Here is a 72,089-nt window from a genome sequence, read left to right as displayed (position 1 = left end):
GTGATAAAAAAAAAATCTTGCTTGTATAGTTCTTTTGTGTATTCTTGCCACAGAGATTGTGTAATCTCTTCTGCTTCTGTTAAATCTTACCATTTTTTCTTTTTTTCATCTCCATTTCTACATGAAATTTTCCCTTGATATTTCTAATTTTCTTGACAATATCTCCTGTCTTTCTCATTCAATTGTTTTCTTTTATTTCTTTTCATTGTTCATTTCAGAAAACCTTACCTCTCCTTGCTCTTCTCTGGAATTCTGTATTCAGTTAAACATATCTTTACCTTTCTCTACCTTTCATTTTCTTTCTTTCCTCAGCTATTTGTAAAAATAGATCTGACAGTCATTTTGCTTTCTTTCCCTTTTTTTGGTAATTTTTTTTTTGTTGCTACCTCTATAATATTGGGAACCTCTGTCCATGGTTCTTTAGGCACTCTGCCAGCTACAGTCCTTTAAATCTATTCATTACCTCCATTTCATATTCATATAGGATGTTATATAGGACAAACCTTCATGGTCAGGGGGAAACTAGGTGGTGTAGTGGATAGAGCACCTGTCCTGGAGTCAGGAAGACCAAATCTGGTCTCACACACTTAATAATTGCCTAGCTGTGTGACTTTAGGCAAGTAACTTTTAACACCATTGGCTTAAATAATTTTTTTAAAAAAATCTTACATACCCTATTGATTTCCCTTAATTTAAGACTGAATTTTGCAATAAGAAGTTCATGGTCTGAGCTATCACCAACTCCAGGTCTTTTTCAACAGACTATATAGAGCTTCTTCACCTTTCACTGGAAAGTATATAATCAATCTGATTTTGATATTGATGTCTAATGAGGTCCATGTGTAGAATTGCTTTTGGAGTTGTTGAAAAAATGTCTATTATGACTCGTGAGTTATGATGTATTTATATTAAGTAAATGGTGGTATTGGGACAGATAGGTGATGCAGTGGATAGGCCTGAAGTCAGGAAAACTCCTGAATTCAAATTAGGCCAAAAACACTTACTAGCTCTGTGACCCTGAGCAAGTTACTTGACCCTTTTTGCCTGGAGTTTCCACATCTGTAAAATGAGCTAGACAGGGAAATGTCATCAACATCTTTGCCATGAAAACCCTACCTGGGATCATGAATAGTCAGAAATGACTGAAATGACTGAAGAACAAAAACAATGGTAAGAAAATTAAGCCAAAATTTACTTAACACATCTTGTATGTACATAGTTGTTTGCATATTGTCTCCTCCATTACAATGTGAGTTCCTTGAGATTAGGGATTGTGGGGGTTTTTTGCCTTTCTTTTTATCCTTAGTGGATAGCACATAACTTTGTTATGTTAACCCAATGCTCAGTATATAGTAGGTGCTTAATAAATGCTTGTTTTCCAATTGAGTGTACTCAAGTGGACTGCAAACTCAACATGTCAAGCAGTGCAGCACAACAACCACAACAAACATGCTATGCCATCCTATGCTGCATCATGTCTAGAGGGAGAAAAGTAATACTGCTGGTGCATTTGTCCTACTCCAGAGGATTCATATTAATTCTGAGTACCATGTCTCTCATTTACAAACTGAAACATGTCAAGAATAGGGTAATCACTTTGATCAGGAGACAGAAAGGGAAAGCAAGTCATACATGGACCTGAAAATGTTTAACCTAGTGAAGAACAGACTTAGGGAGTTTGTGACTATCTTCCGTATTTGAAGGGTTGTCATTTGGAAGAAACCACATCTGTTCTGGGCTTCAGAGGATAGAACTAGGAACAAAGTATAGAAACAGGTAGATTTGTCTTGATATAAGGAAAAACATTCTGTCTAAAAATTGGGTTTTCTTGGGAATTAGTTCTCTTAACTAGAGGGATTCAAGAAGAGGTTGCATGATCATTTGCTGGATATAAAAAGAGATTCAGGTTCAAGTTCAGGGTAGACTAGCTAGCCTCTGAGGTCCCTTCCAGGCAGAGGTACATATCCTGAAGCCAGCTTATAAGTGGTTGTAAAAACTTTTCAGAGTACAATTTTTAATCTTTTTTTGTATGAATTTGGAAGTCAGCAAACTTTATAAATCACAACTTGATTTGTTGTTCTGCCTCTGTCTCTCTCTTTTTTGTCTGTCTCTCTGACTTTTTTCCCTCTAATTCTCTCTTTCTGTCTATCTTATTCTGTCTCTGTCTCTGTGTGTCTCTCTGTCTGTCTGGCTCTGTCTTTCTCTTTTTGCCTCTGTCTCTCTGTCTTTCTGTGTGTGGGGTGTGTGTGTGTGTGTGTGTGTGTGTGTGTGTGTGTGTGTGTGTGTGTCTGTTTCTCTCCCTCTGACTTTGTGTCTCTATTTCTGTCTCTGTCTTTCTTTTTGTCCCTGTTTCTCTGTCTTTCTCTGTCTCTGTCTTTCAGTATCTCTGTCTCTTTTTATCTCTGTTTCTCTCTGTCTCTGCCTTTCTCCCCACTTGCTAAATATTTACCAACAGACCCTTGATTCCTGATCTGAAATTCTGTCACTTGACTCTATAACGTTTTCTGCTTCATATAAAACATAAAATAAACAAACAAACAAAAACAGAACACTACAAAAGACAGTTTCTCTTATAACAGGCTGTCTCTGCTCTGGCTATATCCCCTTCTCCTGTCTGATAGTTCTTTATTTTTTTCCTATTAGGTCTGAAACCTACCAAATCAAAAATGTTCATTTTCCACTGAAACCTTGGTTTAAGTAGATGGTACTTTCTTGCCTATCACACTAGAAGTCAAAAGCCAATCGGACCACTTTCAGTGAGACCACAGACCCATTCTCTAGAAAATCCTTAAAAAAAAAAATCCTGACACTCAGGAGGTTCGCATTTTCTTCAAGAAATTGCCTACCCTGGAATGTCCTGGTGTGTGGAGTAGAATATTGTGTGAAAGGGCAGTTTGTGACCTAAGCAGAGGAGATTGTGGTGTTGCCATGGAAATATTTCCCACATTGATAAGGAAGATTGATCCCAAAGTCACAGCTTGGGAGCACCAGCAAGCAATGGCCTCTCCATAAGACCATAATTGAATCTCCTCTTCAATTCCTCCTACACACAAAACAATCTTTCCACCAATCTCCAAGGTCTTATATATCTTTCCTACTCCTGGATTCTAATTATATTCTAGTCATTTTTTAAAAAAAAATCTTTTCCCCCTTTTTAACAAGCATTTCTTTTCTCTTCTTTTTACCTCTTCTCCCTTTCCTGGGGAAAATCAAGAAACCAACAAACCCTAAAAACAAATATTTATAGTCAAGCAAAGCAAGCTTCCATAGCAGCTTTGTCCAAAAATGTATGTCACTCTGGTACCTATTGCCTATCCTCTCAAGATTTGATTGTATCTTGCTATAAATCCCTTTCCTCGTGCGCTTGAATTTCCCCAAATAACCCACAGAACCTTCCCTCTTGAGTTAAAATGTGAGAAATGATGAGCTCATTTCTTTCCAATTATTAGTTCTTCTGCAAAGCCCCTATTATACCCCAGAAAGGGGGAAATACCCATCACTAAGAGCTGAGGAACTCAAAAAAGGGCTCCTGGGAGAGGTATGCTTTGAACTAGTCTTTCAAAAATGGGTAGGGGTTCTTAGATACCAAGAGCCTTGGTCCCAATTTATTTTTGCAGTCACTCCTATGGCTTAATAAGTTGTTATCTGGATATAACTTTTTTTTTTGCCACCATAGCAGTTATGACCAACATAGGGACTCAGGCTATAAGTGATGGCTAGACCTTCATGAAAAGAACACCCTAGGGTACTCTGGCAAGATTTCTACTGATAGATTACCTCAGTGAAGTACCATCTGTCCCTGGATAGGCACATCCTCCCAAATCAACATCTAAATACTGTCTCCTTATAGGTGAAAAATCCTGATGAGAGGGCCATGGGGGATGGGGGGCCAACTTCTAGTAAGCCAATGAACACTACCTGAGAGAAATGATCTGGAAAGTTTTCTCTTCAGATGAAGATGACTAAGTGTAGAGTTCTAAGAATGCCTTTAAGGAGGCATAAAAAAGCATTCTTAAGAAGGGTGGAGTCAAAACAGCTCTCCCAGAATTCAAGGAAGCCTGGAAGGATTTGCATGAACTGATGCTGAGCAAGATGAGCAGAAACAGAAAAATATTGTACACCTTAACAGCAACATGGGGGTGATGATCAACCTTGACGGACTTGTTCATTCTATCAGTGCACAATCAGGCACAATTTGGGGATATCTGTGATGGAGAATACCATCTGTATCCAGAGAAAGAATTGTGAACTTTGAACAAAGACCAAAGACTATTAATTTCAATTTAGAAAAAAAAAACTATTATCTTATTATGTAACTTTGCTATCTCTTATACTTTATTTTTCTTCCTTAAGGATATGATTTCTCTCTCATCACATTCAACTTAGATCAATGTATACTATGGAAACAATGTAAAGACTAACAGACTACTTTCTGTGGGGGTGGGGGAGGGAAGCAAAATTGGGGGAAAATTGTAAAAATTCAACATAAATAAAATCTTTCTAAAAAAAAAGAAAAAACAGCTCTCCCAGTTATTGGTAATATTAAATAGAGACTTGGGGGGAAGTGGGTAGGATTCTTATAGGTGAAAGAGGAAGCAATTATTCTTAAGATGTAAGCAATAACAATCTTTTATATCAGGGTGGCTAAGTGGCACAGTAGATAGAGCACTGGCCCTGGAGTCAGGAGTACCTGAGTTCAAATCCGACCTGAAATACTTAATAATTACCTAGTTGTGGGGCCTTGGGCAAGCCACTTAACGCCATTATCTTGCAAAAAAAAACCAAACAAAACAAAATTTTTTGTGTCTTTGACCAACTCATTTTCTCCTTGGTTTCCCCTTCTTTGAACACTATATCATACCCCTAACTCTTCCTTTCCAGCTTCCTCCATTAAATTGTAAAATCCTTGAAGACAAGTTGTAAACAGATTAGTGGCACAGTGGATAGAGTGCTGGACCTGAAATCAGGGAGACTCATCTTAATGAATACAAGTCTAGCCTCAAACATTTACTAGCTGTCTACCTGGGTAAGTCACTTAACCCTGTTTGCCTCAGCTCCTCATCTGTAAAATGAGATGGAAAATGAAATGGCAAAACCCTCCAATATCTTTGCCAAGAAAACCCCAAATGGGATCACAAACAATTGGACATATCTGAAAAAAATTCGTATTCATACAAACATAAATATTTGTTGACTGACTAACCCCAAAACTATACCTTGACTCCTACACAACTATCTCCCCCAGGGTTTCAGCCTCAAGCTGCCTGGTCTGGATTCCCAACTCAGACAAAATAAATTCTAAGGAGAATCTTTCCCTGACAACAATCCCTCATTCAATAATTTTTCATGCTGCTTACTGTTCCCATCAAGAATGAAATTTTGAAAAGCAAATAATTATTTGATTTGATTTTCTGTGGTGCTTGGTATTTTTTTAACTGTCAAAGGTTGTTATTAATTGTTAATTGTTAATTAATGTGTAAAATTGTTACTAATTTTTTTATATACATTCACTCAGTGAAGGAGATTATCCAAAATAAGACTAGCTATTCTATCTTTCATCTCCTCCCCCACCCCCTGCTCTTAGAAAACAAGAGGAGGATTCCTAAATTGCTCCAGTGGCTCTAAAGAGAGAATTATCTCCTTTCATTCATATTGGGCTGCTTGCCATGAAAGTCTCAAAGTTGCTTTATGGATTTTGCTTTTTCTGTTTCTCTTCCCTGCTTCTATGGGCATGCACCAAAATAAATCATCCCAACATCTATCATTTCTTTCCTCCTGGGCTCCTGCCTAGCCATGCCTTGACATTTCACTCAACAAACAGAATGACAAATTAATCATCAATATTCATGCGACCCAGAATCTCTGGAATTACCTCTTTCTAGGGGAGGAAGAAAGCCTATTGAGTACTTACTAATAATGCTGAAAGATGAAAAATTAGTTGCCTACTAGTGCTGAAGGAGTCTTTCTAACCTCAGGTAGATTCTATTCTCCCTTTAGCAGTGGAGACTCTGGCAATGATGTCCTCTGCCTCTCTACGCCTCTGGCCCTCAATTTTGACTTCTGTCAAATAGCCCACCCATTGAGTACCATTTGATACCATTAGAAGAGTGCTATGGGCATGTGCTACCAAAGGTTCCATAGCTGTTAAAACTCAGGTTAGTCATATTACAATAGAAATGCTGGATGGATTGAACATATAAATTTTAAAATATATTTATGAAGTTAAGATAAAAATAGAGACATAGCCAAATCCTTTTATATACATCTAGTCCAATAGGTTTTGATATCCAATGGGTATAATCCACTGCTACTGGGGAAGGAAAAAAAAAAGGAAATCAGCTATTGCAATTGAGGAGAGGAAAAAAGTGAGAAGAATTGTTATAGGTAAGGTCAATAAATCAGCTATCATATAATTCTGTTCAATAAAAACACAAACATAAATTAGTCTATTATGTGCTAGACTCTATGAAGGATAAATTCTATTTAAATAAACCAACATTTATTAAGCATCCTTTGTATGCATTGTTACATTCTATTCCATGTCGGACTCACAAAAGCAAAACTATAAAGCCATCTCTAGGTGCTTAAGTTGGTGGAATATGCAATATATAAATTGATTATTGGAGTTGGTTGCAAATGATTGTAGGAAGAAGGAAAAAATATCAACAACCAGACAGTTCAGGAAATGTTTAAAGTAGGATATGGCACTTAAACTTTGAAGGAAACCAAGGATTCCTGGAAGTAGAGGAGGAAAGAGTGCATTCTAAACATGAGAAAATAACTTGTACAAAAGCATGATGGTAGTTAAAAGAATGCCAATGAGAACCAAACTGCCAGTTGGACTAGAATGCAGAATATATAAAGGAGAATAATATGCAATTTTTGGAAAGGCATATTGGAGCCAAATTGTAAAGGGTTTTAGATGCCAAACTGGTATTTGTTTTATTCTAGAAGAAATGGAATACTACTATTTTTTTAGTTTTTGAGTAGATAAATGGCATGTTCATGCTTTAGGAAAAGAAGTAAGACATGATCCCTGCCTTCAGGGTGTTTGCAGCCTAGAAGGGAAGATATATACAGCAGTACACAAAACAATGAAAAGTACGTGAAAGAGGTAGAAAGAAATGACTAAGAGATAGAGAAATTGCTTTTCCCCAGGGTGGGAGATATCCAGGAAGCTTCATGGTGGAGGTAAAATTTGAAGAAGACCTTGAAGAAGGGACAGGATTTCAACAAGAAGAAATAGAAGCGGATATTCCTAACACAGAGAGAAGCAGAAAGGAAGGAAAATAAAAGAAGCATTCTACTTCCGGTAGGTGACACCATCACCAAAAGTATATATTAGTCAAAGTGCTGTGCTAGACATTCAGAATATAAATATGTATGATCCTTGCTCTCAGAGGCTTAATATCAAAATATAGACTGCTGTTACCAAAAATAATAAAGAATAATAAATTTTTATTCATAGTCCAGTGATCTAATCAATGTGGTACTCTTTCCATTGACACAAATATTAACCCATTCAAGTTATTTCAAGTTTTGTAATTCTTTCTTGTGTCCTTCCATAAATTCTCCTTGGAAGATCTTCCCAAGATGCTGAAGAACTTCCTCAGGTTCTTTTAATATTTCATAGGTGCCAGTACACCATTCAGTTTGTCCATTTGTTACCTCTCAATCTTAATATATGATTAGCTCCTTTTCTGATCTTTGATGTGGCTTTCTGATGTCCATATAATTATAATTCAGAAGCTTATACATGCCCCCATATATTTTTCCATCAACTACATGGTACAACGGAAAGTGAAATGTCAGCAGATTAAGAGGTGCTTGCTGTAAAGACATTCTTCAGTCATGCCTAATTCAACAGGATCCCATTTGAGATTTTCTTGGCAAAGATACTGGAGTGGTTTGCCAATTTCTTTTACAGTTCATTTTACAGATGAGGAAACTGAGGCAAACAGGGTTAAATAATTTGCCCAGGGTCACACAATTAGTAAATGTCTGGAGGCAGATTTGAATCATGAAGATGAGTACTTCTGGTTCCAAGCCAGTGCTCTATCTATTGTAGGTACCACCCAGAACCAGAAGACTAAGTTCATATCTCATCTCTGATGCTACCTTATGACTTTGAGCAAGTCACTTGACTTTTCTAGGCCTTAAATTCCTTATGTATATTTAGGGCACAGGTAAGCTGTGTTTTTTGCCCATGTATGTTATGTATAGCCACATGTGTCTATCTAAATGTGGCTCATAGAGAGGAAAGAATAGATATCTCTAGAATCTCCTTCCCTACCCTTTTCCAAGGAACCTTTTGATTCCTTACAGGAGGGGAAGCAGAAATTGGTACCAAAAATTACCACTTTGTTCTCCTCAAAAGAGAGAGTACTGAATTGTAACACTATGTTACCTTAAATAATGTTAGTAATAGGAGAAAGAACTTGGATTGCATTGTAATATCAGTATTGTTTTAAAAATAGCTTTAAGCAAATGAGTTATTTTATCTATTATAAATATACTAATTAGCTATAAAGGATATATGAAGAAAGCTGCTATCTGCATCCAGAGAAAGAACTAATAAATAGAAGCATATATCTTAGCCTTTGTCTGATATGAGCTTTTCAAGTTATTTTGTTTTTATTTGCCAATATCACTTTCTTCTTTCTCTGACTTTCAAAATACTGCTGCTATCAAGCAAGGAAATTAATATTTTTTATTTATTTAAGGCAATGGGGTTAAGTGACTTACCCAAGGTCACACAGCTAGGCCTACCTCATTATTTATCTGCAATGCCTGACTGTGCTATGGAATAGTTCAATGGAATTTAGAACACAACTAAAAGAGATATTGAACTAGGCGTTAGATAACCCAAGTTTGAACCCCAGATCCACAACTCACTACCTGTGGTTTTCTCATCTGAAAAATGGAAGGGGTGAGCTAGATGACCCCATTTTTCATCTATAATTGTCACTCATTCAGTTTTGCCCTTTTAGGTTTTACAAAGCTTCTTCTGCCCCTTCAGAAACCATAGGAGGCAGGGAATATGCAAGCATTTTATAGTCAATAGATTTCAAGACCTTTTCTTTTTTTTTTTAACCTCACTCATAATCATCCTGAAATTAGAAGTTTTCTCAACCATTCCCCATAAGTTAAAGGGAAAAAACAGTCATTCTGCTGGCAGCCAAGTGTTAAAACATTGTGAATTAACTCAAAGTTTCAATAAGCATTCAATAATCAATCTCTCACTTCAGGTCTGTCATGCTTTTGATCTGTCATCCCCTGGAAGGCATGAATCCCAAATTGGGTGAAATAAAATTACCAAGGAAATACAAGAAATGAGTTTCAGTGCTGCTATTATTATTTTTTTTAGGTTTTTTTGCAAGGCAAATGGGGTTAAGTGGCTTGCCCAAGGCCACACAGCTAGGTAATTATTAAGTCTCTGAGGTCGCATTTGAACCCAGGTACTCCTGACTCCAGGGCCAGTGCTTTATCCACTGTACCACCTAGCCACCCCATATGCTGCTATTATTATGAATAATATCAAACAACATATGGAGTATTCATTGCCTCAATCTCTGCCATTATGATCATAGGATCATTTAATTTCAAGCAAAAGGGACCTTAGAAATCATGTAGCTCAACATTACTCCCACCCCCACCAGCATTTTTTATAGATCAATTATTTGCAGAGGCAAATTGACTTTTGTAGGAATACACCAATAATTAATAAATGGGCTAGAATTTTAACAGGGATCCTCTATCTTCAAATTCAGTTCACATTCCAATAAGAATTTTTTGAAAAATATTGATGATTTTAAGAGCACAGGGAAAAGAGAGTGAAGAGGTATCAAACATTCTGCCCAAGATACAATTAGGAAATATTTAGCAAAAATAAATAAAAATACAATAAAATATAGATAACGTTACATTTTATTTAAGGTTTTTGCAAGGCAGTGGAGTTAAGTGTCTTGCCCAAGGCCACACAGCTAGGTAATTATTAAGCGTCTGAGGCCAGATTTGAACTCAGGTACTCCTGACTCCAGGGCTGGTGGTCTATCCACTGTACCACCTAGCCACCTGATAATATTACATTTTAAAAACTAAGTCAATAAGTGACTTTCAGGGATCCTTACATTTGGAATTAGTGGTTTCAGTTTCTGTTTGTGAATTTGACACCTCTGAATTTAGCCTCAGTTCTTAAGAAGGGTCCAGAGGACAATTCAAATGAAAAGAAGAATGAGAAATTTGCTGAATAAGGACATACTAAGAACATTTAACCTGCAAAAATAAAAGTTGAGAAAGATCATGTTCAAAGTCTGTAAAATCAAGATCAAAGTAAATGGGGAGTGGGGAGTGTTACTTCATTTCCCAAACACTCAGATGAAGTCCTAGACACCTTTTGAAACTTTAACAAGGCAAGTAGAGGACACATTTCAAGGACAAATCAAATGTTATGATCCTGTGATCTATGATCCTTTGCTCTAATAGCTATCTTCCACAGGGGATATTAAACTTGCAGAACTCGTTATTCCCAGGAGATAGTATCACAAGAAAGACTGTAATGACGTATGAATGACAGGCTAAGATACAATCCTTAAAATTAGCTTCAGGAAGGGCAAGCTTATTTTCCCACAACACATTCTTCTCTTGGAAACTCAATGCTCAAGGCCACCTTGGGCTGGACAAGCTCTGTGAGTGGTCAGTGGGGCAATTGCTCTGTAACAGGGAGGGAGCCTTATTATTCACAAATTCTCAGACCTGAAGCAGATGTTAAAGTCTTAACCAAGTCTTCCATTGGGCATGCATGCTTTCCATCTGGTATCCTCTGGAAGGCATGAACCCAAAATTGGATAAAATGTCAGGTAATAGAATTACCCAGGAAGTACATGGACTGCAGTGGGGGAAAATTGATGAATAGACAACCTGCATCTTGAGAGTAACTGCTGGGAAAGGGGGAGAATTAGATCTGGCTTTGCAGGACTAAAAGCTGAGGACAAAACTGGAACACAGTGTTATGAGCCCATGACTGGTCACTTGCTCCTTAAAGAATGTAAATTTTGATCACTGGTCAGATATCTTAAAAATTATTAACCAGCCCCAAATCACTCTAGTTCTCATTGATTGGCCAATAATAGGGCCCAGGTCAACCCCCACATGATCATTGATTGGGCCCAGACTGACTCAGAGTAAAAACCATGGATTGTAAAGCTTTTCCCAATGCTGCCCCAAACATAAAGTGCCTTGGCAAATGGAAAATAGTGATGGGAGAAGGGGAGAATTCACTAGATTTGTTCTGCATTACAAACCTGATGCCTAGGAAATGACATATGACAAGCTTTGAATTTGCCTAAGAATTAGGCTGAGAAACTCCTCAATATTTCTCTAAAATGTTTGCCTTGTACACAATGTTAGACCAAACCAAGTGATATAACAATCAGTGTAAACACCTGGGTCTGGACAATTGAGGCTCAGTTAAGTGTTCTCATCTTTCTTTCTCTCAGAATCCTCTTTCCTGTCCCCTTTACTTTGTCCCTCATTTCCCTTCTTATTCTATCTCCCTTTTGCTCCTGAAAATACTCTTAAGTCTACCATCTTCCTTCCTCCCCACCTGCCACCACCAATTCTCTCTCTTCCTTTCTGTCTCTTGTTACTTTACATGAGCTCAGAAATGCAGGCAGCTACAAACAAAAACAAGGATACCTGATTATGGGAAATGAAGCTAAAGGTCCCTTAGACGCTGGTTAGAAATTAAATAAGGCAGAAATAGATTAAACTTCATAGGAAAGCAGAAAAGTGAACTCAGTTGGAGATTTAAAGACAGTAGCCATGATTTCAAATGGATGGTCAGTAACAGAAGAGCCTGGAAAGGACAAAAAGAAACGAAAGTGGGGCGGCTAAGTGGCGTAGTGGATAAAGCACCGGCCCTGGAGTCAGGAGTACCTGGGTTCAAATCTAGTCTCAGACACTCAATAATTACCTAGCTGTGTGGCCTTGGGCAAGCCACTTAACCCCGTTTGCCTTGCAAAAACCTAAAAAAAAATGAAAGCATTAGTGGACTCAGACAATAGGAAATTTAGAAATCCCAGTACTTAAGCACCTGCTAGACATAGTGAATCCTCAAAGCTTCCTTGTGGAATGGAGATCAGCCTGAATGCCCAAATGCCATGCCAGCAGAACATAAGTTCCAGCAGTGTCTGCCATGCTGGAAAAATTCTAGTTTTCATTCCAATAAAATAGACTGTGTCTTTTTTTGTGTAATAGGGGAAATGGTCAATGAAAATATGAACTGAGAGTATGTGCAATGTATTCTACCTATCAACCCACTGAGTGATTGGTAAGCCTCCTTCTGAAATCAATTGATGGAGGGACCCCTTCCCTCCTGAGTTCAATGCAAGGATTTGGGGACCATTTTCTATAAGTTTCCTATATAACAATGAAGAGCCTTTTAATTGGTAGCAGTGCCTGAACTGTGTGCATACAAAAACTGATGAAATTGTTCTCTTTGCTAATGGTGAATGAACCAAGAATTGATGTAAGCCTTCAGATAGGGCAAAGTTAGGAATGATGAAAAAGCAGCAGTAACTGTCCATCATCAACAGTCTTTCTCTGTCCACTTGCTAGCTATGTGGCTAAAAATCCCTGTCAATAGTTTTTCCCCCTCTTACATTTATTCTTTTCTGTTCTTAGGCAAATGAGCAATGGAGATTGAACTGATCATGTTGCAACCTTGTGGATATTAAAAGTTTAGAAGAGCCATCAAATGTCCAGAACCTGGAATTGATAACAGAGTCTGCTAATAAGTCACAGCATTGGAGTCTGGTGAGGAAACAGTTCTGAGTAGTGACCTACTTGACCCAGTCCAAAGCAGAGATATCATGCCCTACAAGCAAAGAAAAATTTATCCATCAGTTATGTCACACCCATTAATGAACTTATTGGGGGAATGTTTATAACTTTTAAATTTTGAGCCCACTCTTCCCAAGAAGTAAGAGAATAGAAGATAGATCACTCCCAGTTTGGAAAGTTGAGATACTTTAGTTTTTGCTATGTCTTCTCAGTAAATTAAGCAATATTGAGGAGATATTAAATAGTAATTTAGATAATACACCGATCAGAAAGAGATTTATGAGTAAGAGTAACAGAAATTTACTCCTTAACCATTTACTTTACAAAAAGGTAAAAAAAAATTATAGCATATCAGGTACTTATATATCAAAGCAAATGCAGTATTAATGGAGTTAAGTGGCTCAGCAGATAGAGAGGCATTCCAGGAGTCAAGAAGACTTGAGTTCAAATAAATTCTCAAAGATTCACTAATTATGTGACCCTGAGAAAGTGACAAATCTCTGTTTAATTCAGTTTTCTCATCTGTGAAATGGAACAATAGCACCTAGAAACCAGGGTTATTGTGAAGGTCAAATGTGACAAAACACTACACTGAGCAGACTGTCTGTCACATAATAGGCACAACAAAAATGTTAGCTATTATTAAATGTTACCTATTACCAATTATATTCCATAAACCAGGGTCGTACTCTTCCACCAACAGACTCAATATTTGTGGAGGATAGTGAACATACACTCATAGTAAGCCACCAAGGAGGCACATGAGTGAGAAAAACCTATGTTCTCAAGGTTGCTCACAACTCTAAAACTACAAATTTCAGTATCCACTTTCTGCCTCAGGAGCTGGCCGTAAAAGTTCATGGATGAATGTAACTTCTTTGGTGAACATATGCTACCACTGCTAACTGTGATCCATTCTGTGTGAACTAACACTTCACTACACACAAAATCTCTACGAAACTTGCTGATCCACTGAATGACTTCTCTGATTTCTTGTTTTCAATCTGTTCCTCTGCTCAGGCAGGCTTACTCCTCAGCAACAATAGTAATCATTACTTCCAATCTTAAACTTAAATAATTCAATCCTATAATGTGTCCATTCCCCTCCCTCTCTTCTTTCTGGGTTCAATCTCTGGATATTTTCTATGGTGATCCCACCTTAGTTTATCATTAGTAATCAAATTTTCATCTTCTGCCTATATTCTAATAAATTTTATTTATCTTCAAATCATGTAATAGTCTACTGTCTATATCTCTCCAGTATGCAACAGCTTCTCTCATTTATAACTGAGCAACTGCTTGAGTTAACTGCTTGCTTCAGAACTGAGTCAAACAGATTCTATTTTAGTAACTATTTTTCTTACAACTCTGAGTAATCTTAATTCAGTAACAAATTTGGGAGACAGTACATTATATCTATAATTTGGCAGTCATCAACATGAACATTTCCCTATATAAGGATAGCAAAAGATAATTGAATATAATTTAACTGTGTTACTACACTTAACTTTCATTATCTTTTTCTCCCCTATCTTTCTTTATCTGAAGAAGTACAGTAATCAAGTATAAACTGCTAGTAAGATTTAGCAGTCTAGAGATTATAGGTAACCTTTGAAAGAGCAATTAAACTTGAGTGGTGGTTTTAGAAGCAGGATTACAAAAGGTTAAAGTACAATTTTTTAAAATTATAAATCTAGTATAAAATGAGATTAGCAACACTGCTCATCCTGCCTCTGTCTCCTCCTAAATTCCTTTCTTCTCTCTTTTGTGTATTTTTTTATTTCACTTGTGTTCTTTTTCTTCCTTTTGCAGTGTTATTTATTTTGCTCTGACCTTAAAAAAATAGTGCAAGTATTTCTATAACACAGTGGAATTTTTAAAGAAGATATTGCACATAAAGTTGCAATCCCTCCCAAAAGATGGTGTCTGTTTTCTAAGGACCACCTAGAGAGGACCATGATGAGAAGTAGGAAATAAATGTTGATTTAGCAAAAATAGGCAAAGAAGGAACAGGCAGACAGGTAGGCAAAGACCCAGAAGAAGATTTCCTCCCTTGTAGGGAGGAAAGAGATGTATAATCAAAAGTATTGAGAAACTTTAGAGAAGCCAAGTATAGGTTATGGACTGCTCAAAAATCATAAGTCAAAATTTTGGGCTACCTGCAATGGAGAATACCATCTGTATCCAGAGAAAGAATTGTGGACTTTGAACAAAGACCAAAGACTATTACTTTCAATTTAAGGGAAAAAAATATATTATCTTATTATGTAATTTCGCTATCTCTTATACTTTATTTTTCTTCCTTAAGGATATGATTTCTCTGTCATCACATTCAACTTAGATAAATGTATAGCATGGAAACAATGTAAAGACTAACAGACTGCCTTCTGTGGGAGGTGGGGGGAGGGAAGCAAGAATAGGGGAAAATTGTAAAACTCAAAATAAATAAAATCTTTCTAAAAGAAAGATCATAAGTCAAGAGGTCACTGGTAACCTTTGAAAGGGCAGCTTCAATTGGTTTAGAAGTAGGATTGGAAAGGGATATAGTAGTAGCTGGCACTGAGTATGCATCCTGGGTGATTCAAACAGTGCTTTGAAAATATTAGGTTACTAATATATGGAAATTCAAATTTTGATTGGGAGGGAGGCAAGTCAGTAACTATCCCAATTTATAGATAAATTAAACCCCCAAAAGATTAAATGACTTCAAGTCTACTTTATCACAAAGGAACAGAGAGCCCCTGGGTTAGTGTTTCATGTTTTTCCCCAGAATCACATATCAGAGGGGAAATGGACATTAGAGATGATCTAATAGAATCAACAAAGGGTAAGCAAAGGAAGTGAGGGAGTAACCACCCATGATACTCAATGGAATGCTATTATCCTATTTCCCACTATTTGTATCCCTTCCTTGTCTCTCTCTCCTTCTTCATCTCCCATTTGCCTTTACCTGGAGCCCACCAGGAGTACCATTCAATTTATTAGGATCCTCAGGGTTTTGAGTCACAAAATATCAGTGAAGATATTGCAATAGTTCAACCCCTACCTAAATCTTAATCTATGCCATTATATCCCCAACGTAAAAAATATCTTTAAAAACATGTATAAAACATATCTGAGAAATATTATGGTATATTGGTCTAATAGTACAATATACATCTTTAAAAGCATTAAAAAGAAGGTGTCATTTATATTTTTTAAAGGTAGATATATAGGTAGGGCAAAATATTAAAAGAACAAGAGAGAAGGGTTTATAGAAGATTTCTGGTGAGATGTGAGTAAGAATCATGCACTTTCAGGGTAGAGCATCCACAGTGGTAAAAGGCATAGCCACATGAATGAGATCACAGTTATATATAAATAAATACATCTTTTTCAATAAATCAAGGCTATTTTACTTTAAGTGTTTAAAGTATTTGAAGTAATATTTAAATATTCCTTCCACAAGTATAGATCATAATTCATTCAATTCTGTACTGATGAGTTGAATTCAATAAGCAATAAATATTTATCAATAAATAAATAACCATATATACAAGGGGAAGGAGAAAGAAGAAGAAGGAAGGAAGGAGAAAGGGAAGTACAGGCACTTTTTAGAAAGATTTGGTAAAGAAAAGAGCAATGATCAATAGCGCCTGACTTCTCACTCATTAGTGAAGTCTCTATCATCAGCTGCTACATTTCTTCAATGAATCATTCAGAGATCCAGGCTCCAGGAACCTTCTCTTTTCCTCTCTTAGTTTAGTCAGGTGCAGAAAGGGGAAAAAAAACAAAGCATGATATTCTTCTTACTCTTTTTTTTTTTAGGTTTTTGCAAGTCAAATGGGGTTAAGTGGCTTGCCCAAGGCCACATCCAGGAACTCCTGACTCCAAGGCCAGTGCTTTATCCACTGCGTCACCTAGCCGCCCCTCTTAATCTCTTTTCAAAGATGCTATCACAAGTTTTGGCTAAGCAGGCCCTAGAGGAGATGTTAATGCCAATAGTCTCATATGCTAATACCTCAGGGATGACATGCATACCATGGGAGTATCAACAAAACTCTGTACTATTTGAGTAGAGAACAAGAGATGAGGAAGGATGCAAAATAAGACACAAAAGAATTTTTCCTGAAAGAATGTAGACAGAAAAAAGAGTCAAGAAACTAAAGTAAAATTTAGTCACCAAGTTTAATTGGAATGCTCTTACCTTAGAGACTTTAGCAAGAGTTGACATACTGACAAAAAATAAAAAATCACAAGGATAGAAAATGTGATCTGATTTTATATACATATATGTGTGTGTGTGTGTGTGTGTGTGTGTGTGTATACATACATACTAAGCACAAGATGAATGGAAATTCAGAATTTCCTGTAGAATCCTCTTTGTGTGTCCTGTTGTATATGGAAATGTTCTTTCTTGGTGTTTAAGTTTAGAATAAAAAATAAAAATAAATCACTTTCATATTTTTAAAAAAGGAAATGTGATCACAATAACTGTCAGACAAGGGGAACAATAAGAAGATATAGAAAGGCCATTCATAGTTGGGGAGAATTATTAAACTCATTTCACACCAGGCAGCCCATTTTAATAAGATAAATTTGACAGAGAGGATTCAATTTAACCACAGGGTATTTAAGGAACTGACCAGATCTGACTCAACCACCTGATTTGCTGGACAAGCATAATGATGATTATTTTTAGGTTTTTGCAAGGCAAATGGAGTTAAGTGGCTTGCCCAAGGCCACACAGCTAGGGAATTATTAAGTGTCTGAGGCCAGATTTGAACTCAGGTACTCCTGACTGCAGGGCCAGCGCTCTATCCACTGTGCCACCTAGCTGCCCCATGATGATATTCTTAACCTTTCTAAGACCCAGATGAGGTCAGGTACTACAGTGTAAGAATATAAGACATGTTATATTAGACTGTTAGTGATCTAACCAGTTATTTCTGCTAGCTATCATAGTGGTCCCAAAGGACACATGGCAGGGGTGAGGGGGAGGATGGGACATAACTGTCCCCATGCCACCAATCTCTATGAGTTGGGAATGAAAGTCTAATATCCTTCCTCTTCCTGTAGTAAGTCTGTAACCCACATGGGTGGTAGTGGGTATGGAATGAGATTTGAATGATGACCTACAGAAGTTCAGAGTTACTGGAATGTGAAGGACCTGCCAAGGTGTGGGCATGTTCATCTTTGAGTAGAGGGCAATACTCCTTTACCCTCAAAGAACAGCAGTATCAGGAGATGGAAGATCTAAGTCAAAAGGAACATTGTTTGTTGTGGGGGGGGGGGGTCCCTCCACATCTCAGATGAGAGAATCCTGGCAGAAGAGATTTGTTTGGAAAGATGAAGATGAAATCTCTAAGACTGCAAATGGATGAGGCAAAGACTTCCCAATGCTTTGGAAGTAGAATGTTAGCTCTTAGGTCAAATTTACTTACAGAGGGCATGGGGGAAAAGAACCTAGTCACAAGGCAGAACTTAGTGGGAAAGGGCTACAAGAGAGTCCCATGGGATGATTGTATGCAGGATTACTAGATGAACACAAATTAGGATCAGGATGTAGGGAGAAGATGGGAAGGTTTAAATGAACTATGACCAGGGCAGGACATGGAAACACATTCTTTTTCCCCAGGCAAAGACATTTCCCCTAGCTTATCACTTTGGAACAGAACCCTTTTATCCCAAGCTGGTTCCTGCTCAATTTCTGTATCACTTTTAGTAAGTCATACTGGAACTTCAGGATAGACCAAATAAAGACTGTTGATGTTGATTCTAATCAGAATTAGAAAAGATATTGGTCAACATAAACATTTGGGTGATGATGATAGAATCTAGATTCCACTAAGGATTATACAACAACATAACCAACAGATAATCTAACTAAATAAAGCTGCCTGAAAATAGGATATTTCAAACATTCTTTCATCCCCCACAATCCAACATAGGGTCTATAGAAGATTATTGTTCATCCTTAATATTTAAAGAAGATCAATGACATCATGATATTGTGATCAAGGTATAGTGGGTTTGTGGTTGATCAGTTCAATATAAGCTTAGAAGGCTCTATCATTGATCAGGCACAAATAATATATTTGAACATTTAGTATAGAGATGTCTCTAGAGGTACAGTTGGAATGGTCACTGTATTAGTCCTGAAAATAGATGGCAAGGTGACTTTGATCCTATGTATAATCAGTTATGGTGAATAGTGATGCAAGAACAGTAAGGGGAATTTTTTTTTAGTCATGGGGGCTAAATTCTAATAATGTTTTCAGGCCCAAAACAAAACCAAGTGGGACAACTCTGGGCTTTAATTGGAACTGGGAAAGTTAGAAGTCCTTTAGTGATATTTTAGTGTTTAGTAATATTTTGCCCTTATCATTTTCTACTAATTCTAAGTCTTTCTCATTTACATGGTTCATTTTACACTAAATCTAAATTCTCTAAAGTTTACTCAGAGTAGCTTAGAAGTTCAAAAGAATTAATTAATTAATTAATGAGTGAATGAATGAATGGATGGATGAGTGACAAAGAATTAAGTACTTACTATATGCTAAACACTGTGATAAAATTTTGTTCTTTAGGAGTTCATGTTCCAATTAGGGGATATAATACATATAGTAATAATGATGACATTATTATTAAAGTTAGCATTTAGATAGAGCTTTAAGATTGGCAATATTCTGGTCATTAGGGATATTGAATCACATGATAGTCCCCAGAGTACACAACAATGGAGCAGACAATAAGATCTGATAGTCCAGTATTTTCTCAGAAGGTTTATAATTTGTGACTCCCTGTTTATCCTAGTGATACGAGTGGCCATTTTCCCAATTGTTAGGAGTGATGTAATGGAATGGATATCTCCAGGACCAAGCTGTTCTCCTAAGGACTCTGAATTTAGAACAAGGTTACATGTAGATCTCTACCACAGGATGGCTGGGGCTTCAGAATTCAGACCCCTAGCTTGTAGAATGGCCATCACGGTATGGGTCATAGACTTCAGTGACTGACTTTTCCAGGCAACAAAGAAGGCCTTACAATAAAGAACACTTTGATTTTTTTAAGTCCTTTAAGGGGTATATATCCATTGAACCTATTTCCCTATTTGGGAGACATATTTGCCAATACTACACATCTCCGAGATTTTGTTTGTTTTCTTATATCTATCATAGTAGATAATAGTATCATAGTAGGTTTTTTGAGTTTTTTCTTTGTTTCCCCCCCATTTTCTCTGCTTTTTTGGCTAGTCATTTTCCAGTATTCAACTAGCCTCTTCCGTTGGAGACATAAAGGTGTTTGTTGCTTAAGAAAGATAAGACAGAGGGCAGCTAGGTGATGCCGTGAATAGAGCACTGGCCCTGGAGTCAGGAGGACCTAAGTTCAAATCCAGCCTCAGACACTTAATAATTACCTAACTGTGTGACCTTGGGCAAGTCACTTAACCCCATCGCCTTGCAAAAAAACTTTAAAAAAAGAAAGAAAGATAAGACAAAAATAATAGATTTTCTCCTACCCTGCCAAGTTCTGCTTTCAGTCAAAACAGGTATCATCCAAATTAGATTAGGTAATAAGAAATTGGTTTATCTTGAGAGTCAATTTGTACTTCAAAAACTAGAGAACCAATAAAAGAAACTGCCATTCTGGATTTTTTTCCTCATAAACATGAAGAAACTTATTGTTGAAATAGAAATAATACTGAATCTGTGATGGAAAATGAAATGAAAACCGGACAGAGTGTGATGAGATGGGATGGGATATGAGATATACCCTAGATTTAGAAAGAGAAAATTTCACAGGATTCTAAGACAGGATAGGTAGAAACCAAGAGACTAAAATTCTACAGGGGAAGTTAACTCAGAAAGAACGAGACACAATAAAGAATAAACTTTTGAAAATACAAAGATGAGGTCCTGCTAAGGACCAAAAGAGAAAGTAGTCAAAAAGACCAGTACAAATGCTCAACAACCAATTTAGATTTTTAAAAGAGATGTTGAAAGTAAAAATTGGTAATGGAGGACATAAACAAAAGTCAGACATGGTCCAGTAAAAAAGTATCAACAACACTAAAATTCAGAATGAGTTAAGACTAGAAAGAAAAGGCAACAAAGAAAAATTGGGTTGGTTGAGTTTTTGTTCACGCTATGTTGGAGCAAAGAAGAGGACCAAAAAAAAATTTACTCAGAGCTCATAGCAGATGAAACAACAATAATAGAAAAGGGAGAAAAAGCAGGACAACTTCAATTTTATTTTTTGTATTTTTTTAAAAGAGTGTTTGGATTGAAAAAGACAACAAAAATGGCAAATGAGGAGTAGAAGATAATGAAGAGGGCACTTAATTCTCTGTTCAAGTCTAGAGTCCCAGATGAACCACATCCCAGGATACTGAAAGATCTGACAAATACTATTGCTGGGCCACTATTGGTTATAGCTGAAAGACTATTCCACTGGAAATTATAACTATCTAGATTTTCAAAGGAAGAAGAGTTTAAAGTCTACAAATTAATTGACCAATAAGCTTCATGATATTTTCCAGGCCATTCTATAATGTATTATTAAAGAAATAATAATTTTTAATATTTTATTATTTTATATATTTAAAATATTATTTAATATTTTGATATATTAATATATAGTTGTTTGACATTAAGAAATACTTTACTGCACTTTACATGTCATTTGATCCTCACAACAATCCTGTGAAATGAGTATTATCATCCCTCTTTTGCAGAAAGAGAAATTGAGCCTAAGATAGGTTAAGTGACTTGCCCAAAGTCACATGATTAGTAAGTGTCAGAGGCAGGACTCAAACTCATGTTTTCCTGGCTGAACAATTTATCCAATATGCCATGTAGTGGACTGGCAGTCAATCAGAAAAGGTAACTAACCATAAAGGGCCAGTATGGGCACAGTAAAAGCATGCCATGGCAGAATTATTCTCATTTCCTTTTTTGATAAGGTTTCAAAATTGATCAATCAAAGGAATTATGTAGCTATAACTTACCTCAATTTCAGTTACATTTCAAAGTCTCTCATGCAATTTTTTGAGCTAGATAGAGAAATTGGGACAGAAGTTAAATGACTCCATATTAGGAATATTGTAAAAAGCAAGCACTTTGCATTTTTTTACAAGCTGATCTGTAACGTCCCCACACATTCAGGATATTTTCTTATACAGTGATAATTTCTATTTGTTCCCTTAGATTCTTCTGTGATCTTGAAGTTTCATATTTCACATTTTGGTTTAGATTACTTAACTATAAGCCAAACTCACTAATGATCTTATTAGCTTCCTTAAATACAAATATTACCCAAGAAATAGATAAAATTGATATGTGTGTGTGATTGTATCAGAGGCCTCTTCCTCCCAAGGCCTTTAGGAGACCTTGCATACCTAGGCAAAATCTGATCATATAAGCATTTTATTTTCTCCAGAAGATAGTCTCTAGCTCCCCTCATAGGTACTATAAGACATAACATAAAACTATTCTATTTACATAGTACCTGGCAAATAATAGACACTTAACAAATGTTTGTTGATTGGTTGACTCAAAATTTATAGATGCAGAAGGGACTGAAACTCTAGATATTCAAAAATTAACATTGTATCATAGGTAATCTCCTCCCCAAAACTTAGACCGTTGCTATGACTTACATCATGGATATTCAAACTTTTAGCTCTTCTAGGCCAGATCAACCAACAAAAATTTGGTCAAAAGTCATATAGAGAATTTAATAATTACAATGTATCATATCACCAATGATCATCATAATAAAAAGTAATAATATTATAAATTATAATAAAATACAATAAAGTATAGTAATAAAATAATGAGTATAATAATAAAACATTTACTTTTTAAACAAAAAATAACATATGTCATATTAATGTGAACAGTGAGCCTGTTTTTTTGATGCCAAAAGTATCTGGTTTGATAGAAGTTGTAGCAATGTGAAGAATGTGCCTATTTGAAATTTTTGCATATTTTCATTGTTTACATTGCTTTATTCAAACAGTGTTTCAAAGTGAATTAAGTTATAGTTCTTATCTGAGATTACCACAATTTCGGTTTCATTTTGAATGCTGTCACTGTTTGAAATATATCATTTATTAGTCGAGTTTTCGTCTTGAAAACACAAGTTCAGTTTATTTAAATGAGCAATTACATCCACTCAGAATGTTAAATCAGTCAATCACTCTTCATTTTCAAATTCAGGTGCAGATTTTCCTTTTCAAATTCCAGCAGTCTGTAAGACCACTCAGTGTTAATTATATGAAAAAGTCAAGCCATGTTAGGGATGAAGCTGCTCTGCGATGTTGCAACATTGATGCATGTGGTCACCTCCTCCATTTTCTGGTTACTTGACATGGACTGCAGGAGTTGGATAAACATGCCTATTATTACCCGGAATGGGGTCTGGCAAGGAGAGGGGCTAAAGTTTAGGGTTCTGTGTCACTCTCCATCTCCTGTGGCTCCCCTAAACTCCCAATAAGTAGCAAGTATTTCTTGTATGACCCACCTGCTACCCTCTATATCTCCATCTCCAATGGCTCAGTTCCTGGCCCCATTGGAGATCTGGTTCTTCAAGTTTAGCTCCAAGCACTGCAGTTCTCCACAACTTACCTCCTGTAATTGAGGTCCTTTGCTGACTTCTGAACATGTTATGCTCTCTGGCAAATGATGCTCATTATTTTCTCCAGAGAACCAAGTTGTCTAATTGGTCTATATGGAACAACCAATCTTTCTAAAAGAAAGATCATAAGTCAAGAGGTCACTGGTAACCTTTGAAAGGGCAGCTTCAATTGGTTTAGAAGTAGGATTGGAAAGGGATATAGTAGTAGCTGGCACTGAGTATGCATCCTGGGTGATTCAAACAGTGCTTTGAAAATATTAGGTTACTAATATATGGAAATTCAAATTTTGATTGGGAGGGAGGCAAGTCAGTAACTATCCCAATTTATAGATAAATTAAACCCCAAAAAGATTAAATGACTTCAAGTCTACTTTATCACAAAGGAACAGAGAGCCCCTGGGTTAGTGTTTCATGTTTTTCCCCAGAATCACATATCAGAGGGGAAATGGACATTAGAGATGATCTAATAGAATCAACAAAGGGTAAGCAAAGGAAGTGAGGGAGTAACCACCCATGATACTCAATGGAATGCTATTATCCTATTTCCCACTATTTGTATCCCTTCCTTGTCTCTCTCTCCTTCTTCATCTCCCATTTGCCTTTACCTGGAGCCCACCAGGAGTACCATTCAATTTATTAGGATCCTCAGGGTTTTGAGTCACAAAATATCAGTGAAGATATTGCAATAGTTCAACCCCTACCTAAATCTTAATCTATGCCATTATATCCCCAACGTAAAAAATATCTTTAAAAACATGTATAAAACATATCTGAGAAATATTATGGTATATTGGTCTAATAGTACAATATACATCTTTAAAAGCATTAAAAAGAAGGTGTCATTTATATTTTTTAAAGGTAGATATATAGGTAGGGCAAAATATTAAAAGAACAAGAGAGAAGGGTTTATAGAAGATTTCTGGTGAGATGTGAGTAAGAATCATGCACTTTCAGGGTAGAGCATGAAAGGTTAGCTATCCACAGTGGTAAAAGGCATAGCCACATGAATGAGATCACAGTTATATATAAATAAATACATCTTTTTCAATAAATCAAGGCTATTTTACTTTAAGTGTTTAAAGTATTTGAAGTAATATTTAAATATTCCTTCCACAAGTATAGATCATAATTCATTCAATTCTGTACTGATGAGTTGAATTCAATAAGCAATAAATATTTATCAATAAATAAATAACCATATATACAAGGGGAAGGAGAAAGAAGAAGAAGGAAGGAAGGAGAAAGGGAAGTACAGGCACTTTTTAGAAAGATTTGGTAAAGAAAAGAGCAATGATCAATAGCGCCTGACTTCTCACTCATTAGTGAAGTCTCTATCATCAGCTGCTACATTTCTTCAATGAATCATTCAGAGATCCAGGCTCCAGGAACCTTCTCTTTTCCTCTCTTAGTTTAGTCAGGTGCAGAAAGGGGAAAAAAAACAAAGCATGATATTCTTCTTACTCTTTTTTTTTTTAGGTTTTTGCAAGTCAAATGGGGTTAAGTGGCTTGCCCAAGGCCACATCCAGGAACTCCTGACTCCAAGGCCAGTGCTTTATCCACTGCGTCACCTAGCCGCCCCTCTTAATCTCTTTTCAAAGATGCTATCACAAGTTTTGGCTAAGCAGGCCCTAGAGGAGATGTTAATGCCAATAGTCTCATATGCTAATACCTCAGGGATGACATGCATACCATGGGAGTATCAACAAAACTCTGTACTATTTGAGTAGAGAACAAGAGATGAGGAAGGATGCAAAATAAGACACAAAAGAATTTTTCCTGAAAGAATGTAGACAGAAAAAAGAGTCAAGAAACTAAAGTAAAATTTAGTCACCAAGTTTAATTGGAATGCTCTTACCTTAGAGACTTTAGAAAGAGTTGACATACTGACAAAAAATAAAAAATCACAAGGATAGAAAATGTGATCTGATTTTATATACATATATGTGTGTGTGTGTGTGTGTGTGTGTGTGTGTATACATACATACTAAGCACAAGATGAATGGAAATTCAGAATTTCCTGTAGAATCCTCTTTGTGTGTCCTGTTGTATATGGAAATGTTCTTTCTTGGTGTTTAAGTTTAGAATAAAAAATAAAAATAAATCACTTTCATATTTTTAAAAAAGGAAATGTGATCACAATAACTGTCAGACAAGGGGAACAATAAGAAGATATAGAAAGGCCATTCATAGTTGGGGAGAATTATTAAACTCATTTCACACCAGGCAGCCCATTTTAATAAGATAAATTTGACAGAGAGGATTCAATTTAACCACAGGGTATTTAAGGAACTGACCAGATCTGACTCAACCACCTGATTTGCTGGACAAGCATAATGATGATTATTTTTAGGTTTTTGCAAGGCAAATGGAGTTAAGTGGCTTGCCCAAGGCCACACAGCTAGGGAATTATTAAGTGTCTGAGGCCAGATTTGAACTCAGGTACTCCTGACTGCAGGGCCAGCGCTCTATCCACTGTGCCACCTAGCTGCCCCATGATGATATTCTTAACCTTTCTAAGACCCAGATGAGGTCAGGTACTACAGTGTAAGAATATAAGACATGTTATATTAGACTGTTAGTGATCTAACCAGTTATTTCTGCTAGCTATCATAGTGGTCCCAAAGGACACATGGCAGGGGTGAGGGGGAGGATGGGACATAACTGTCCCCATGCCACCAATCTCTATGAGTTAGGAATGAAAGTCTAATATCCTTCCTCTTCCTGTAGTAAGTCTGTAACCCACATGGGTGGTAGTGGGTATGGAATGAGATTTGAATGATGACCTACAGAAGTTCAGAGTTACTGGAATGTGAAGGACCTGCCAAGGTGTGGGCATGTTCATCTTTGAGTAGAGGGCAATACTCCTTTACCCTCAAAGAACAGCAGTATCAGGAGATGGAAGATCTAAGTCAAAAGGAACATTGTTTGTTGTGGGGGGGGGGGGGTCCTCCACATCTCAGATGAGAGAATCCTGGCAGAAGAGATTTGTTTGGAAAGATGAAGATGAAATCTCTAAGACTGCAAATGGATGAGGCAAAGACTTCCCAATGCTTTGGAAGTAGAATGTTAGCTCTTAGGTCAAATTTACTTACAGAGGGCATGGGGGAAAAGAACCTAGTCACAAGGCAGAACTTAGTGGGAAAGGGCTACAAGAGAGTCCCATGGGATGATTGTATGCAGGATTACTAGATGAACACAAATTAGGATCAGGATGTAGGGAGAAGATGGGAAGGTTTAAATGAACTATGACCAGGGCAGGACATGGAAACACATTCTTTTTCCCCAGGCAAAGACATTTCCCCTAGCTTATCACTTTGGAACAGAACCCTTTTATCCCAAGCTGGTTCCTGCTCAATTTCTGTATCACTTTTAGTAAGTCATACTGGAACTTCAGGATAGACCAAATAAAGACTGTTGATGTTGATTCTAATCAGAATTAGAAAAGATATTGGTCAACATAAACATTTGGGTGATGATGATAGAATCTAGATTCCACTAAGGATTATACAACAACATAACCAACAGATAATCTAACTAAATAAAGCTGCCTGAAAATAGGATATTTCAAACATTCTTTCATCCCCCACAATCCAACATAGGGTCTATAGAAGATTATTGTTCATCCTTAATATTTAAAGAAGATCAATGACATCATGATATTGTGATCAAGGTATAGTGGGTTTGTGGTTGATCAGTTCAATATAAGCTTAGAAGGCTCTATCATTGATCAGGCACAAATAATATATTTGAACATTTAGTATAGAGATGTCTCTAGAGGTACAGTTGGAATGGTCACTGTATTAGTCCTGAAAATAGATGGCAAGGTGACTTTGATCCTATGTATAATCAGTTATGGTGAATAGTGATGCAAGAACAGTAAGGGGAATTTTTTTTAGTCATGGGGGCTAAATTCTAATAATGTTTTCAGGCCCAAAACAAAACCAAGTGGGACAACTCTGGGCTTTAATTGGAACTGGGAAAGTTAGAAGTCCTTTAGTGATATTTTAGTGTTTAGTAATATTTTGCCCTTATCATTTTCTACTAATTCTAAGTCTTTCTCATTTACATGGTTCATTTTACACTAAATCTAAATTCTCTAAAGTTTACTCAGAGTAGCTTAGAAGTTCAAAAGAATTAATTAATTAATTAATGAGTGAATGAATGAATGGATGGATGAGTGACAAAGAATTAAGTACTTACTATATGCTAAACACTGTGATAAAATTTTGTTCTTTAGGAGTTCATGTTCCAATTAGGGGATATAATACATATAGTAATAATGATGACATTATTATTAAAGTTAGCATTTAGATAGAGCTTTAAGATTGGCAATATTCTGGTCATTAGGGATATTGAATCACATGATAGTCCCCAGAGTACACAACAATGGAGCAGACAATAAGATCTGATAGTCCAGTATTTTCTCAGAAGGTTTATAATTTGTGACTCCCTGTTTATCCTAGTGATACGAGTGGCCATTTTCCCAATTGTTAGGAGTGATGTAATGGAATGGATATCTCCAGGACCAAGCTGTTCTCCTAAGGACTCTGAATTTAGAACAAGGTTACATGTAGATCTCTACCACAGGATGGCTGGGGCTTCAGAATTCAGACCCCTAGCTTGTAGAATGGCCATCACGGTATGGGTCATAGACTTCAGTGACTGACTTTTCCAGGCAACAAAGAAGGCCTTACAATAAAGAACACTTTGATTTTTTAAGTCCTTTAAGGGGTATATATCCATTGAACCTATTTCCCTATTTGGGAGACATATTTGCCAATACTACACATCTCCGAGATTTTGTTTGTTTTCTTATATCTATCATAGTAGATAATAGTATCATAGTAGGTTTTTTGAGTTTTTTCTTTGTTTCCCCCCCATTTTCTCTGCTTTTTGGCTAGTCATTTTCCAGTACTCAACTAGCCTCTTCCGTTGGAGACATAAAGGTGTTTGTTGCTTAAGAAAGATAAGACAGAGGGCAGCTAGGTGATGCCGTGAATAGAGCACTGGCCCTGGAGTCAGGAGGACCTAAGTTCAAATCCAGCCTCAGACACTTAATAATTACCTAACTGTGTGACCTTGGGCAAGTCACTTAACCCCATCGCCTTGCAAAAAAACTTTAAAAAAAGAAAGAAAGATAAGACAAAAATAATAGATTTTCTCCTACCCTGCCAAGTTCTGCTTTCAGTCAAAACAGGTATCATCCAAATTAGATTAGGTAATAAGAAATTGGTTTATCTTGAGAGTCAATTTGTACTTCAAAAACTAGAGAACCAATAAAAGAAACTGCCATTCTGGATTTTTTTCCTCATAAACATGAAGAAACTTATTGTTGAAATAGAAATAATACTGAATCTGTGATGGAAATGAAATGAAAACCGGACAGAGTGTGATGAGATGGGATGGGATATGAGATATACCCTAGATTTAGAAAGAGAAAATTTCACAGGATTCTAAGACAGGATAGGTAGAAACCAAGAGACTAAAATTCTACAGGGGAAGTTAACTCAGAAAGAACGAGACACAATAAAGAATAAACTTTTGAAAATACAAAGATGAGGTCCTGCTAAGGACCAAAAGAGAAAGTAGTCAAAAAGACCAGTACAAATGCTCAACAACCAATTTAGATTTTTAAAAGAGATGTTGAAAGTAAAAATTGGTAATGGAGGACATAAACAAAAGTCAGACATGGTCCAGTAAAAAAGTATCAACAACACTAAAATTCAGAATGAGTTAAGACTAGAAAGAAAAGGCAACAAAGAAAAATTGGGTTGGTTGAGTTTTTGTTCACGCTATGTTGGAGCAAAGAAGAGGACCAAAAAAAAATTTACTCAGAGCTCATAGCAGATGAAACAACAATAATAGAAAAGGGAGAAAAAGCAGGACAACTTCAAATGGAGAATACCATCTGTATCCAGAGAAAGAATTGTGGAATTTGAACAAATGACCTGAACAATGACTATTACCTTTAATTTTTTTTAAAAAAAAGTTATCTTATTATGTAATTTTGCTATCTCTTATATTTTTTCCCTAAGGATATGATTTCTCTCTTAACACATTTAATTTAGATCAATGTATAGCATAGAAATAATGTAAAGACTTACAGACTGCCTTCTAAGGGTTGTGGGGGAGGGAAGTGAGATTAGGGGAAAAAATTGTAAGATTCAAAAATAAATAAATTTTTTAAAATAAATAAATAAATAAGGAAATTTGGTTAAATATATATATATATATATATATATATATATATATATATATATATATATATATATATTGGGCTATCTGAAAATCAAGACCAGGAAAAGAGCCTAGACTTCATTTTTCAAGAAATAGTACAGCAAAATTGCCCTGAGATACTAGAAACAAGGGTAAAATAGAAATTGAGAGAATTCACTGATCACCTTCTTAAAGAGATCCCAAAAGGAAAAACTCCCAGGAATATTATAGCCAAATTCCAAAACTCCCAAGTCAAAGAGAAAATATTAAAACCTGCCAGAAACAAACAATTCAATTATGATGGCTCTATAATCAAGATTACACCGTATCTGGCAGCATCTACATTAATGGCTTGCAGGGCTTTGAATATGATATTACAGAAGGCAAAAGGTTTACAACCAAGAATCAACTACCCAGCAAAACTGAATGTCCTCTATCAGGGGAAAACACTGTCTTTCAATCAAACAGGGGATTTTCAAACTTTTCTATTGAAACAATCAGAACTGATCAGAAAGTTTGATCTCCAAGTACAGGACTCAGGTGAACCATGGAGAGGGTGAACAAGAAGGCCTAATTATGAAGAACTTTATGATATTGAACTATATGAACTTTTTCATTCATAAGAGTATTTAGAAGGAGCATATATAGACAAGGCACAGGAAGGAGCTGAATATAATGGTATAATATAGTAAAAAGAAAGAGTCAATGGGTGATAAAGGATAGTACTGGGAGGAAGAGAAAAGAGAAAGAAGGGGCTAAGATATTTTACATAAGAGTCAAGATAAAGCTTTTTCATTGTAGTGGAACAGGGGAAGGTGAGGAGGAATGAGTAAGCCTTCATTCTCATCAGAAATGGCTCAGAGAGGAAATAATATACACATTTAATAAGGTATAGAAATCTATCTTACCTTAGAGGAAAATGAGAGGAAAGGGAAGGAAAAGGGGGAAATGGGGGGGGGGTAGGTTATAGAAGAGAGAGAAGATCATGTGAGAGGGTACTCAAATGCAACACACTTCTGAGCAGACATAGGGTGAAAGAAGAGAGAGAATAGAATAAATGAGAGTAGGGAATAGAGTGGAGGGAAATACAGCTAGTAATAACAACTGTGGGAAAAATATTGAAGCAACTTCTCTGGTGGAATTATGATAAAAATGGCAACTCATCCCAGAGACAGAGCCATTGGAATCTAAACACAGACTAAAATACACTTTTCTTTTTCTCTCACTATTCCTGATGTTTCTCTATCTTTTTTTTAAAAAGCTTTATCTTGACTCTTATGTAAAATATCTTAGCCCCTTCTTCCTCTTTTCTCTTCCTCCCAGTACTATCCTTTATCACCCATTGACTCTCTCTGTTTATTTTCCCAACAAGATTATTGTAATGAAAAAAAAAATAAACCAAAAAATGATCAAAAAAAAAAAAGAATTCTGACTTAGTGACAAATAGTTCCGAAATAAGTTTTATACTGATGTTCAAACTTAAGTTTTTCCTGGGTTGTTGGGGTTTTTTAGCCAAACTACAGAATTTTTTAAAGGAATATAGAGATGAAAACCAAGTGGAAACACAATAAGTCCCTCTATCTGGCTCAAGTTACATAGTTCCTTAAGCACAAGGTCCCAGACATCTTTAAAATTATTAAACCTCTGTCAATTTTACATAGATTTAAAATAATAAAAGAAAAAGTTATAATGTTATAGAAATATTAAGTGCCAACTTTGATCTTACACACACATGCACATACAACACAGACACTGTAAATATTCCATATAGAATGCTCTCAACAGGTTCAAAAATTTGTTGGGAATTATGAAGATTTAAAAATACTTAAAGTTATAGCTCCTTTAACTTTAATAAAGCAGGAAAAGTCTAAGTACCACATTTAATTTAATCTAGCCAAAATCTAAAGAGGAGACTAAAAGGAGTTACAGTAATTTTAAATAGTCTTCAAGAAAAAAATCGGTACTACTATTACAAGCAACATGAAATTAAGTATTGACAACTCAATTAATATTTCCTCAGCACCCAGAATGTAGGAATCACTGTGATATGCATGAAGGGCAGGAAGTTGACAATGGGGAGAGTAGACAAATGTATAAACAACTAAGATGTAAAGACAATAAGATATGAGCAAAGTAAAGATCCAGATAAAGTGTCAGAAAAATCTAAAGAACTGATTTTTCCCTAAGGGAGATAAGTTAGTTTAGGCAAAATTTCACAGAAGAGAACCCACATGACCCAAGCCTCCTTACAGGAAAGTGACTTCTATCAGATAGAGAAATGGGAATAGAGAATTCTATTTTAGGCAGACAAGAAAGGCTGAGAAAATGCATAGAGAAAATAATAATGATAATAATGTTTGACCTTCATTCTTGAAGAAGACTATGACATCAGGGGATGATGCCATGATAAGCACATTAATTGGATTAGAGTGAGAGGGTGCTATGCTAAGTCACAAGCCTCACTTTCTCCTCCAGAATGAAATGGCCAGATATGAATCAGGATGACTGGAGATGACCCTGGATGCAAGACAAGTAGGGTTAAGTGGCTTGCCCAAGGTCACACAGCTAGTAAATGTCTGAGGTTGAATTTGAATTCCTGTCCTCTTGATTCCAAGGCTCTAGCCACTGTGCCATCTGCCCTGCATATAGGAGTCAGAATGTGGAAGAGGTTATTAAGACGAGTTTAAATGTAGTTTCTTCAGTAGATAATGAGTATTTACAGGAAGTTTTAGTGTTCAAAAGTGACACAATTGGGGCGGCTAGGTGGCACAGTGGATAGAGCACCGGCCCTGGAGTCAGGAGACCCAAGTTCAAATCCGGCTTCAGACACATAATAATTATCTAGCTGTGTGTGTGTGTGTGTGTGTGTGTGTGTGTGTGTGTGTGTGTGTGTGTGTGGCCTTGGGGCAAGCCACTTAACCCCATTGCCTTACAAAAAGACAAAAAGGAAAAAAAGAAAAAAGTGACACAATAACCTTGGTAGATTAAGAATATCACCTGACTTCAAGGCTTCCAACCTGGCTGACTGGGAGAGTAGTGATATCTTCAACAAAAAATAGGAAAGTTTAAAGAAATGGTGGATTGAGTAAAGAAGATGATGAGTTCAGTTCTGAACGTAGTAAATTGGAGCTGCCTTCCAAGTCTGACTATCTAACAGGCAGATGATAATGGATACCTGCCACAAAGAAGAGAGATTAGGGCTATCTATAGTTTTGAGTCACCTGCATAGAGATAATTGAATGCATATGTCTTGAGTAAGGTTGGCATTCCAAAGTACAGTACAAGTTAGGGTGGGGCATCACAGAACAGAGTGCAAAGTTAGCAGAATAGAAAGTAAAATGAGTCAGCTTTACTGAAGGAAGATTCTCACAAATTAAGGATGTTCTGCTAGGCATATTCTGCTAGGATTTCCAATGCGAGGAGGGAGGCGCTAAAATCAGTAAAATCATATGAGTTTCTAGAAGGATTCTTTAAGCTACCAAGAATATGGTAACTGTCTTAAGCCATTAAACAAAATAGCCTCAGAGAAGTTCAAAACCCTTAAATCATTGAAAGCCTCTTTTCCTGCAGGTGAAGAGGCCGAACATCATTTAGCTACCAATCCCCCCGCTCCAGTCCTACCAGATGCCAGGTTCTGACTCTCTACTCCCAATGCATGGTCCTGGTTGACCCAAAAGCCCATCCCACTTAACCTGTTTTGGATGCCCAATTACTTCCAGGATCTCAGTAGTCTGCCTTGTATATCATCCTTCCTGACTATTCCTTTGTATAATAAGTAACAACCACTCCCCACCCCCCCCACCAAAAATAAAGGTTTGCTTTCTTCATTTTCTCTTTGACCATTCTATCTCATGCTGCATTTTTTCAACCATCACCCAGATCTTTGACTAGCTCTCTCTCATCAGCCATCCCTAGTTCTCAAATCTTAGGATCTTTGGAATGAATGGGAGGATTAGATCAAGAGATATGTCCCACTTTGACAGAGTTCCCTATTTTCTACCCAAAAGAATTACGATTGGGTGCCTTGTCTCAAAACTTATGCCCCTTAAACTTTTCCTTTGACAATGTAAGTGGCAGGTGAAGGAGATGTTTTTTCTTATCTTTGCTGTGTTTTCTTGTACTGTGATTTGGAATCTCCCAAACCTTCCTAAATTTATATTGAGACAAGGTTCTTATCTAGTTCAAACAGAATCAAGCATTGCTGAGAAGAAGCAAACCTGGATCTGCTGTGCAGATCAAGATTCTGGGACTGAACTCTTTGAGAAATAAGAGTAAACTGAAGATAACCAGACAGAGTGATAAAAGTAGATAGATTGAGTGATTATCAAAGATCTAGAAGTGGTAGTAGGCAGCAAAGAGTATCCTAAATCCACTTCCTGGCATACTGATGCACAAAAGAAGCAGGAGTTAGTATGAGCAGAAGGCAAAAAAAAGATGGAAAGAGTATGAAAAGAATAGATCTGAAATGAAGGGGAAGTTGTTAATAGAATGAGGGCTTCCAAGGGCACAGTGGGAGACAGGAGGAGGAAAGAGGAGCCAAGAAAGAGAGCAATGAATTGGATAAGGGTGAGAGTAGTCATTAATGGTTCAATGTCCTCTTGGAAGGAAACATCTAGTGGAGCGCCCCAGGAATATGTCCTTTACCCTATGTTGTTTAGCATTTTTAATCAATAACTTAGATAAAGATACAAATGACATATTAGTCAAATTTTCAGATAACCCAAAGCTGGAAGGAATAACTAACATATTGGATGATAGAATCAAGATTAATGTTCTAAGATCCAAAACTGTATTAGCAGGCTAGAATACTAGACTGAATTTGACAAAAATGAAATTTACACTAATCTAATAAAATGAAAATGGAAGTGCCCTATCACCACTATGTTATATTTCTGTCCCATTTTTCTTTTTTTTAAAGAAATATTTTATTTATTTTGAGTTTTACAATTTTTCCCCCATTCTTGCTTCTCTCCCCCACACCCCATAGAAGGCATTCTGTTAGTCTTTACATTGGTTCCATGTTATACATTGATCTCAGTTGAATGTGATAAAAGAGAAATCATATTCTTAAGGAAGAAAAATAAAGTATGAGATAGTAAAATTACATAATAATATAAGGGTTTTTTTCCTAATTTAATGCTAATAGTCTTTGGTCTTTATTCAAAGTCCATAATTTTTTCTCTGGATACAGATGGTATTCTCCATTGCAGATAGCCCAAAATTGCCCCTGGTTGTTGCACTGAAGGCATGAGCAAGTCTATCAAGGTTGATCATCACCTCCATGTTGCTGTTAGGATGTACAGTGTTTTTCCTGGTTCTGCTCATCTCACTCAGCATCAGTTCATGCAGATCCTTCCAGGCTTCCCTGAATTCCCATCCCTCCTGGTTTCTAATAGAACAATCGTGTTCCTTGACATACATATACCACAGTTTGTTAAGCCATTCCCCAATTGAATTTGTCCCATTTTTCTAATCTATTTTCTTAATGCCTCAGATATATCCTCCATCTTCCCAGGTGTCCTCTAGTATACTCTGATAACAATGCTGATGGTAATGTTTGTCCTTTGTTCTCAAAGAAGACCATGACATTAGGTGGTGATGCCATGACAAGGAAGTGAATTGTATTTGAGCAAGAGGGGAGGCTGTGCTAAGTCATCAGCTTCACTTTCTCCTTTGGAATTATCTGGGTCCAGTGGCCAGATATGAATCAGGACAACTAGAGATGGCCCTAGATATGAGGCTATCAGAGTTAAATGACTTGCCCAGGGTCACACAGCTAGTAAGTGGAAAGTGTCTGAGGATCCTCATGACTCACCTCTACACTACCTAAGTCCCCTGAAATACTGATCTTGTATTTTTCTCCGTTGATCTTGACCCAAATGCTCTCCATAATGCTTCTTTGTTTTGCTTTCTGTATTTTTAAGTCATAGTATCATAGATTTTAACCTGACAGGGAGGTCACTTTTAGGTTTTGGGGGGGTTTTTGCAAGGCAAATGGGGTTAAGTGGCTTGCCCAAGGCCACACAGCTAGGTAATTATTAAGTGTCTGAGACTGGATTTGAACCCAGGTACTCCTGACTCCAGGGCCGGTGCTTTATCTACTGCACCACCTAGCTGCCCCAAGGTCACTTTTTATTCTACAAACTCTTCCCTAGGGCTCCTCTCTTTTGGGGTCTTGAAGCTCTCAAGTAGAATGCAACCTTATGCCAAGTCTACTCTTAGCCATGCCTTACTTTATTCCCCAGAAATTTCCGCACCAGTTACTATTGCATAAATACACTTCCTGATGATGCCTTTTTACCTCCCCCCCCACTTTCCATTTTTGAAATAAATACTACTTTTGGAAAGGAGGTGTCAATCTACTCCCCTCTGGCTCAACTCACTTTCCAGGGAACATCCCCAACTATCTATCATGCCCTACCCTGGTCCCACTTCCCTTTATGTGTTGTCTCCTGCTCTTAGAATATAAGAGAGAGAGAGAGAGAGAGAGAGAGAGAGAGAGAGAGAGAGAGAGAGAGAGAGACTGTCTCTGATTTTATACTTATCCAACCTTCTTATTCTAAAAACAAAGGCAGAGAGACTCCCAAGATGAGATGTAATTTGCTCAAGGTCATATAGGCAACAAACAGAAAAGTTAGGATCTGCCCCCAAGACTTCTGATTACAAATTCAGTAGTTATCTCTTGCACTGCCTCCTAAAATCTTAATCTATTAAAAAAAATAGAGCTATGGTTTGAAATGTAAGCAGAACAAGCATAATGTCAGAATATAAGTAGGGTTCAAAGACTACAAGTTCCTTGAAGGGAAGATATTTCATTTTTATCTTTGCATTTGCTTTGACTTACACATAGCAAATGATTTTAAAACCCTTTAAACTGAATAAAATAGTCACTAATCCATCTATAAATTGTAGTTTTAATTAATCATTTTAATTGCTCTATGTATAATGCATAGAGTTATGCTTTATTTCACAGCCAAAGTTTGGGGTTTTTTTAGGTTTTTGCAAGGCCAATGGGGTTAAGTGGCTTGCCCAAGGTCACACAGCTAGGTAATTACTAAGTGTCTGAGACCAGATTTGAACCCAGGTACTCCTGACTCCAAGGCCAGTGCTTTATCCACTACACCACCTAGCCGCCCCTCAAAGTTTATTTTTAAACACTTGGGCCTAGAGAACCTGAAAGGAATAAACTATGGTAAGCATTATATTTCTATGAGGTGAAGAAAGCCTTAATTTAGAAAGAATAAAAGTAAATGATGAAAATGGAAATGTATCAAAATAGCATAAGGAAGTAAGGTTAGAATGTTTAAGTGGTTAAATTTTAAAATCTTTATTTATACACAACCCTTAAAATAACATTTGCAATAAAAATGCATAAGGACAAAATGATTTATTATATAAACCAGATGAGTTAGTCTAAATAATTACTAAAGTCTCTTTCAACTCCAGCATTCTAAAGTTTTATTTCAAAGTCTTGATGGGGAAGGGGAAAAGGATACCAAGTTTGGATTGATTATACAATTCTTACATACTGTGATTCTTGAGAATGATTACTACAATTGCTATCACAATAAGCATTGGGTATATAACTCTCTGTATAGCAGTAAATGGAATATGAATTCAGATGAATAAAATGATGGGAATCCAAAACATCTGATCAGGACGATTCTCTCCTCTCTTCTTATAGAATTTTGTTTGCATAGAAGAACTGTAGAAGCTCTGGATGGTAATAGCTCTGAAAGGAAGAAGTGATAGAGACATGAGTGAAAAGGATATGAATAAAACTCATTCTCTCTCTGTAAAAACTATTAGCCATAAGAAATTCTGTACATCTGTCAAATGTTGAAATGCCAGTGAGCACTCAGACCAGCAACTGGAAAGCAAAGCTGCCTTGGGCTCCCAGAGGTGGAAATGCATCAAATTTTCATTAAAAACCTAACCTGGGGCACAGTTATTAGATACACACAGATCTCTTGAGAATTGTCCTGAGGAGACAGAAATGAGATTTACATAAGAATATGTTGCTCAACAATTTGAAATCATTACCAGCTCTTCCAAAATGTATAATGATACAAGCTAGTACTGCAGGGGGAAAAAAAGTTTTTAAAAAAAATTCCTATTTGGAAGTCATATTAATCCATAGTAAAAAAAAATTAAATTAAATAACTTGGGACTCTCCTTCCATTTGAAATAAGGTATAATTTGCATGAAATTTCCAGTCCTGATGCTGGAAATTTGCTGGAAATTTCCATCCCAATATACTGAGACAATTTGTAGATGACTGCATTGTCCTGAAGTTTTCTTCTTGCTCTTTCCCTGGCTTAGCTTTACCTCCCCCACATCCTCCCTTAAAATTTCCATCACTAATAACTTACTATTTGACAAAAACTGCAGGGAAAACTGGAAAATAGAAGAGCAAAAACTAGGCATAGACCCACATCTCACACTTTTTATCAAAATAAGGTCAAAATGGGTACAGGATTTAGACATAAAAGGCAATATCATAGGCCAATAAATAGATCAAGAAATATTCTGTCAGAACTATAGAAAGGGGAGAAATTTATGACCAAACAAGAAATACAGTACATTACAAAATGTAAAATGGATGATTTTAACTATATTAAATTGGAAAAGTTTTGCACTAATAAAATTAATGTGACCAAGATTAGAAGGAAAACAGAAAGCTGAGCAACAATTTTCACAGCTAGTAGGTTGGATAAAGGTCTCATTTCTAAAATATATAGAGAATACTACATACAACAATACTAGGTCTATATCCAAAAGAAATCATATAAAATGAGGAAAATTCCACATGTTCAAAAATATTTATGGCAGGGGCGGTTAGGTGACGCAGTGGACAAAGCACCGGCCCTGGAGTCAGGAGTACCTGGGTTCAAATCTGGTCTCAGACATTTAATAATTACCTAGCTGTGTGGCCTTGGGCAAACCACTTAACCCCATTTGCCTTGCAAAAACATAAAAAAAAAAAAATTATGGCAGCTCTTTTTGTGGTAGCAAAGAATTGGAAATTGAGGGGATGTCTATCAATTGGGGAATGGATGAACAAGTAATGGGATATGAATGTTATGGAGTACTATTGTTCTATAAGAAACCATGAATGCTCAAACTTTGGAGAATTATGGAAAGAATTACACAAACTGATGCTGAGTGAAGGGAACAGAACCAAGAGAACATTGTACACATTAACAACATTGTGAATTGGCCAACTATGATGAATGCAGCTCTTCTCAGCAGTTCAGAAATCTAGGACAACACTGGGAGATCTGTTATGGACAATACATTCACATCCAGGAGAAGACAAAACAAAATAAAACAAACAAAAAAACCCCACAGAACCTGAATGGATACTGTGTTTACTTTATAAAAACTTCTTGGGGCAGCTAGGTGGCGCAGTGGATAGAGCACTGGCTTTGGAGTCAGGAGTACCTGGGTTCAAATCCAGCCTCAGATATTTAATAATTACCTAGCCGTGTGGCCTTAGGCAAGCCACTTAACCCCATTGCCTTGAAAAAAAAAATCTAAAAAAAAAACTTCTTATGTGTTTTTCCTTCCCATCCCATGGTTTTCTTTCTTTACCCTTAGTCCTAATTCCTAATACACAAAATGACTAATATGCAAACATGTTCAACACAAATAAATATGCACACTTTTATTAGATTATTCAACAATGAGGGGAGGAGGATGAGAAGGGAGGGTGATGGCAAATGTAAATTATAAATATGCAAGCAGATGAATATTGTAAAACTTTCATAACATGTTATTGGAAAAATAAAATAAAATATCAATAAAAAAGGAGGTATGATGGTTCTACTGGCACTGAGAGGCAATAAAATTCCATCACTTTTCCCCACTGTACAATAAAGTTCTTATAGGTTTCAAAATTCCCAAGTTAAGGAGAAAATATGGTAAACAACAACAAAAAAAGCAATTTGAATACTCAGAATTTCACAAGACCTAGCAGTTTCTACATTAAAAAAAAAAATCAGAGTTTGAAACATTATATTTCAAGGAGCAAAAGAGCTGGGGTTGTGTTCAAGAATAACTTATCCAGAAAAGTTGACTATAATCTTAAATGAAAAAGAAATGAATGGGGCAGCTAGATGGTACAGCAGATAGAACATCAGTTCTGGAGTCAGGAGGACCTGAATTCAAATCCAGCCTCAGTCACTTAATAATTGCCTAGCTATGTGACCTTGGACAAGTCACTTAACCCCATAGCTTTAAATAAATAAACATTTATTTAAAAAATGAATATTTGACAAGCCAAAAAACTTTCAGGTATTTAAAACAAAAAGACCAAAGCTTAGAAAATTCCATATAAAAAATCCAGGAGGAATATAATGAAAACATTCAAGGATAATTATAAGGCATTTATTAAGGTCAAGTTATTTACTTATGAAAATCTTATCAATATTCTTAAAACTGTCATCATTACTAAGGTAGTTTGAAAGAAAGGTTGGGATATAATAGAGTAATTCTACAAAACAAAATTGGGTAGGAAAGGGCAAAAAGGGAGCAATATGGGGTGTGAAAGTGAAAAGAATCAGTTTTCAGCTTTGTATTCTCAGCATGGAGCTCATAGTAGGCACAGAGTAGACAACATTTGATGTATGATTTTCCAGTAGATTGGCTAGATTCTTTGTGGATATAGAAGGAGGAGTTCCCCCTTTTGAAAATATTCATCTTGAGGACAGGGACCAAGTATTCACCTTTCTTTTATGTTGCCTACTCTTAACATGGTAGTATCTGGAATATAATAAGTGTTAAATGAATCACTGTTGATTGATTAAAATAAGAGAAAACTGCTCACCAGCTGCCGATATAGTTTGGGTCTCCTTTGGTCTTCCTGAGCTTGGATGGAATATTCCAGGGTCTCCTTCGATCTCAGGAAAGGGGAACAAGCATGAAAAGTTGCTCTACAGGCCTAGGACAAAGAAAGTGGTCTTTTCATGGTCAGAGAGTCAGAGGATTAGAAAGTCTTTCATTAGAAGGTAAGAAACTACAAGTCTAGGGAGCCCAGATGGGCCCACATGGGAGGGTTCTGTGGAGGGCTGAACCTTGGGAGTATCTGTGTTTGTCAAATGACTGTGCCTAAACAATGGTTTCAACTGTGAGTTTATGAGTGATGCCTCAGCAAAAATATTACTATTCTTTCCTTACTGCTGGTGAGGTAAGGGTGTGGGTTTTGTTTGGTGCTTTTTACAAGACTGAAGTGGAGTGGAACAAATAGAGAATGAGTCTTTTGTCTCAGGGTTCAATAGGAGCTAGGAATAGGACCTGGCCCTGTGATTTCACTGGTAGGGGAAACTTCCACATAAGAAAACTTCCTCTATCAATGCAGTTCAGTATCTTTTCTACAAGTCGCAGTCTTACTGAGTGACCTAGAGCACCCAGATGCTGCATAATTTGTCCAGGGTCATGTAGCCAGTAAATGCCATAGGCAAGAACAGAACCCAAGATTCCTGACTCTGATGCTGGCTCTCTACCCACTCTCTATCATATAGATTTTTTAAAAAATGAATCCTATACCTAATTTAGTAGTCTATTGATACACAAAACACTTTTTTGCCCGTGGTAGATATATTCACCCCCTGCAGGTGGCATGATCAGAGAGAGAGAGAGAGAGAGAGAGAGAGAGAGAGAGAGAGAGAGAGAGAGAGAGAGATTGAACCCAGGTTCAAGGGCAGTGTACACTCCACTCTCCCAGTTGAAATTTTGATACATTTTGCTGACCTTGGTTGAAATGGAGGTTAAAGAGATTCTTAGTCATTGATGAGCTTCTATCATTTTAAATATACACTTTAATATTCAATATTCACTGTTCAGAAGTTGTCCTAAAATAGCATTCTAATGACTAATATAATGAAATCTGTGCATCTTTCAGAGGTATACTACACATTACATACTAATACAAATAATTTAAACCTCATATGGGAACTCTTTTTTTTCCCATGATTTTTACAACTGTGCATCAGGGAAATGGGGGAAGTGAAAGATTAGACATGTGTAATAATAACAGTGACTCAGGTTTGGGGAAGTGTACAATTCTCTTCATTCCAGAGATGGCAATTCACTGATTAAATAAACTTCATTAACACTGGCTTGTCTGGGATTATCTGGTGTTAGTCTTGGACTGGCATGGGTCAAGAGAAAATGGACATTCACAAGAACTACAAGAGAGAGGGAGATTAGAGGCCAAGCAACCAGAGGGATTTTGCTGCTATGGAAATGAAGTCCTCATAACTGAGCCAGCAGGAGGGCAAGTAACTTCAGCACAAGTGAGGATAGCACCATAATGTTCTTTGTGGAAAAAAGCAGAGGTTTCATTTGGGGGAGGGGGGGTTATTTATTAGAGTCTTACCGTAGCAACGTGGGGATTTCCATCCCTTAAGTGGACCAGGAGGGAGTCCCTTGTTCTTTTCACCTGGCTGGTGAAAAATTTCTTCCATTTCCATCCAGCAAAGGCAGTCAGTTGCCCAAACAAGACAAATGCTGAATACCTCAGGCTGTCATTTTCCTGTATAGCCAGTGAAACCCAGCCCCACCCCCAATATATATATATACATATTAATGAATTAATTCAGGCAAGATTAAACACAGATAAAAATGAATGAATAAATCAAAACAAGTGACCTTGTTATAACCTACTAATATTAGTTATAAATACAAAATAAATGGTCAGATCCATCCTGGAAAAAAATGCTCAATTTCAAAAGAAAAGAAGTTACTATTACCCGTCACTAAACCAGATCTGCTTTTCCATCTTTAAAATGGGGATTATTATGATACAACTCAGTTCCCTCTCATTTCCAATCCAGTCTTGTTAATTTGGAGTTTAATTTGTCAGCCTCAGAGGACAACAGATTTAAAGAACTAAGAAGTTTTTTGTTCTTCCCTGCCTCCCAGAGATAAAAAAAGAAAATACACTGGAGCTGTCAATTGCACCTTGAAATAATTCAAATAGTTCACTTTTATATGTGTTTTCTAGTTTACAAATTTTTTTTTCCTTACAGAAATCTTGTAAAATAGATAAAATATAAGGAAATAAAATTTAGAGGAAACTGAAGTTTGGGGAAATGAGGTGACTTGTCCCAAAACAGCTGGGTCAGAGAGAACATGAATTCAGGTTCAGGGCATTTTCCTCATTTTAGAGGGAGGATAACAATTCCTATCCCTAACATCACAGGGTTGTTTTGACTCCAATTAGGTCTTGTATTTAAATGTGCTCTCTAAACCTCAAAGCCACAAATAAGTATAAATTAATACCATTGTTATTGTTGTTAAAATCATAAACTCAAGTGTGTATTTCCAGTTCTATTTTCTCAGAATCAGTTGTTTATTTCCAAATTTATTTCCAAATAGATCCATTAAGTGCCTCAAATTCATTGTATCCAAAGTAGAATTTAACATTAGCAGGCACATGCACCCCAAAACCTGCTCTTTCTTATATCTGTTTCTACTAACAACTTAACCAGAAACTTCAGAATTATTCATACACTTCCTTCTCTTTCTCACAGCCCCCTAAAATTTCAACATGTGCCAAACTCTGTTGAGCCTTCCCTGTAGACTCTCAGTGAAATTTATCCTCTCCATTGGAGCTGCCACCCTTCTATTCCTGTCTGGGATCTCTCCTATTTCAGTCCATCCTTTACACTTCTGCTTTACATTTCCTAAATGGAATGACAATGCTATTCACCCAATGGATGAGAGCGAGACAAATTTGAAACCCCAAATTTAATGAAAATGAATGTTGAGGGGCAGCTAGGTGCTGCAGTGGAAAGAGCCAAACTAGAGGATTTTAGTTCAAAACTGGCCTCAGACAATAATTACCTAGCTATGTGACCTTGGGCAAGTCACTTAACCCCATTGACTTGCAAAAAAAGAAACAAAAATGTTGAAAACCATTTTTACACATAATTGGAATAAAAACTATAAAGATTAAAAAATCTTCAGTGATTCCCAATGCCACTGAATTAATTCAATCCAAGATCATAAATTCAATGGTTATGATAGTATAAAGGGCCCTCAGAGACCATCTAATCTAAACCCCTTATCTATAAATGAGGAAACTAAGGTCAAAGGAGTTTAAGTGTCACTAGTAGAAGACCACAGAACCAGTTTTATATTCCATCATTCTGTTTGCCTTTTCCATGACTCTGCCAAGACTAGACTGTCCACTCTTCTCCAGGCATAACCTTGTGCTCTTCATACACCTTTACTAAGGATGCCCTCGGTCATAGCAAAAGTCTGTGAAGATTTGACCCATCCTTCAAGGCCAAGTTCAAATATCATATAAATCTTTGAACTTGTGTCCTTAGCTTGGACAGTGTCTAGCACATAACAAGCACTTAATAGATTTGTTGTTCAGTCATTCACATCTGACTCTGTGGACCATAGCACACCACACTGTCCATACGGTTTTCTTGGCAAAGATACTAGCATAGTTTGCCATTTCCTTCTCCAGTGGATTAAGAAAAACAGAAGTGACTTGCCCAGGGTCATACAGCTAGTGAGTGTCTGAGGCTGAATTGGAACCCGTGTCTTCCTAACTCCAGGACCAGCACTTTTATCTACTAAGTCACCAACTACCTCACTCAATACTTGATTAATTGATCAATCACTCTTTAGTGGAGCCTTCCCTGACTTCCTCAGTCAAAAGTGATCTTTCTTCCATCTGAATTCCCACATTGCAGTTGTGTCTTTCTCATGGTTTTTATCATGATCTACCTTGGATCATAGTCATTTGTGCATTTGTCTTTTTCCCCTTATTAGACTGAAAATTTCCTGACAACAGGAAACATGTCCTATTCATCTTTGAGTCCTCAGAGCAACTACCACAACCACAAGCATTCAGTCAATGTTTGTTGTACTAGTTAGTGAGTCATTCCTTATACTCAGACCAAAACACCCAAAAACCAGAACCTTTACTCTGGCCCCCTCACCACTAAAAGTTTGCATCTCTTGAACCACTTACATCATCTAATAAAGTCCTGGTCTGAAGGGTAATATCGATGAAGAAGGAGCCTAAACCTTTCCCTTTGATCTTGTCCAGGATAATGGTCAGTGCCTTCACACTCTCATATATAATCTCAGAACTCACAGGGTCATACAGTCCATGGACCAGCGAGTCTAGCAAAATCTTCTTATACTTTTTCACCTTTAAGCAAGAAAGATATTTAAGAAAATTAATAGTACAGGAACTACTGTTTCCAATTTAACAAGAGATGGGCTACCCACTTTTCTAGTGCCTATGGAGAATAGCACTGCAGCAGACTGTTCATCTTCTACTGGGGTTCCTTGTTCACATAAGGAATGCTAGAAGGATTAAATCATCCTCATTAGCTCCAGGGATAGTACCTTAGCAGGTGCTTTACAAAGAGCCAGTTGTCTCAGGACAAGTCCCAAGATTTCCCTTTATCTGTGAAAGGACTTAGGGTTGTGAAGTTTTAAGGTCCATAGAGAGGAGAGAGGGTCCAGAGTCCAGCCTGGGGAGTACAGGCCTTGGGAGAGCAAATAGCAGACAGCAGGGCGTGGAAGATTTCATATAAAATCAGGAGTGCTAAACCGTAGCTATATCACACCTTGGTCTCTCCAACAGACTATTAGAGGGAAGAATTTCAGCTCCATTAATTATCTGATTAATTCAGCCTCAGATATATCTGAATTGCTGTGGTATCGCAGATTCGTCCTTCTAATAAGTTAATTCCCCTTCTTCCCACTTCTACTTCTCTTATTCTCACATTCACACTTCCACACCCTACAACCACTGAGGAAGGTGCCAAACACAATCATGGTATAGTCCCATGTAGAGGGCAGAGGAAGAGGACAGGCACATTATAACTGTCCCTCTGCCACCATCATCTTTCTAGAGCACACAGAACACCCATGGGAAGGACTCACTCCAGATTACTTACGTAGTTTCAGTTGAGCCTATCCCAAGTTGACTATGGCATACCTGAGAATTCTGTTTCAACTAAGAATACAAATCAGCTCTATTCACCCACCCTCCTTCTCTTTAAATATCTTAATATTCATTCTCTATGTTACTTATTTGGAAGTTCTGCCAACTCCCCTTTTTATTCCTGGCTTCCCCTAGTTTTCCCATAGCCTGTCCAAAGGATCATGATTATAAATAACAGGAAATTTTCATGTGGCCACCCTCTACTCTGTAGGGCCTCATTCTCCCTGCTATATAAATAGGACCCATCTCTAAAATCTGTTCTAAATCTGAAATATTTTTAAGGGTTTAGCAAAGTGCTTGGCATTTAATAAATGCTTGTTTTTCCCCTCCCCACTTTTTTCTCCAAGAAGAAGCATTCCTCCACATATGCCCCAAAGGGGAAAAAAAAAACTAAGACCTGCAAATATCTCTCCTTGCTTAGCATGATGTGCAGCACTTTGATAATCTATGGTTTTCTGCTAGATTATCAACTACATGTAGGAAAAAACTTCTTAAAAGATCCCCTTGTTCTGTACCCTATAAATCTTTTGGTTGGTTTTCCTACCTTCTCTGTTTCCTACCTTCTCTGAACTTCTGAAGACTGAGTAACCCTAAAAATCAGTTTTAGCACTTTACCCTTACTGTACCTTCAAAATCCCTTGTCACATAAAGGCCCACTATATTTTGTCAGTCCCAGACCACTCCAGCTATCCACCCCTGCCATCTGCCATTAGCCCTGCTTCTATCTACCCACAATGACATCTCCAAAACAGACCACTGAGGTGTTGGGAGGGGAGTGTCTCCATTCTCTGGGACAGTTCATTCACTAAGGGGTCCTAGGAACAAAAAGTGTAAGAACCATAGATATAGGGAATTCCCTAATGAGAAAACTCCCTGTACTGTAGGTCAGCACCCTCGCTGTAAAGTCTAGTCTTACAGAGTTGCCCAAAACACTGAGGGGTGGAGAGACTTGTGCAGAGTCACACAGCCAGGATAGGTGAGAGATGAATCTTCAACCCAAGTTTCCCAGGTTCTATACCTAGTTCTATATCTATGACACTACACAGTACCATCTTACTTCGCCTGAAATATCCCCAACTAAATGCTCATCTCTGAATGCTGGGATAGCTGTTCCCAAATTAGATTCACTTGCTCCTCTCCTCTCTCCAGACTCTTTTGGAATCCCCTAGTGAAAAATATATGTAGAGCAGTCCCCCTCATGTCTTCCTCTTCCCCAAGGCCCATTTCTGTTGCATAGACGGGGACATATAGGAGTAAAGAGAATATTTCTCTAATATAGGTGTAGGGAACCTTTTTTCTGCCAAGGGTCATTTGGATATTTATTACATCATTCACAAGTCATAGTTGGTGAAACATTTAATTAAATCACTCATAAAAACCTCCTAGATTTATTGATTTGTGAGTCCTGCCTGCAGTTGAGGTTCCCTGCCCCTGTTTTAATATATCATTTCAACTTGGGCAAAATGAGTACAGATGATGTCTAATATACACAGAAGAATACACAAGAAGGGTGTGGCAGCAAATACTGCCAGTATCCTTGCTCCTCAGGAAATATTATTTTGAAATTTCCTAATTCCTGGCACTTGCAAATTCTCCCTCTCAGGATGAGTAAGTAGAAGAAATAGCTGAAAAACTCCTAATTCTTACCTTATCAGGTGCTTCACAAGCCATATTTCCTAGACCTTTAATTGCCATGTGACGTCTTTTGATGTTGGAATCCCGAGCCCTTTCTGCCAAAAGGTAAAACACATTCTTCTGGGGCTCCTGATTACGGATCCTGAGCTTCCACAATATCTACAACCAACATACTCATTAGGTCTTGGCTGAGGTTGATTCAATCATTCATCACTTGTACTGACAGAATATGAAATAAGAAATATAAATGATGAAAGGCAGTGAGATGTAAAAGAGTCAAGTCCTGGTTTCTGACTTTGCCATTTTATTGTGCAATCTAGGGGAAGACAATCACTTTTTCCTTTTCCCTATATGTAAAATTGGCCTTGATTAGTTTGATTTTTCTCTTTTAATTCTAGTATTCAATTCACCAAATTTAATCAACACTTGTTGAATGAGAGCTCCTGTGGATTCAAGGATATCTTTGTTGATTTGGTTAGAAAAGTGTCCAAGAAGGGAGAAAAGAGTTGATACTCTTAATCCAGAGAATCCAAGAGAAAATCTACCTAGATGGTGAAGCAGAGATTGGAGCATGAGAATAGAACTTACTTTAACCCTTCAGAGTCAAGTCTGGGTAAAATGGTGAAGTAGACTTGTCTTCAACATCATTTCTCCACCCCTTTCAGCCTCCTTAAGTTCAAAGTAACCCTCTCTCTCTCTCTTTTTTTTTCAAGGTTTTTGCAAGGCAATGGGGTTAAGTGGCCCAAGGCCACACACAGCTAGGTAATTATTAAGTGTCTGAGGTCAGATTTGAACTCAGGTACTCCTGACTCCAGGACTGGTACTCTATCCACTGCGCCACCTAGCTGCCCCCAAAGTAACCCTCATTCAGACCCACAAACGCCCCCACTACCATATTTAAAGTGTACATGCTAGCCCCCGGCTGCTTATGTCCACTTAATGAGGACTCCCTAGTTTACCCTGGGCAATGCTCCTTAGGAGACCAGAGGCACAGATTTGGAGCTGGAAAGAGCCTTAGACATTATATAGTTCATCCCCTTTACTTTATAGGTAAACTTCTTTTGAACCTCTCCCCAAGGCTGTAGGGACACAACATTTCAAAGTTTGTCTTTTCCCCACCTACTTCAAATTTTTCTCCCAGCATCTTTCCCACTCCTCAAGAGTTCCGTTTTGTCTCTCACTCTCTCTCTCTCTCTCTCTCTCTCTCTCCCTCCCAACACTCACACACACACATACACATATGCATACATACATACACATATATTCCTTATCAGAACTACTAAAGTATAAATAGTTGATAATATGTATGATCTTCTCACACAAGGGATTTTTATTTTTTACATTTAAATGGAACAAGGATAAAAGTGATAGTGCCTTAAATCAAAAGGAATAGATTTCTATTTTTTTTCTCTGTATCTCTAGACCTATTAAAGTGTTCTAGAAAAGGCAGCTAGGGAATGTAATAGATAGAGTGCTCGACCTGTAGCCGAGTTCAAATCCAATCTCAGAGAGTTCCTAGTTGTGTGATTAATGCTTAGTTGTTTCCTCCATATCTTCAATTATAAAATAGGAAGATAACAGCACCAATCTTGCAGGGCTGCTATGAGAATCAAATTAAATAGTATTTTTAAAGCAATTAATAGAGTGCTGATACATAATATTATGTAAATGCTAATTCCCTCCCTTCTCCAATCCCCCCCCCAGATACTTAGGTACACATTGTACTTGTTTCATAAATGCTTGCTGAATGAAAGTGAATATAACTTTGGACCTTCAAGCATTTACTAATAAGTAATTAGGGGGAAAGGGGCAGCTAGATGGCACATTGGATAGATAGAGCACCAATCCTGGAGTCAAGATGATCTGAGTTCAAATCCAGCCTCAGACACTTAAAAATTACCTAGCTATGTAACCTTAGGCCTCAGACACTTAATAATTACCTAGCTATGCAACCTTAGGCAAGTCACTTAACCCCATTGCCTTACCAAAAAATAATAACAATAATAACAATAATTTTTTTTTTAAAAATCCAACCTTAGATACTTAATTCTTGCTTAGCTGTGTGACCTTGGACAAATCATTTAACCCCACTGCCTTGCAAAAAATTTTTTTAAAAAAAAGTATATTGCCTTCCTAACATAAAAGGAAACCAAAGCCAATAAACCCTATTCTCTAAAATTGTGAAACCATCAAAAACTAAGAAATTAGACCAACATTCCTGAAGGTTTATGGTGCCATTCCATAAGAAAAAATTGTTAAGCTGAAGGAATATGATAAGATAATATCTCTACAAACTTTGAAAAGTATAAAATTGTATTGACAGCTGGTAAGAAAAGTTTGAATTTATAAGGCTAATATTTCAGAACCTGACTGATTCTTCTTAAAGTCCCATGTCCAAAACCCAGACAGATACTACCAAGTAGATCCAACTTAGCAGTATTCACCATGGGGAAAAAGTGAGTTATATGTGTAAGGTGTTATTGCAATCAATTCTCTGTTTTACACCCTCCAGTAAAGCTATTGGCAATATAAGCAGTAGCTCAGTTTACCCCCAGACATAAAAAAACTATGCTTCCTTTCACAAGGGGGAAGCACTAAGTGTGAGGAAGAAACACCAAGGAGTAAATAAAATTGCTCTCCTATGCCTATCCTTCATTTCTCTGACTTGAACCTTGGAAAAGAGTGACTTTCGAGATATCTTTTGCTTCTTCATTACAGAGCTGGGTTCAGGTGGGTGTTCACTTGGAATTTCTCTTCTTGGTTGATCCACAGATCTAGAAAAGAATAATCACTATATGAATCCCAGAAAGTACACTCCAAAATCCTGATTTATTGACACTGTGCTAGGTGCTGGGGATAAGAAGTACAAAGGAAAAAAAATGTGTATTCCAAGAAACTTAAGAGTCCAGATGGAGAGAAAGAATATTTATATAATACACACAGAGCTGAATAGAGATTTGGTTCTCCTCCATCACCACTGCCCCATACTTAGCCAAAAGAAGTGCTCCAGCATAATGTAGCTGAGGAGGTCCCAGGAGAGCCCAACTGTTTTTCTCCTCAAAACCTGGCATTCTCTTTCTTGCAGCCTGGTCTGTCTTGCTCATGGGCATCTCAAAAGGGAAACTAAAATAAAAAATACAAAGTCACACTTGTTATCAGCCTGGAAAAATGTCACTGATAAGCAAGACTGTTACTTGATATCTATCACAGTTCACTTAACCAACCCAAGATTTCCAAAAATCAATAATCATTTAAGTGATTCCTAGGAGCCAGGCAGGTCCCATGCTAAGCTCTGACAGTAAAAGAAGAGCCCTACCATCAAGGTGCTTACAATCTAATTTCCTCCTTTAACCTAAAGGTTAGCTGCTAATAGGGACCAGAAGAGAAGCAGTGCACCTCTCATCACTATATGAGAAGTCCTCACAATAGTTTGTTTTCCTTCTCACCGGGGTGAGACATTTCATGTGTGTCTCTATTTGAGCTCTTTCAGAACTGCCAACCCACACTCCCCTGACCTCTCATTGATAGGGATGAAAGCTGAGTCAGCCCTGACAAGGTACCTGGCAAATAACATGGGCTTGCTTAAAAGGACAGCAACAATTTCCTCCAACTGTTGATATTCGAACAAGAAGATGGCATTGCCCATGATATCAAAGCTCAGTTTTCTCTGATCTATGTCAAGGAGATGCAGGAAAATTTTGCCTGTCACTGTTGTCAACTGGGAAAGAAAATAAAGACAGGTTACCAGTAGAGTTCTATCAGAGGCTAGCAGATCTGGCCACAAGCAAGTGACTGATTTCCTGGGTTTCAGAAGCTGAAAATTCAGACAGACAGTATTTTTCTTGAGGGCTGATAACAAGCAAGAACACTAGAGAAGTGTAGCATGAATGAGAGAGAGAGGAGCTGAACAGAGGGAAAGATTCAATTAAGTGAAGAGAAATATGAAGTCCTCACCTCTCTCCCATGGTTGACCCCATCATTGGCAGCATCCTTGGACGATGTGATTCTGGGTCTGAGACTGTCTAACTGCCAACAGAGTCTCAGCATTGACTTCAATACTTGGTGCAGGAAGCTCTAGAAGAAAGATAAGTCCAGAACAATGGAAGTAACTGCTACCTGAGCCCCTAAAGAGTCAGGTCTACCCAGCTTTTGAGCAGGAAAGGCTTTTAAAGTCTACATAATCTACCTCCCTTATTTTACAGATAAGGAATTTGAAGCTAAGGAAGTGAAGAGTCTAGACCATGGTCATACAAGTAGTAAGTAGCAGACATGAGTAGCAGAGTCAGTACTCAAACTCAGCTCTTCTGATTCCAAATGTGGAATTATTTCTATTTGTATAATAATGAGTTTTGCTAGAGGGGGCACTGATTGGGGAATGAGAGGGCTAAGCAACAAAGGGGAAAGGAAACAAACATTTTAATAAGTGTTCCTATGTGCCAGGCACATATATTGCTAAGCAATATATATATATGTGTGTGTGTATAATATATATATATATATGCATACAAATCCCATTTGATCTATACAACTCCATGAAATAGATATTAATATTATAGTTTTTTGTTTGAGGAAACTGAGGCAAGGAGAGGTGAAGTCCTTTCCTCGGTTACAGAAATAATTCTTAGGCAGGATTTGAACTTAGGCCTTCCTGATTTCAAGCCTGGTACTCTGTCCACTGTGCTACTTAACGGTATTTCAATATTATAACAAATAATTCTAATATGTGGAATTTCATATTCAAATAAAGTCAAGTCTTCTGCTGAGAGTTCTGTCCAGGGACTTTATCTCTTAAGGCACTTCAATGGAATAATGAACTGTCCATCAAATAGCATTCTCCACTAATACTATCTGCCTGCTCTTCATTCTTTTTACCTCTCAGCTCCTGCTAGAACAGGACTTCCCCCATGCAGGACTCACTTGTCTTAGGACTCACTATTCCTCCTGGTTGCCATAATGTATTGCCTCCTCCTCTTGCCAACTAACATTTTTCTCTCGCTTCTTCAAAATCTTCCCAGGCTAACTCTGCCTAATACTGCAAGCAGTCTAGTGCCCAAATGCATATCTGAATGACTATCAGTGGTTACAGGGATTCACAGATACAGACAGAGAGTTCCATACCCCATAACATCTTGATATTCCAGCTCTACGTGTTGATTCCAAAAATAATCAGTATTTATGCAACTAATAAGGAAAAGGGCAAGGGACATAAGATTCATAGCTCAAATTCTCTTTAACTGCATCAAAGAAAACACTACTAGATGGACCATGTCCTAATTCAGGATACAGAGTCCAATGTTTTATAATAATCCTAACAGATTTGGAAAGGCAGTGTACCTGAAGGGAAGTATTCTGTTCCCTCACAGCCTTTGAACTATGTTAAACCTGGATTCAACAAATTAGCTCCTAGTTCTTACCTTCAGTTCCCAGATCCTGGACTGTCTGGTGATGATGTGATGAGTTCCTGCAGGAATCCCCATGGAGAGCTGACTCATAGTAATTCTTGAGATTACCCAATGAGCTCCACTTTGGTAGCTAAATGTGATGATTCCATATAATTTCCCCATCTCTACATTTAAAACCCAGAAAAAAAGTACTTTGAAAAGAGAACTTTGGTAGCTGAATGAGTATTACCCTCCAGGCTGGCCAAGAAATCAGAAGTCCAGTTGTGCCCAGGAGTATTCTAGAAGTCTCAGGTAATTGAACCCTCCAAATAGTGCTAAGATGCTCCTTCTTTGCCCCATTCCCTTTTTTTGTTTCCCCAACATTTTCCAAGCCAACAAAATACCCTATACAGAATAACTGTTTCCTGATGAGAACGCCAGATGGCAGCAGCATCCTTCTAAAACCTCATCAGGGATACTGGAAAACCTTCACTTTCCCCCAAGTTTGTTCCAGGATGGTGTTAGAGATGTAGATTTGTGAGTTAGCAGCATAAGTCTCATTGAAGTCAAAAGTGAAAATGATAACTTTTAATGAATAAAGAAAGAAAAAGGCAGAAAATTAAACTGAGCTTTGGGTGTCATCCACAGATAAGAGATAAGAGGAAGAAGAATCACATACAACAAAAGAGAGATCAGAGAAGAACTGGTGCAGTATACTGTCACAAAAAAAAGAAGAAAGAAGAAGAAGAAGAAGAAGAAGAAATGGTTACCAAGCAATGAGACAGGGCAAAGAGATGGGGGGGGGCACTGAAAATGCTGTTAACAGAATGTCAAAAGAGGAAAAAAAGCTTTGGGAATTAAGTAGAAGGAACTTCGAAGAGTACTCTTTTAGTACTACAGTGATGAAAGAAACTAACTTTTAAAACTTTAAGGAGGGGCAGCTAAGGGGTGTAGTGGATAGAGGACTGGCTCTGGAGTTAGGAGTACCTGGGTTCAAATCCGGTCTCAGACACTTAATAATTACCTAGCTGTGTGGCCTTGGGCAAACCACTTAACCCTGTTTGCCTTGCAAAAACCTAAAAAAAAAAAAAAAAACTTTAAGGAAGGTCTAGGTACTCATAATAGTCAACTACTTACTTGATAAGTCTGCCAGCAAAAGATTTAATAACACAAGTGCCTACTATTTGAAAGTATCATTTTTATTTAGCAGACTCTGGTGTTAGGTACTGGAGATAGCAAGATGGAAACTCTCCTCAAGGAGCTTAAATTCTACTGTGGGATCTAAAATAGAAGCATTATTAGAAGAAGGAAAATCAAACAAAAATCTCTCTCTCTCTCTCTCTCTCTCTCTCTCTCTCTCTCTCTCTCTCCCTGCCCCCTTTCTCCCCATTATGATATAAAGAGATTTGAGAATGCTTAAAATACAAAGGGGAAGGAATCTAAGACTGAAGATAATATCTGAAAGATGAACAATTCTTAAAGTAGAAAAAAGAACACTAGTAGAGGAGTCAGATTAGAAGGGAAAATGAAATGAGATTGGTGGGAAAATGAGAGATAAAATCAGAGGAATCTAAATATTTTGTCATCCACTGACAGTAGGAATAGGGTTGCAAAAGGTGGAAAATGAGAGCTTAAATAGAAAGATTGAAATAATCCATGCAAGGAATTAGAAATGGAATGAGTCCTAGTATTTTAAGAGAATAAAAGATGTTCTCCAGGGACAGGAGACATGGAAGAGGAACATTCTAATAGGAACATTTTGCAAAATATTACCTCTGAACTGAAATGTAAAACTCATTGGATTCCAAAACAACAATTACTAAAATAATAACCAAGGACCAGCTAGTAGCATAGTGGATAAAATGTCAAGTCTGGACTCAGAAAGATCTGTGTTCAAATCTAGATTCGTAAACTAATTTGATCATGGGTAAATTACTTAACTCTGCTTTCCTCCATTTCATCATCCATAAAATGAGTTGGAGAAGAAATTGCAAAATACTTCAGTATCTTTGCAAAGAAAAATAAAAACTCAAATGGGTCACAGAATCAGACATGACTGAAAATGACCAAACAACAATAAAAATAATAATTGTCACCTTTTGTATTTTAAAAGGATTTCACCTTAACCTCTTAAAGGAATCACTGACATGGATCTATAATAACAAATATAATATAAACCCTATCCTAAGTTCAAAAAAATAAACTTCATATTTATTAAATTTGTGTTCAAAAAATAAATTCACAGGTATTATTTGGTAGAAACATGGCCAGGTTCATAGGAGCATTGTCTGGGAGCTGTAATGCAAGTTCAATAACAAGTAACTCTGGAGAGCAACAGTCAAAAAAGATTATATCAAAAGAAGGTCCAGAACGAAGAAGTGATAATCCAGTTATATTCTGCCCTGGTTAATTCACATCTGTAATACTGTTTGGGTTCTATAGTTTAGGAAAGGGAATGGAGGTAATAATCATTTATTAAGCACCTACAATATACTTTACAAATAGTATTTCACTTGATCCTCACAACATCCCTGTGAAATGGGTATTATTATTAGATCTATTTTATAGTTGGGGAAACTGAGGAAGAAGAGGATAAATGGCTTGTCCAGGGTCACATAAGCTAGGAAGTATCAGAGTGGTTTTGAACTCAAGTATCTCTCACTCTAGACCCAGTGCTCTTATCTACCTCTCTACCTAACTGTCCAAATGTCCTTTAAGAAGAGCATTGATAAAGTGGAGGGTGGACAGAGGGAGGCAATGAGGATGCTGAAGAGCCATATCAGGTGAAGAAATAGGGATGGTTGGACCTGGAGAAGACTTAGAGGGATGGCTATTTTCAACAGTTTGAAAGACTGTCACACTGAAAGATGACTGGACTTTCCCTACTTGCTCCCAAAGGAAAAACTAAGACCCACATATAGAAGTTTTAGACCAATATAATGAAAAATTTCCTAATAATTAGAACTACTTCCAAGTGGGAGTGATTGCCTGGGGTGGGGGGAGTCTTCCAATGAAGTTTGAATAACAACTAATTGGTGATATGGTAGAAGCAACTCTGTTTAGTATGGGGGCAAATGGATGGTGGATGTTCACTGAAATCCTTTTGCACACTGAGATTCTGATCCTGGGCCTATTCAACTGCTGTCTCTTCCAGGAAACCCCCCCTCCCTGACCTCTCCTCGTGATCTCTCCCTCCCTCCTTCCATTTCTCACAGTATTTACCCTCTTCTCTCTTCTGTGCTTTTCTCAATCTCTCTATACTTGTTATTTGGGCATCTCTTCTTGTCCTCTTTATTTTCTCCTACCTCTTAATTAGGCAGGAAAACCCTTTGACCACAAGATCTGTATCATAGACCTCTTTGTCTCCTCAGTGCCTAAAACTTCATAAACGTGTGAGGAATTGGATTGATGTGAAGAAACAAGTTTCTTCCCTCCTCTCACCCCACCCCCATTTAATCTATGGGGAAATGAAATTGGGTAGCCTTCTGTCTCCTTTTGTTCCTTATGGCCCCAGAGAAATCCAAAGTCAGCTCCTGGTTCAGCACTAGGAAGTTCTTTCTGATCCCTGCTACCAGCATTACTATTTTTGACACTGCAGATTTATTCAAGATTTCTCTGAGGTGAAAGGGAGATAGTTAATAGCCTCATATAAGATGCAAATACAACAGCAGCCCAAGAAGAACCAAAATGAAGGTTTAAGACCCAAGGGAATCTAAGGTTTTCACTAAGTGGTTCCCAGTCCTTTAAACTACTTCTTTCTTCCTGTTCTGCTTTGAGTCTGAGGCCAAATACATCTCTGCTTGGGAAGGGAGAAGCCTTCTTTGATCACCTTACAGTATCATATACATTCCATGATGACATTTTGTCCTTAGAATTAGTTACCACCATTTTCTCCTTAATTTTATTTTTCATCCTTGATTTATATTCCTGATCACCAAAAACATGCAACCCATTGGGAGAAGGAAATGTTTAGAGATGTACCTCATTTTCTTACACAATTACTATTATTGGCAAAAAGAATAAACCATTACATTTGCAAATATTTCTTCTATGTTGATCTAAAACTTAAGTGACAAATCACTGGACAGAGACTGCCTGAAATACTACCAGAATAGTCTCTCTAGAGAGGTGTTTGTGTATGACTAGCTAGGGAACTTGTTCCAAAGGAATTATTGTGGACCCCTCCTTTGGGTTATTGTTGTTATTTTTCGGCCAATACCCAAGTTTGGGCCCAATTTTCCCTTCATTTACCCTTCAAAACATAAGGAAAAATCTGCTGTTTTTCCTTCACAGACCTTCAGAGAATGCATTTTTCTCTCTCTGGTAACCTTAGCTTTCCTGCTCAGATTCATGTCAGCTAAAAATAAAAAATAAAAAGTCCTTGCAAAATGTCCCTTGCTTTCCACTTGAACCTCACAACTCCTTCACATTCCTTCTTTCCTTCCTTCACTCCTTTCCCCATCCTTGTCCACCTATAATTCACATTCTTCATTCTATTTCAAGGCCCTGAATAGCTACAACTCTATTTGTGCCTGGAGATAATTGATTTTTCCTTTTCTTTTTGTACTGCCCTAACTGGATTAGGTAATGACTGAGGGTGTGCCGGTTGTAGTGCTTGCTGTGGTGGGACCACAGTACCTTTGATGCTTCTCCCATAACCACTTCTTTACAGCCTCAGAGCTCTATAACTTGGAGCAGAAATAGGAGTGGCAGAGAGGTGGGGGAGGTCCAAATGCTGAATGCACCAAAAATCCTTAATATGAGCCAGTGAAGACTGACATTCTGGTTTCTTGTTTTTATTTTCTAATCTTTTTTATTTTTTTTTACTTAAAGATTTTATTTATTTTGAGTTTTACAATTTTTCCCCTAATCTTATTTCCCTCCCCCAACCCTCCACAGAAGGTAATTTGCCAGTCCATGATATACATTGATCCAAATTGAATGTGATGAGTGAGAAATCATATCCTTAAGGAATATAAAGTATAAGAGATAGCAAGATCAGACAATAAGATATCAGTTTTTTTTTCTAAATTAAAAGTAATAGTCCTTGGTCTTTGTTCAAACTCCACGGTTCTTTCTAATCTTATTTTAAATGCTCCCTAAAATTTCATAGTTTCTTTTTCTTTTTTTTATCATCATGGATTAAAATGAAATTTTTTGAACTGTAGCTCTGAGATTAAAAACATTTTCTAAGCTGCTATATTTATTCTCTTCTCTATCTCTCTTGCAATGTACTGTTCTGCTCAAACCTCTATATATTCTGCTTGGCCTGCAATACCCTATTTCCTCCTCAGGTTCTAATTCCTACCCATCTTTAAAGTCCAAATCAAATTTTACCTCTTCCAGAAAGCGTTCCCTGATCTCCCCCTCCCCAGCATTCTGTATATTCATATCTTAGTTATGATCATCCTCCCCTGAACATACTCTCCCCTAAAGCAATCTGTGCTGCTACTTTCCTTTGTGCTTATCATATAATATTGTGTAAAAAAATCTATCTTTGTGTAATCCTTCCAGTGACTTAATAGCCTGAGAAAAGGAACCATATCTTATCTAATCTTTGTATCTACTCCAGTGCCTAGCATAGGGTTCCAAGCATAGAGGATATATATTATTTATTATTTATTAATATTATTTATTTATTTATTTAAGGCTATGGAGTTAAGTGAAATGCCCAAGGTCACACAGCTAGACAATTATTAAGTGTCAGAGGTCACATTTGAACTCAGATCCTCCTAACTCCAGGCAGGTGCTCTAACTACTACACCACCTAGCTGCCCCTGAATGAATGCATTTTAAATGACTATTTGAAGCATTTAGTTTACATATTATACAATTATCAGTTCCTGTGGGATATCAACTATTCTTATACAGTATGTAGATAGGCAGAGCTAGGATTTCACTGGTATGGCTAAGAATAACTGAAAGGTACATAGTACTGTCCTTCTTATACTTCAGCTCATTTGCCAATAGCAGACAGCAATTCTATGAGGCAGAGACTAAGGTGTATTTTTTAACTCAATTTTATAGTTGAGAAAACTGAAGCTCAAGGTAGTTAAGTGATTAGCAAATGCCCGAGGTAGGATCTGAAGCCAGCTAGGTTGACCAAGCACTAAATCCACTAAACCAAACTGCCTCTCAGTATTCCTTCCTTCCATGAAGACTACAATTCCTCTCCTACAGAATCTTAGAACCTTTCAGTTGTTCCTGGAAAGAAAAAAAATCATTTTCCATTCAGTGATCCTTCCTGGTACAGTGTTTCTTTAAGTTTAGGTCTTTCTTTGACCACAGACATACAGTCTTTTGCCAACAGTTTGTAAGTAAAGGACAGAAACATAACTAGAAATCATAGATGTATGTGTAGGACACTTCCCTTCCAAAGCAAAGTCTTCTGCCTGCTACTCTTTTTTTTTTTTTAGGTTTTTGCAAGGCAAATGGAGTTAAGTGGCTTGCCTAAGGCCACACAACTAGGTAATTTCTGCCTGCTACTCTTGAGAATTAAAAAAAAAAAAGAAATGAAATCCCAAATATCACAATTATCTTATTAAACAAAACAGTCTTCTAAAAAACTCAGCTTAGCTAGTGATTGTACCTGAGGTAGATTTTAGGACAACATAGAGTCTGTTCTCCCATCGTGTTTTGTTTTCCAATTCTACATCCATTTTTTGAAAGTGGTTTTACAACTATGAGAGAATTCCATTTTTAAAAATAGTTTAGTAAAACTTCATTAGTCGATTCTAATTTAAGGAAGAGGTCATTCTGAATAAGTAAAGAATCTTAAATACAGTATATTTTGATAACCTAGAACATTTGAACTGAGTAGAATTTAGAGACCATTTAGAGACCTAGTATTTTAAAGAGATTACTTTAAAGGACCCTTACAAGTCTCAATTTCTATACATAGTCCTGGGGCAGTTAGGTGGTGAAATGGATAAAGTGTCCAATCTCTAGTCAGGAAGATTTATCTTGCTGAGTTCAAATCTGACCCCAGACACTTACTAGCTTTGTCACTTAACCCTGTCTGCCTCAGTTTCCTCATGTGCAAAATGAGCTGGAGGAAGAAATGGTAAATCCTTATAGTGTCTTTATCAAAAAAAAAACCCAAATAAGGTCATGAAGAGTAAATTACAACTGTATAACAACAAAATTGTATATTCCTTAAAAATTTAGGCTTGTTATTTTTAGAAATATTCAGTAACCAGAACTAGGACACTGGATGACTTAGTGAAAAAATAATAACTCATTTTAATTAACATACAATTATTGAGAAATGAATTTGTCTAAAGAAACTGGGGCATCTTGTATTCAGTTTATTGTCTTAAACATTTTTTGCTACTATAACTGTTATTTAAAAAATTATGAATTTATTCCATTTACTACCAAAATATTACAAATTCTAAATTCATGAAACCCATATGAATAAGGCTTGCCTTTCTGTGCTCTAAGTCAGGAGGATCTCAAACTGAAACTGTTACTTACAGGACTTAAGTGAATTTTCTGGCTCTCAGCTTTTTCCCTCTACAAAGTGAGAGGATTGATCTCTTCCAATGTTAAGATGTTATAATTCCATAAATTAGTTAACCTAATCTATACTGCAAGAGAACAGTTCCAAGTTCCCTTTGGATTAGTCAAGATTCCTTGATCTTTATTATTGACTAATTGTTTGTTTAGGCAATGATGGTAAAGATAAGAGAACACTTGACTAGGAGCCAAGAGAGCAGGCTGTAGTTCTACCACTGATTTATCTTGGATTTGCTCCTTAACATTTCTCAGCCTTACTCTTCCTCATCTGGCTTGGACTTCCTGACCTCCAAGGTCCATGACTACTCTCCAGTTCTTTGAACAGAGAGGTATTCTGAATTCTGAGCCCTTTAGCTAACACTCTGGCAGCTCTCCTTTTCTCTTCTTCAATTCTATTATTCCTGTAGCATTTATTTAAACTCTTAAAATGGATGTTAGCACCTGAATTTAAGGGGGGGAAATACTTCAATGTCATTTTTAGTTGCAAGGTTAATCATCTCAAAACAAGCTTATATGTTTATCACCTCAGATAATGAAATCTATAGAAAACAATCAATTATTTTAAACTACTAATATTAAAGTAACCTTTTAAATCAAGTAAAGCTTATAGTTCATCCTAGCTATCAAGCTTCCCCATGCTTACCTTATAGGTAGTCCTCAGAAACCACCTGTATGGTATCATCTGCCTCAGTGCTTATTCTGACGAGTGCTGGATGAAATGAGAACCACAAAGATCTTTCTTCTTGAAACAAGTATGGGGGCAGACCACAAGGCTGCAGTTGTCCTTGAAAAAGAAACAGAATAGATTAGAGTTTTATCACGTTAGAAAAAATGCTTAAGAAAAACATTGCAGTCTGTTTGCCCCAGTTAATTTCTAGAAATAATTTATTTATAGGCATTGGGGATATCACAATATTTAAACAATTGTTTTAATTGCCTGTGACTGGAGGTGGTCAGTGAGTGAAAGTTCTAAGTGTCCTCTGATGAGAAAGAATTGGGTTGCTACCAGGCTGACACAGAACTAGAGACCCAAAGACCAGAGTTGTGATTAATATGTTTACTCAAGCAAGTTATGATATTTCAAAATGGATAAAAAGAACAAACAAAATACATTATGTTGTATTTGCCAGGCATTTCAAAACATTGGCACATTTGATATCCCATTTTATTCTTGAAATAATCCTGGGAGGTAGAAAGAACTAGTAACATCATCTCTATTTCTCTTGTCATTGAGTAACTTGACTAAGGGTTACTTTATAGCTATTTAAAGGAAGAATTGAGGCTAGAACCCAGTTGTCCTGGCTTTTGCTCCTGCACAGTCAATTCTCAAAATTGGCATTTCTGAATGCCAAGTCATCTGTGTCCCTGAAGCCCCTCATTTATACCTGAAACCTGAAATGAGAATACTCTCTCCCAGTTACATTGGATGCAATTTTTCTTTTCCCTTTTTTCACACTCCTGTTTGTTTTCTTCACTCTTACTTTTCTCCTTCCATATTTATAATGTTGATCTCCTGCAAACAGCTGCTAGATGTATTACCCAGTTTTTTTTGATGATGCACAGAGCTAATGAAGCAGCAGCCTTCCATCCTTCTTCAGGTAGCCAGTAACTCATTGCTTACAGTTACAACTCAACAGGACAAGATCTTTCCCCCAACCCCACCCCCTTAAACACTTTTCATCCTTGCTCCCCCTAGCCCTCATTTTCAAGCTTTCTTTTGTGTTTTTATTTTCCCATTAGATTGTAAGTTTCTTGAGGGCAGTGACTTTCTTTTTCTTATTTGTATCTCTAGTACTTTGTACAGTGACTGGTATACAGTAAGTGCTTAAAATGTGTTAAATGTGTTAAAATGTGTTAAAATGAATTTTCTAAAACCCCAAATTAAGATTCAATCCAGAAAAGTTTTTTTTCTGCCTAAGGTACAGCCTGTGTTAATCATAGTTCTGAAATGCTAAAAAACCTTTTAGAAATTTATGTCTTGGGGGCAGCTAACTGGCACAGTGAATAGAGCACTGGCCCTGGAGTCAGGAGGACCTGAGTTCAAATGTGACTCAGACATTTAATAATTGCCTATCTGTGTGATCTTAGGCAAGCCACTTAATCCCATTGCCTTGCAAAAACTAAAAAAAAAAAGAAAAATTATGTCTCAGGGCAACTAGATGGCTAGATAGGGTCAGGAGGATCTAAGTTCAAATCTACCCTCAGACATTTCATATTACACTTAGCTGTATGACCTTTGGCAAGTTACTTAACCCCATTTCCTTGCAAAAACCAAAAAAAAAAATTATGTCTCCTGCTTTTAAGTGAAGTTGTGGTAGATACTACATATTTATGCACTGGCTATTAATAAGTTTTTAGATAGTAAGAAGTTTGGTTAATTGATCTGATAAATCTAGTAGTTCAGACTCAAAAACAACTACTACTGGCAAAAAAAATGATTAATGAAAATAGAGTAGAGTTAGGAATGGAAAACTGGGCAACCTGAACTGGAGTCTTAATTGTAGTAATACCTTGTCTGAAATAGTCTTCCTTAATGTTAGATTCTATGAAGACTTCTAGCTAAGCTAATTTTTCACAATAGGTTTAAAATTTAAAAATATCTAGTGTATATATAGGTCTTCTCAGCCACCCTTGTTTTGTGATCTTCCTCAAGTCATTTAACCTCTCTGAGCTTCAGTTTCCTCACCTACAAAATGGGGGGTAAATGAAACATATCACTTATTTCACAGGGCCATTGTAAAAGAATCAAAAGAAGAAATAAATATGCTTTGTAGCCATAAAGCTATTATTATCAGATCCTAAATGTTGCTTAAATGAGAGCAAATCTATTCTGTAGCCTCCTTGCAGATCCTGGTATGAAACACCAGCTTGTGACTCTAGGCTTTTTCCCTGATAGTCTCTCATTCCCGGAATTATCTCTCTTTTTATTTCTGCCCTCTGTATTTCCTGGTTTCTTTCAAATGCCACAGTTTGTTCAGCCATTCCCCAATTAATGAGCATTCCCTCAGTTTCTAATATTTTGCCACTGTAAAAAAGGCACCTATAAATATTTTTGCACATGTAGACCACATATAGATTTTTCCCCTTTTTTATTATCTCTTTGAAATACAAATAACAATAGTTAGATCAAAGGGTATGCAGAGTTTGGTTGACTTTTGGACATAGTTCCAAACTACTCTCTAGAACAGTTGGATCAGTTTACAACTCCACCAACAATGCTTTATTATTCCAATTTGCCCACTTCCTCACCAACATTTATCATTTTACTTTTTTGTCATATTACATCTGATAGATGTGATATGCTACTCAAAGTTGTTTAAATTTGCATTTCTCTAATCCATAGTGATTTAGAGCACTTCTTCATATGCTTATAGATTTCTTTATCTGAAAACTGCCTGTTTGTATCCTTTGACCACTTATCAATTGAAGAATGGCTTGCATTTTTATAAATTTGACTCAGTTCTATATATTGATTGAGAATTTGAGAAGTGCGATCTTTATCAGAGACACTTGCTGTAAAGATTGTTTTCCAGCTTTCTGTTTCCTTCTAATCTTGGTTTCACTGATCTAGTTATATAAAAGCTTTTATATTTAATATAATCAAAATTATCTATTTAATATTTCATAATTCTTTCTAACTCTTGGTCATGAATCTGACTCTTCTAATTTGCTCATGGTACCACCCTTTTTGTCTAAATCATATGCTATGAGTTGTTGGTCAATACCTAGTTTGTGTCCTCTATTTTTCCAGTTTTCCTAGTTTTTGTCAAATAGTGAATTCTTATTCCAAAGGCTGAGGTCTTTGAGTTTATGAAAAACTAGATAACTATGGTCCTTGACTACTTTAATACTGTATTTTGCATATCTGATCTATTCCACTGCTCCACTACTCAATCTCTTAGCCAGTACCAGACTGTTTTGATGATAACTGCTATATAATACAGTTTGAGATCTGATATTGCTAGAACACCTTGGTTTGTATTTTTTTCAGTAATTCCCTTGATATTTTTGAACTCATTCTTTCAGATGAATTTTGTTATTTTTCTAACTATAAAATAATTTTTTGATAGTTTGGCACTAAATTAAAAAATTAACTTGGTCAGAATTGTCATTTTTATTATATTGGTTCAGCCTACCCATGAGTAATTAATATTTTTCCAATTGTTTAGATCTGAGTTTTTTTGTGTGAAAAGCATTTTGTAATTGTGATCATATAGTTCTTAGATTTTTCTTGGCAGGAAGATTCCCTGTTATTAACCAAGGACAAACATAACAGCAACAACATATTCCCAAGTAATTTGTTTAGTTTACACGTATTTTAAATTTAATTTATCTTTCTATTTTGGTAGATTGTTAGGGCTATGGAGATACCCAGATCCTATGGTTCAATTAAACTTATTTTTATTTATTTATTTGTTTGTTTGTTTATTTATTTTATATTATTACAATAATCTTGTCATGAGAATAAATATAAACCCCCCTACCCCCAAGGAAATGAGAATCCTCAAGAATAGTGAGAGAGAAATAAAAGTGTATTTCAGTTTGTGTTCAGATTCCAATGGCTCTGTCTTTGGGATGAGCTGCCTTCTTCATCATAAGTTCATCAAAGAAATTGCTTCAATATTTTTCCCACAGTTGCTATTACAAGTTATATTTCCCTCCACTCTATTCCTTCCCACTCTCATTTATTCTATTCTCTTTCTCCTTTCACCCTGTTCCTGTTCAAAAGTGTGTGGTATCTGAGTATCCTCTCCCACAATCTTCCCTTTCTTCTGTTCCCCTTTCCCTCCCCCCCCCCATTGTACCTTATCCCATCCCTTTCTTCTCATTTTTCTCTAGGGTAAGATAGATTTCTATTTGCTATTAGGTGTGTATGTTATTTCCTCTCTGAGCCATTTCTGATGAGAATGAGGGCTCATTCATTCCCCCTTGCCTTCCCCCATTCCACTCATTGAAAAAGCTTTTTCTTAATCTTTTGTGAAAAATCTTAGATCCTTCTTCTTCTCCTTTCTCTTCCTCCCAGTACTTTCCTTTATCACCCATTGATTCCATCTTTTTACTATATTATACCATTATATTCAGCTCCTTCCTGTGCCTTGTCTATATATGCTCCTTCTAACTGCTCTTATAAATGAGAAAGTTCATGTGAATTATCAGTATCTTCTTCCCATGCAGGAATACAAGCAGTTAAACATCAATAATTCCTCATAGTTAGTCCTTCTCATCTGCCCTCTCTATAATTCATCTGAGTCCTGTACTTGGAGATCAAACTTTCTGTTCAGCTTTGGTCTTTTCAAAAGGAAAGTCTGAAAGTCTCCTGTTTCATTGAAAGACTATCTTTTCCCCTGAAAGAGGATGTTCAGTTTTGCTGGGTAGTTGATTCTTAGTTGTAAACCAAGATCTTTTGCCTTCCAGAATATCACATTCCAAGCCCTATGAGCCCTTAATGTAAACACTGTCAGATCCTGTGTAATCCTGATTATAGAGCCATTGTGGTTGAGTTGTTTGTTTCTGGCAGCTTTTGGTATTTTCTCTTTGACTTGGGATTTTTGGAATTTGGCTATAATATTCCTGTAAGTTTTTCTTTCGAGATCTCTTTCAGTGAATTCCCTTAATTTCTATTTTACCCTCTGTTTTTAGGATCTCAGGGCAATTTTGTTATGTTATTTCTTGGAAAATGAAGTCTAAGCTCTTTTCCTTGAGGTGACTTTCAGGTAGCCCAAAAATTTTTTAATTCTCTCTTCTAGATCTGTTTTCAAGGTCAGTTGTTTTTCCAATGAGATATTTCACATTTTCTTCTAATTTTTTTTTAATAGTTTTATTTCTTCCTGATTTCTTGCAAAGTCATGGGCTTCCTTTAGTTCCATTCTGCATTTGAAGGAGTTATTTTCTTCAGAGAGCTTTCTTATCTCCTTTTCCAGCTGGCAATTCTGCTTTTTTAAGGCATTCTTCTCCTCATTTGCCTTTTTTGTGCTGCTTTTTTCCATTTGGCTTAAACTGGGTTTTAAGATATTATTTTCTTCAGGTTTTTTTTTTTGTATTTCATTCACCAAGCTGCTGATTTGGTTTACGTGATTTATCTGCATCACTCTCTTTCTCCTCCCAATTTTTCCTCTACCTCCCTTAATTGCTTTTCAAAGTCTCTTTTTGAGCTCATCCATAACCTGAGCCCATTTTCTATTTCTCTTGGATATTTTGGATGCAGAAATTTCAATTTTGTCATCTACTGAATCTTCCATGGGACCAAAGTAATTTTCTATGGTCAGATTCTTCTTTTTCTTTTGTTTGCTCATTTCCTCAGTCTATGACTGATTTACCACACTTCCAAGGGTTTTTTTTTTGGGGGGGGGGGTTGGGATACCTCACTGGGACTTTAATCCCTCCAAGGTCTTATGAGAAGCTCTGACTGCTTTTTTGCCTATGCTTTGATATGTGGATGACCACAGGCACTCCCCTCTGCCCTGGAACTGTGAGGAGAGTCCCTGCTAGGCTAAGGTAGTATGGAAGCCCAAACTGCAACCTGGATCTGAGTGTGGGAAAACAGCAGAGTCCTGATGCAGGGAGAGCAGAGAAACCTCTGCAGTCTCCCCCAACCCCTTTACTATCTGTGGGCTGTACTCTGGAGGTGCAGGCTGACTTCCCTGATTCCCACTGCAAGTTCTCACCACAGGGCTGCTCTGAGGCCAGCACTTGCTCCACACTTGCTCCACACTCACTCTGGTGAAGCAGAGTTCTCTCACCATCCTTTTAAGCTGTTCCCAGTGATCCCTGGGCCAGAAGGTCTGGAAACCACCCCTCTACCAGACCCAGGCACCCCCAGTGATCTAGGCACCAGACCCAGCTGTACTCTGCTGTGGCTGTGGTTTTTCCCTAACCCCCTGTCCCACTGAAACAGAAGTTTCCTTCAGAACTTCTAAGTTGTCTGGGAATGGGAAATTTTATCAGTCACTCTCTCTCCGTGGGTTCTGCCCCACTAAATTTTGGCTAGAGTCAAAATTTGATGACTTTTGGAATTTGGGGGAAACAAGTTTCTGGGAATTCCTGCCTTTATGCTGCCATCTTGGCTCCACCCCCTCAAGTAAACTTCTAAAAACAAGTATGATCTAACTGTGAATAAAAAAGTAAGTTTCATAGTTAAAAAAAAAAACACCTTATTCCAGTCTTTGGATTGGATGCCAGTCTGCATTTTCTTACCAAAGACATATGCTTGGTTTTTTGTTTTGTTTTAGTTAGGTTTGGTTTGGTTTGGTTAGTTGGTTGTTTTGTTTTGTTTGTTTTTTTTGTAACAATGTTACCAGCTCTATGTTTTTTTAAACTGGTCTTCTTGCTGTTCTTCCAACTTTAGTCAGCTTGAGGAATCAGTAACAACCTCAGTAAGCTGCAAGGTAACTCTGAAGGTCTGAGTTTTATCAAGATTAATTGGATTTTTTTCCCCCATGGTTTGTCAGGGTTTGGCATTTTTCTCATTTTCAGCTGCCCTTTGATTTTTGATGAGAATGATCTCTTTCATTATGAGCTCAAACACTTGACTTTCACATACACACAGTTATTGAAATGAATTTTTTTAAGAACTACATTTTGGGGGGCAGCTAGGTAGTGCAGTGGGAAGAGCATCGGCCCTGGAATTAGGAGGATCTGATCTCAAATCTGGCCTCACAACACTTAATAATTACCTATGTGACCTTGGGCAAATCACTTAACTCCAATGCCTTGCAAAAACAACAAAAAAAATAAACTACATTTTTTGTACACTTTCTTGAAAACCGTGGAATTTGTAACATAACAAAAATGATCAGTAAAGCAGAAATGTAGGATGTGAAATCCAGTATTTTCACAGACAGAACCAATTAAAAGTGGAGAAGGAAGCTCAATTCAATTTTATCCCATCAAGACCAGATGTGCCCAGCCAGGCTAGCATCAACAGAATCATACCCAAAATTCAGTGAAAAAAAAAAGTCAAAATTATTGCCCATCTAAAGTAATTCACATATTTTAATAGCTGAATCCCTTCTGATAAATTCTTACTATGATACCTTTTCATCCTACAGAAACGACTCTTTGTCTGAAAGTTATGCCAACAAAAATTCTAATAGGTCCTATCAATCTGGGAAATCTTCAAATATCTGAGGACACTCACCTACCTAAAATAAAGAAAGACTCTTCAATAAAAACTAAGTTACTCAGTGATGAAATTTTTTGGCCACTGCAGATATGAAACTTATCCTTGGAGGATGTCCCCCTTCAATTAAAATTACAGAACCCTGAAGTAAACAAACACTAAAGTTTTGGTTCTAGACAATTAGGTGTCATGCCTTTAACAAAAGCATTGGATCTATAGAAGTCAATCCTTGGAGACTTTTGATAGGTAAACTCATGGTAAAGCAGATGCTGTTTTTTTTCTTTCAATCCTTCCTTTCTTCCTTTTTTTCTATCTTTCTTCTTGTCTGTACCCCAACCACCTCCATAGTTCCTTGCATGTAGTAGAATCTTAACTTAATTCACTTTAAATGGATTATAGTGTCGATGGGTAGTTAATACCAAGAGGTATTATTAACCCTGACTTTAGTCACGTTTTCTTATTCCTTATTTGCCTCCCCACCCCCATTCCTACTTCTATAAAACAACTAGCAAATCAAAAGTAAATTGTTAAGTAACAGATTTATTGTCATAGACATACCATTCACCCCTGCTTTCTCTAGACTAATCCACTTCTGACTAAGAAGTTTAACAGTAATGCTTGAGATCATTATCAAAGGCAAACTTAAGGAGATTGGAAAACACCTATTACTGGTTTGTTTGCTTCCCCAGAGTAAAACAAATTCAGGGATTAAACAGAACTGAACTTCTTTTCTTCTCTTTCTGCCTTAGTCAGTCTCAATCTCTTTGCTTCTCTTTTGTGTCTGTCTTTGTCTTTCTGTCTCTCTGTCTGCCACTGTCTTTGTCACTGTCTCTTTGTTTCTCTACCTCCATCTCAGTCTCTATCTTTCAGTCAGTCTTATCTGTCTCTGTCTTTGTTTCTGTCTCTCTGTCTCTCTGTCTCTCTGTCTCTGTCTCTCTCTCTCTCTCTCTCTCTCTCTCTCTCTCTCTCTCTCTCTCTCTCATATCCCTAATTTGTCTCTCTCTCTCTCATATCCCTAAAATTTAAGGCATAGTTTTAAAAACTTTTAAATCATGCAAAATTGAATTTTCTAAAATTTCCAGTCATGGCAACTAATGAAGAAATTTCCAAGATAATTGGGGTTGTGTTCTGCAAGTGAGGAATTAATGACTGATGAGATTACAATTCTCTTCAGTCGGATGAAGACAAGCTATATGCCTATCAATAAGGGGGGGGGGAGAGATCTTTATTTGATGAACAGAAGTTTCTCCTAAATTCATGACTAAAAAATAGCAGACCTCACATTCATTATTCATATAATAAAGGAAATCTGATGAAATATTTAAATCACATGAGCACTTCTAAAAGATAGTTTTCAGAGCAGAGCTGTAGAGGGGAGGCATTCTGTCCACAATAAATTTTCCTTGGATTGTTTTGTTTTTGTCTTACTTCATTAGTGTTTTGCATTTTAAATACTCTCTTTGTTCCCTTTTATCTATAACCAGGGATGAGAATAAAACATTTTGATAACAAGTAATGAACATTCCTTTCCTTTACTCATAGGAAATGAAGTTCTAAACATTGTTTCAATATCTCCTTCTTTCCTGGGCAAGGTCTTTTTGTGACGCAGATACTGCCCTGCAGCTGCCTTGCTGAATTTGTTTTATATAGACAAGATATTTGCCTACTACATTTATATTGGTTAGACTGATATACATGCCTGCCATAATTCCATAACTGATAATGATACCAATGTGCAAGCACTACATTTATATGTATTTAAGAACTTTACCTCAGGCTGTCAAATAATATAGCACCAGTTATTTCAAGTGCTTTGTAGATCATTTTTAAATTTTTTTTATTTAGTACTTTATTTTTCCCTAGTTACATGTAAAAACAATTTTAACATTCATTTTTAATTGATATTTTATTTTTCCAATGACATATTATGAAAGGTTTTCAACATTCACGCACAAGCATATGCATATTTTAAAGTTACATAATTTCCTTCCACCTCCCTTCCCACTCCCTTCACTTCAGCCATGAAACAGTCTGTTAAATATTGTACATACATGTTAGTGTTTAATGTGTTTACAGATCAGTCATTTTCTGTATGAGAAATTAGGATTAAGGGAAAAGAAAGAAAACCATGAGATAGGAAAGAAATGCATAAGAGAAAATTTTTAAAAAGTGAATGTCATACTTATTCAGATTCTGTAAGGCTTTTTCCTGTTTTGTTTTGTTTTTCTTCCTCTAGATGTGAATAGTGTTGTCCATAGCAGGTCTCATTTTTAAAACTGTAAATTCCAAATTCTCCCCCCTTCCTCCCTACCCACCACCACCACCCCATTGAGAAAGCAAGCGATTTAATACAGGTTATAAATGTGTAGTCATGCAAAACATTTCCATTATGTTGTGAATGAAAACTTCAAGAAACTTCAAGAAAAATGAAGTAAAAAAAAAGTATGGGGGCAGCTAGATGGCACAGTGGATAGAATACCAACCCTGGAGTCAGGAGGACTTGAGTTCAAATCCAGTCTCAGACACCTAATAATTACCAAGTTGTGTGACCATGGGTAAGTCACTTAATTCCATTGTCCAGCAAAAAACAAAAAAATAAAAAAGTATGCTTCAATCTGTATTCTGAAAATTATCAGCTCTTTCTCTGGGTATAGATAGCATTCTTCATCATAAATCTCAAAGTTGTCTTGGGTCATTGTATTGCTGAAAAAAATTGTCATTCACAACTGGTCATCCTATAATATTGTTATTACTATGTACACAATATACTTTACTTTGCATCAGCTTATGTAAGACTTTCCAGGTTTTTCTAAGAGCATCTTATTCATCATTTCTTTTTATAGAATGGCATTCTCCAACTGATGGGTTTCCCCCTATTTCCAGTTCTTTGCCACCAGAAAAGAGTTGTCAACAATATGCTTGTCTATATTGGACCTCTTTCCCTTCTGTTTTTCAACTCTTTTGGGCTACAGACCTAGAACTGGCTTTGCTAGGTCAAAAAAGGCATACAAGGTTTTAAGGCACTTTGTACTCTACAAATTGCTCTATTGAATGGTTGAATCAGTCCACAACTCCACCAACAGTAATTTAATATCTCATTATACCTCAGAATTGTTTTAATTTGCCTTTCTCCCATCAGTAGTGAATTAAAACATTTTTATATGACTATATAGCATTGATAACCTCATCTTAAAATTTCATGTCTTTTGATCATTCATTAGTTGAAGAATGGCTCTTATTTTTAAAATTTTGACTAAGTTCTCTATATGGTTGAGAAATGAAGTTTTACAAAAAAATGCTTCAAAATTTTTTTCACAGTTATTATTAACTGTATTTCCCTCCATTTATTCTATTTTTCTCTCTCTCCCTTTTCACCCTGTCCCTCCTCTAAAGTGTTTTGATTCTCCCCCAAACTATTCTCCCTTTCATCACACCCCTCCTAAACCCTTCCCTTCCTACTTTCCTGTAGAGTAAGATAGATTTCTATACCAAGTTGAGTGTGTTATTCCCTTTTTGAGTCAGTTCTGCTGAGAGTAAAGTTCACTCTCTCCCCCACTCCTTCCCCCTCTCTTTTCCTTTATTGTAAATGCTTTTTCTTGCCTCATTTATATGAGATAATTTACCCTATTCTATGCCTCCCTTTCCCTTGCTGTCAGAAAATTCCTCTTACCCCTTTATTTTTTTAGATATCATCCCTTCATATTCAACACACACTTGTGAGTTTTCTCTCTTTTTCACTCTCTCTTTCTCTTTCTCTCTCTCTCTCTCTGAATATGTA

General features: G+C 36.9%; 1 protein-coding gene across 2 annotated transcripts; it reads right to left on the bottom strand.

Annotated features, from left to right (window-relative positions):
- Positions 1–37,004: 37,004 nt before the first annotated feature.
- Positions 37,005–61,342, bottom strand: MRO (maestro). 2 transcript variants are annotated; one of them, XM_074202078.1, is made up of 12 exons: positions 61,304–61,322; positions 60,836–60,976; positions 52,708–52,859; positions 51,248–51,367; positions 50,854–51,011; positions 50,282–50,416; positions 49,965–50,067; positions 47,306–47,452; positions 44,672–44,854; positions 42,059–42,214; positions 40,508–40,621; positions 37,006–37,411 (listed from the first exon to the last, which is right to left on the bottom strand). In XM_074202078.1, the coding sequence occupies exons 3-12, from the start codon at positions 52,855–52,857 to the stop codon at positions 37,358–37,360; spliced, it is 1,320 nt and encodes a 439-aa protein (XP_074058179.1). In that variant the 5' UTR covers positions 52,858–52,859; positions 60,836–60,976; positions 61,304–61,322; the 3' UTR covers positions 37,006–37,357. The 2 variants fall into 2 exon arrangements, with proteins under 2 accessions (XP_074058180.1, XP_074058179.1); XM_074202079.1 differs by lacking the exon at positions 52,708–52,859 and having other exon boundaries at positions 37,005–37,411; positions 61,304–61,342.
- Between the last annotated feature and the right edge of the window lie 10,747 nt (positions 61,343–72,089).

The sequence above is a fragment of the Macrotis lagotis genome, chromosome X (genome assembly GCF_037893015.1).
Source record: "Macrotis lagotis isolate mMagLag1 chromosome X, bilby.v1.9.chrom.fasta, whole genome shotgun sequence".
In the NCBI taxonomy this organism is placed as follows: Eukaryota; Metazoa; Chordata; class Mammalia; order Peramelemorphia; family Peramelidae; genus Macrotis; species Macrotis lagotis.
Note: the sequence above shows the minus strand (reverse complement) of the source record. Positions and strands in the feature narration are given on the sequence as shown.

What these genes read in the sequence shown, in the direction of transcription:
- MRO (XM_074202078.1), bottom strand. Translation starts at nt 52,857, where the DNA reads ATGGGGAAATTATATGGAATCATCACATTTAGCTACCAAAGTGGAGCT. An exon ending in CCAGGATCTGGGAACTGAAG is followed by an intron (nt 51,368 to 52,707) that starts GTAAGAACTAGG and finishes TCTTTCTTCTAG; the next exon opens with AGCTTCCTGCACCAAGTATT. An exon ending in CTTGTGAAGCACCTGATAAG is followed by an intron (nt 44,855 to 47,305) that starts GTAAGAATTAGG and finishes TCTTGCTTAAAG; the next exon opens with GTGAAAAAGTATAAGAAGAT.